The sequence below is a fragment of the Solanum verrucosum genome, unplaced genomic scaffold (genome assembly GCF_900185275.1).
Source record: "Solanum verrucosum unplaced genomic scaffold, falcon-dt-bn FXZP01000183.1, whole genome shotgun sequence".
Classification (NCBI taxonomy): Eukaryota; Viridiplantae; Streptophyta; class Magnoliopsida; order Solanales; family Solanaceae; genus Solanum; species Solanum verrucosum.
In genome coordinates this window covers 1399000-1465373 of record NW_026020430.1, presented here as the reverse complement: position 1 = coordinate 1465373, position 66374 = coordinate 1399000, and the positions used below count along the sequence as shown (strand labels likewise).

At 31.2% G+C, this 66374-nt stretch overlaps 6 protein-coding genes across 7 annotated transcripts; 3 read left to right on the top strand and 3 right to left on the bottom strand.

Moving 5' to 3' along the window:
• Positions 1-3119: 3119 nt before the first annotated feature.
• On the bottom strand, positions 3120-7251 carry LOC125807420 (BEL1-like homeodomain protein 7). Of its 2 annotated transcripts, none has more exons than XM_049487130.1 (5): positions 7108-7251; positions 5932-6892; positions 4925-5298; positions 4464-4524; positions 3120-4379 (listed from the first exon to the last, which is right to left on the bottom strand). In XM_049487130.1, exons 2-5 carry the CDS (start codon positions 6835-6837, stop codon positions 3627-3629), a joined length of 2094 nt encoding a protein of 697 aa, XP_049343087.1. In that variant the 5' UTR covers positions 6838-6892; positions 7108-7251; the 3' UTR covers positions 3120-3626. The 2 variants fall into 2 exon arrangements, with proteins under 2 accessions (XP_049343087.1, XP_049343088.1); XM_049487131.1 differs by having other exon boundaries at positions 7098-7245.
• Positions 7252-30502: 23251 nt separating this feature from the next.
• LOC125807417 (transcription factor LHW-like) lies at positions 30503-36604 on the top strand. Its single transcript, XM_049487127.1, has 10 exons — positions 30503-31004; positions 31866-32087; positions 32187-32268; positions 32605-32646; positions 32734-32793; positions 33186-34874; positions 35007-35108; positions 35412-35552; positions 35673-35798; positions 35902-36604. The coding sequence occupies exons 1-10, from the start codon at positions 30910-30912 to the stop codon at positions 36073-36075; spliced, it is 2733 nt and encodes a 910-aa protein (XP_049343084.1). The 5' UTR covers positions 30503-30909; the 3' UTR covers positions 36076-36604.
• Positions 36605-38083: 1479 nt separating this feature from the next.
• LOC125807668 (aluminum-activated malate transporter 7-like) lies at positions 38084-39419 on the bottom strand. The gene is made up of 4 exons (XM_049487404.1): positions 39348-39419; positions 39144-39230; positions 38895-39038; positions 38084-38515 (listed from the first exon to the last, which is right to left on the bottom strand). The coding sequence occupies exons 1-4, from the start codon at positions 39417-39419 to the stop codon at positions 38084-38086; spliced, it is 735 nt and encodes a 244-aa protein (XP_049343361.1).
• A 1669-nt stretch (positions 39420-41088) lies between these two features.
• On the bottom strand, positions 41089-47068 carry LOC125807437 (7-dehydrocholesterol reductase-like). The gene is made up of 13 exons (XM_049487154.1): positions 46809-47068; positions 45719-45941; positions 45469-45524; positions 44830-44932; positions 44679-44744; positions 44309-44422; positions 43717-43843; positions 43483-43583; positions 42879-43004; positions 42620-42684; positions 42244-42325; positions 41999-42081; positions 41089-41369 (listed from the first exon to the last, which is right to left on the bottom strand). The coding sequence occupies exons 1-13, from the start codon at positions 46898-46900 to the stop codon at positions 41303-41305; spliced, it is 1305 nt and encodes a 434-aa protein (XP_049343111.1). The 5' UTR covers positions 46901-47068; the 3' UTR covers positions 41089-41302.
• Positions 47069-50726: 3658 nt separating this feature from the next.
• Positions 50727-53526, top strand: LOC125807446 (histone deacetylase 8). The gene is made up of 3 exons (XM_049487164.1): positions 50727-51071; positions 52017-52597; positions 53090-53526. Exons 1-3 carry the CDS (start codon positions 50801-50803, stop codon positions 53375-53377), a joined length of 1140 nt encoding a protein of 379 aa, XP_049343121.1. The 5' UTR covers positions 50727-50800; the 3' UTR covers positions 53378-53526.
• Positions 53527-59967: 6441 nt separating this feature from the next.
• Positions 59968-63987, top strand: LOC125807416 (receptor-like kinase TMK3). The gene is made up of 2 exons (XM_049487126.1): positions 59968-62508; positions 63203-63987. The coding sequence occupies exons 1-2, from the start codon at positions 60075-60077 to the stop codon at positions 63703-63705; spliced, it is 2937 nt and encodes a 978-aa protein (XP_049343083.1). The 5' UTR covers positions 59968-60074; the 3' UTR covers positions 63706-63987.
• Positions 63988-66374: the final 2387 nt, after the last annotated feature.

Below are 66374 nucleotides of genomic sequence, written 5' to 3'. Positions count from 1 at the left end.
TATTGGAGCCCCATTATTTTAGATTTGCATTGCATAAGACGGACTCATTTAGGAGAAGTATTTTCTACCAAGATTTTTTTTATTTTATGATTCAATTTCAAAACTTTTAATTAAAAATGGAGAAGCTCTATTCATTGTCACATACAAATAGTTAAATTGATACATATTACTAGTATTTATTTGCTTTTATATTTCACATTTCATTTTAAATACTCAATTTAATTAAAATTAACTTTTTAAAGGTTGATGACTGATTAGTTGTTCACTCATGTGACAATGGAAGACACATCTGATCCACCTCAACTTCTACTATTATCATTTTATGGAAAGAATTTTATTTTATTTTTTATTAATAATAATTTTTGGACCAACTTGTTTATACTGCATGTAATCAACTGATAATTGAATTGTTCGACCCTTGATTTAAAACATACATATCCAATTGCGAAGAATATGTACTTCATGACGATGAGCAAAAAGAAATTTATAATTTATAATAAAAGTTCTTCTTGCTAGACTTTTTATGTCATGAAATTTAAACATTTTAAGTTTTAACCTTCATATAATTTATAGATTTCATTCCTCTCGTAGAATTTCATAATAATAACAATTTGTTAAACATATTTAACAAAATAAATAAAAAAATTAGAGGATTAAAGGGGCCAAAAGAAGCCCATATTAAACCCACCCAGACCGGCACACATTCTTGTCCAGAGCCGGCCCATTAGACAAGAATATCTTCCTTAGGGATATACTAAAGGGAAAATTGTATATAATAGCAAATTATTAATTCAAATTAAATGCTATAAATATACTTTCATTTAATTGTACCCTATAGCAAACTATTGTTATTTTTGCCACTCTCCCTGGTGGAATCTCGCTCGCCACTCTCGTTTGGTGGTATTTTCACTCGTCTCTCTCGCTTTTATACAAACACAAATTTATAAAATATGTTTGTGTTTGTATAAAGCGAGAGGAAATTGTATATATACATATATTTTCGTTCCCCTTTCTCCCCTCTCCCAGATCTCGCTCGCCACCCTCGCCTCTCTCGTTTATACAAACAGAAACGAAATGTATAAATTGCACTTTTGTTTGTATAAAGCAAGAGAAAATTGTATATACACATGCAAATACATATATCTTCTTCTTATACACTTATAATTATACAATACAAATATTTTCCTGCCCAGTTTTCTTTTGCCTTTTTCTCTTTCTCGTTTTATACATACACAAATTATACAATTGATCTTTTGTATACAACTGCTTTCTTTTGTATATGTATAGTGAATTATACAACTGTCTTCTTTGTATATGTATAGCGAATTATACAAGTGTTTTTTGTATATGTATAGCAAATTATACATATATATGTTTGCTATGGAGCTCAATTATGCAAACTTTGTTTTAGCATACAAATATGAATTTTGTGTTTGATATATGTGAAAATTGCTCTATACTAAACATTATTGAGCAACTTTCACATATAGCAAACATAAAAATCATATTTGTATGTTATAGCAGTAGTTTGTATAATTTCGCTCCATAGCAAATTTTATGTTTGCTATGGAGCTTTTGATTTGTATAATTCGCTACAAACATCCATTTTTATACAAATTGTTCAGTTTTGTATAATTCATTTATACATTGTAATTTGTATAATAAGATTTGTATTTGTATAATTATAAGTGTATAGGACGAAAATATGTGTATTTATATTTGTATATACACGTTTCTCTCGCTATATACAAACACAAAGGCATTTTATACCGAAATGTATAAAATGGCTAATTGTATACCGAATCAAATGGCAAAAGAAGGAGATATTTACTGCGAATTACAATTAAAATAAACTATGACTATAACATTTGATTTGAATTAATAGTTTGTTATTTCATATAATTTTCCCAACATTATTTAGGTGGGTTTTGTTTGTTATAGCATATAGTTTTATATGGATATAAGGTAAAAACATAAGTGATTAGATAATTAAAATTTCGAATTGCGATAATAGCGTGGAGCAAAAATCACGAGTTCATTCGATGAATATGTTGCTTGTCAATTGTAATGATAGTAGAAAAGGATTATAATGATTTAAAATGACAAAATATGTCTATCAAAAGTACACAATAATACACTTTATACGAAGATTATAAGATAGTTTCACAGTATATAATAACATTGTTGTTAAGATTATTCTTTTCTATGGCATTTTTATCATATCTTTTACTTTGAATTTTTCTTATAACCTTTTTATTACGACTTTTCTTGAGTTGTGGGTCTACTGGAAACAACTATTTTATCTCTCATAATGTTGGAGTAAGATCTGCGTACACTACATCCTTCCTAAATCACCTTTTGAAATCACACCAAGTATGTTACTATTATTGTAAGGTGCATAATAAACATTCTAGAAATGGTGATGGGATCCAAACAGCCACACTTTGCCATAGACTTTTCCACTGCGATGCCTTTTTTTTCTTTCTATGTTTGACTGCTTGTCAACATTATATATGTTTATACAAACCATTTATGCAGCTCAAACTTTATACAGTATATATAATTAGGAATGCATAATCTAAATGAAAATAACAAGTTATATGTGTGTTAGACACAACACACAATGATAAATGTGAAGTTTATAATTAAATAGTTTTCAAATATATAAAAAAATGTCATTCCATTTAAATAGAATAGAAGTGAAGAAGTATCTTTGTACAATGACACAAAGCCAATTATTTGGCTTCAAATATAAGCAAATAAGCTAGTCGAGAACAAATTGAAGAGACAATTGTCTTAGCTAGGAAACGATTGTACATACGATAGTCGATATAATAATTAAATAGTGAGATGTAATTTTCTCTATATATTTGTAGAATCATCATAACTTGCTTCTTCTCTAACAAATCCGCTCATCTCTTATAGAAATCATAAGGATATGACTTTACCATAACAACTCTATTATTAAACTCTGTAGGATTCCATCTAACATTATTAAAATTGGCTTGTCTTAATTAATTAGGCACGCAATCTAATCAACATTATAGTATTAGGCATGCAATCTTATCAAAATTAAAGTATTAGGCACACAATCTAATCAAAATTAAGGCGTAGTTTTGCTATAATCTAATAATGATAGAACAAAATTCAAATAAAATTGCAATTACAAGCAATGGAAACATAATTTAGAGACTAGCTAGTAGGTACAAAATATTTCAAATTATATGCAAATTGAGAGGAACAATATCACAACTTTACAACATATACTATAGCTAGTTTCCATATTAACTTAAAATAGTACTCCAAGCCAACCCAAAAAGAAAAAAAATACTACTAGTTGTATCAATCTTCTCAAGGAACTAGAAGTATAACCTATACTAAGTAGACTCTATCTATACACTAAAGCACAAAATCTCTTCTTTTCTATACTATAAAAAAAAGAAGTATATATACTAGAAAGTGTGCTTTAAAATTTTGTTACTTCAATTTTGTCTCCACTTCTTTTCTCCTATGATAGGTTGTATCAAATTGGGTCCTCCGACTTGGGCCAGAAGGCCTCACACAATATAAGAGTATCCCTAACTTCCTTTTATCTTTTCAGCTATCAATACGAGACTTTCTGGGATTCATGTTCCTAGATTACCTGCAACAAAATCTGGTAATAGTTGAGTCGGAAATCGCTTATTCCCACTCTGAAAATCAATGTTTTCATATCCCATTCTATTGTAATGACTCCCCATTTCAGGCCTACTTCCCAAGTCATTAGAAAGGTAATTTTGTTGGCTCACTGGCATGGCTAGGTTTTCAGAAGGAGGAAGTCCTAAAGTAAGAGAGACACCATTATTTCCATGAAAATTCGCGGTCATTTGTTGATCATGAGGATCAAACCTTCCAAAATCTCCCATCGCGTATGCTGCCATTAATGGATTAGTAAACCCTTTATTTGATGATTCTCTAGCTTTGGCTTCCATGTCAACAGATGAAAGAATACTACTTGGAGAAAACTTGTGCATGTCATTTCTTTGCTTTTTGGCGTTGTTTTCAATATGATCAACAGTAGTAGTAGTATTATCCATGTTGAATGAACCAAGGAAGGAGAAATTGTGAGCATGATGAAGTGAAGCACCTGCAGTAGGGGAAGTTGAAATAGTTGAGGTAGAAATTTCTGCTTGAGTAGTAGTAATACCATCTTGTAATAGGCTGCTAGTAATAATTGGATGTTTCTCTTCATTTGGAGCACTTATATTGGTCTCTTTGTTTTTGTTATCTCCTGAAGTATTAGTACTGTTTTGTTCTTGATTCTTCACTTCTTCCAAGTACATTTCTTCTACCATTGGCTTCCATAATCGAACTCGAGCATTTATGAACCAGTTAGAGACCTGCATTTTCATATATTAAGGATTTTTTATAAAGAGAAGAAAGGAATTAATCCAAGAATTATAGTAAAATGTGTGTCTAAGAACCTGGCTCCTTGTTAGCCCCGTTTGCTTAGCAAGCATGATTTTGTCTGAATCCTTTGGGTAACTGCAATATAAAAATATATTAAGAAAAAAAAAACATTTTTATAGTTAAAAACATACTCCTATATTAGAGAACTAGAATGGGCGAATTCAGAATTTAGAATAATGTGATCTTATTATATACATGCACATATTTTATTTTTTGTGTGTATGCATATATAGTTTGAGTTAAAAGTAAGTGTCTTTTTAACCCTCCAAACGAAAGTTTCAAAATAACTGGCGTGGCTCTAAAAATCACTTAATTTGTTCCTAATGGACATGTTAAAACCATATAAAAGACACTTAAAATATAGGACGCAAAAATTGGTTAGAATAATCAATTATCTATCTACTACTCCGTAGATATTTTTCACATTGTCTGAAGTGAAATTTTTCAAAGAAATAAATAGTTTAGGAGTACTCACGGATGAAGAAAATGCTCGAAAAGCCAAGCACGAAGGACAGAGACAGCTCTTTCAGGTAAACCTCTTTGGGGTCTCCAAGCATTTGGTTGCATCATTCCTAGCTGTTGCAGCGCGCGTTGTTGCCTTAGATGATGGTCCACAAATTTGAGTCTTGAGCCTTCGATTTTCCCTACTAAGCCTTCCTCTTCACCTAAACTCTTGCTCGTCGCCTTTACTTGCTCAGCAATTGCATCCTTTAGGCATCTGAATTGCTTCGAAATTGCATGCAAAGCTAATTGAGTGTATGATTTGGCTGAACCAATTCCTGCTACTTGCTCAAATGATGATACAATTATTTGCATTTGGTGATGGTACTGTCTGTACCTTTGCTCCACCTGAACAAAAACAAAGGTAATATTAAACTTTTACCATTTTACAACATGAAGTTATCTTATGTTGGCTACTATTGAAATTAAAGAATTTTATTTCAGTTAAAAGATCATATTTATATTCCAAGTGAGAAATAAACTGAGTAGTATATTTTGTAAACCATCAAATTTTTGATAGTCATTAGATAGAGGACACATCTGAGTGGACATTATGCGTGGTGTAAAAAAGGTGAATAAGAGATAGTGGTTTGAATTTTGGTGCAGCGGAAGACATTTCAGGTTCGTAGCTAACTTTGGTGTATTATCTTTATAGCTTTAGTTGGACCCGCAGAAGAAAATTTAAGAGCCACACATTGTCAGTTTGTTTTAATATCAACAGAAACCGCAACGTACGTGATTGGTCTCTTGTTGGAAACTCTTGTTCTTCAACTAATTAACAAAATCTGTACATTTCATTTACCAACTACTATTGTTGCAAACATATATAAATCAACAGTTTCATCCATTCAATTTTTTATGAGAAGAAAAAATTACAGTTTTGAATCATTTGAAAATAAAATTTTAAATATATGTCGAATTCATTCAGTAGTTTTAGTCTTAAGAATCCGAAATTCATAGACTCAAAATTCAGGATCATACCTCTTCAAGCATGGCAAGAAGCTTGGCTTTTTTCATTTGAAGTTCTTGTCTTTGAGCAGTTGTAAGCTCAACAGCAACTTCATTTTTCTGCCTGCTGCTACTTTCACCACCACCACCACCAGAACTATTAGTGTTGACATCACTAGCCAAAGGCATTGATTCTTTATTCATTGAATTATCCTTCTTTTGATCATCTCCTTTGATGCTTTTTCCAACAATATTAACAACTTCATCAAGAAGCTCTTGTGCAGCTTTCAGATACTTAGATCCTAAAACCATGTTGCTAGTACTTCCATCTAATGTTCCTCTAATAGTAACATTATTTGTCCTTGGTGATGAGGATGAAATATTGTTATTGAAACTAATTTGCTGTTGTTGCTGAGGAGAAAGGCTTAGAGATAGACCGCCTTGCTGTTGTTGCTGCTGTCGGTGTTGTGGTGTCGGAGACACCACAATCGGCCTCTGAAACGCCAATTGAGACGCCAAGTCCGTGGTGATCCCGCCACATGACGTGGCAGAAACCCCCGTCGACGATGGTACTATCACCTGCTGAGAATGATCTTGGTTGTTCCACATACGCTGTAAAAGTCCATGATGATTGATCTGATCGTGCAAACTTACTGCCGGAAGAGGCACACCGACAAAGTGCTGCTGTTGCAGCGGCGCGTGTTGTATATTCGCATGGCAAAGCGCGTTGCTTCCTGTTGGTGAAGAATTCAGGAAAAGTAACTGCTGCTGGTGCTGCTGCTGCTGCTGCTGCGTGTCAGAAGTAGTGTAGCCTTGCATATAATTGTTAGGGTTCATCAAATAAAGCGTCTGAATATTATTATTATTACTATTCCCATGATTATGATGTTGTTGATGATCAGCTTGTATATTATTATCCGAGGTTCCTTGATAGTACATATTTGCAAAAAAAATTCTTTCTTCTTCGGATTTCTCCTTTTATCTATAACAGTACCTGCAAACAGAAAGTAACAAACAAGAAAAAGCTTCAAATAAGTCCTCACAAACATTTTTATAAATAAAAGGAAGGGAATTCTTTATAGTGAAAAATTAAAATTTGTTTACAGAGATCTTCAACTATAAATAAAAAAAAAAGGAAAATGATATAAAAGAAAGAGAAAGAGATGAAAGGAGCTTTAGCAAAAAAATCAGTCACTCACACATACACACATGTAACTAACTGTCTATCTTCGGGTGGTAGCTCTCTAAGCTTTGAGAAGTTGCCTTCTTGTCAGACTGATCTATATTTTTCTCTCTGCATACTCATCTCTTCAACCACAAAAAGGAAATATGAATAAAGAGATGTGGGGTTAACCCCCCTACCCCCTTTCTTCTATCAACCCACCCACTCCACACTACAGGACAAATTAGAAAAAGAAAAGAAATTGATACTTCAGATTTTTTTTTATTCACTATTTGAATAGGATAATAGAGAGTAATAATTAATTATTGAGACTTGAAAGTTGAAAGGTGCGTATTTACTTTTTTTTGTTTCGGTAGATTGTGGAGTGATGTAAAACATTTTTGTTCTCCTATAGAATTTATGGACAATTCATAGCTAATTTATTTATAATACGTTCCAAGCTAATTGAATTTTCTTATAATTCATCTTTATTTTGTAGCTAAATAAAATTAGTATAGAATTTTTTTATTTAGTTACAAAATTTTATACATCGTCAATTTCTTATTTGCTAATACGCTCCAATTTTAATTTATTTGTACTATTTTGATTTGACACATAATTTAAGAAAGTAAAAAAATATTAAATCATTTAATCAAATACTTCAAAATATTTTTTAATATTGTAATATTTGAGATTTATCTGGAAATTTGGAATCAAATAGTTGCTAAATAGGAAAAGAGATTTTTCTTTTAAAAAAAATTGACTAAGTAATGTGATGAGTAAGAAAGTCTCTCTTTCTTCTTAAAAGTTTTCTTATATTAGCGTGACGCAATGGTACAACGTAAAGTCACAGGTAAATTTGGCTCCAAATTTACTAGCGGAATGGATGTACAATATAGCTTGTGCATATGTTAAAAGCCTATTAATATTAGTACTAAGGAGAGTGACAACAAGTCAAACATTGACAAATAAAAATGAATGAAAAAATATATTTCATTATTCACTCTTGCAATAATAACAGTAACATATTAATATAATTTCATAAGTGAATTCTGACATTACTATTATATTTACGAGATGAAAAAAACTATTTTCGTTTGAAATAAAGGTGTGTGGTGGGAAAGGGGTATTTTAAACGAGGAAACGTCCACTCCGACCACAGGTTGGGTAGGTAGGTAATAATTGATCGTATAAGATGCCTTCCCTTTTCTTTCATCCTACTACTACTTATAATTAACTTTATTTAATTTATTTCTTTAATAATTTAGTCCTCTTTTTCTTACAATTTATTTCTTTATTAATTTAGTCCTCCTTTTCTTATATATATATGAACTCATATATAATTTATTTCCTTTAGTTTGCGGGAAAATAATGTGTATCACTAATTTATCTGATATACTGCTGTCAATTAATATTATTATTAGAAATATTAAATATGTGACATTAAATTATTTAACTTTCCTTTTATTTTGGTTGAAACTTAAACTTTGACCTTTATGATCAATGCTAGATTATTTAGGTAAGTACTAATTAATGTAATACCAAGAAAAATCAAAGCCCACTCTCTAGAAGGAGGACCAAGAAATGAAAGTAGACTGCTTTGTGTATTGAATATATATACTTCCACCATTTATTTTTACTTGTTTAATTTTAATTTTTACGGATCCTTAAAAAAAAAATGATTGACATAAACATTTTATAACAATACTCCTACTAATGGATGTATATCTTTTGGTAATGGAAAAAAAATTGAAAAATAAATAATTAACGTTGAAGGTAAAACATGACTTCTTAAAAAAAAAAATTTAGTAAATTTAATAAGTAAAAGTAAACGAAGGTAGCATTAAAAATAGACTTTCTGAGATAATAACAATTAGTAAAGTGATTAATTGTGAAACCAATTGAAGTAAAATGTACTGCTAATCTTTATTGGTTTCATCTAAATAGCTTTGTTCAGATGGATATAACTTAAAACTTATGGTACAGTATATATTTTTGATGTCTAATTAAGTACTATACTAAATATAACTTAATTACCTAAAATCCTTTCAATTTTCCGTACTATCTAATCCATTTAATGGTCTTAAGACTTTTTGGCTATGGTGCCCACCCTCAAGCTTCGTAGGCCTTAATTAATTCTCATCTAATTTTGTTTGCTGAACGCAAATAAGATTAAAGAAAAAAAAACACTAATTAATTCATATTTGCATCAAAATATCAGTTTATTTTTCTACATCACTTGAGTGAGAAAACATCATGATATGGCTGCTTAGGCAAACTCTTGCCAGATTATTATTATCATTAACTTTGGTAATGAAAAACATGTTTGAATGTTCTTACTATAAAAAGAAAATCTAAAATTAGTTACGAACTTCATTGCTAATTTAACTAAACAGTGAGGGACAGGTGTCTTCGCGAGCCGTTGCCTCTCAACTAATTGTCTAGTCTTTTACATTAGCTTCTCATGTACTTAGTTTAGAATAACAAATTGATCAATATTTTAGTTTATCACTTGGAGTCAAGCTTATAGTATAAAAAAGAATCAGTGTGGGCTACACCTATTATAGGAGTGCTAGTCCTGAGTTCCTGGAGAATATGAAGGAAACCAAGGGTATAAATGCCCTAATTAAATACAAAACTAGTGTCATATAGTGGCGAATTTAGAATTTTTAGAACATGAGCGCATCACTAAAGAGTATTCCGTGGAAACTAATCCCTAGTCCTCAAGGTAAACCTTCAACCAAGTGCACCGCTTAGTCTTATTGTAATATGGATACCAACAGATAATGTTATACAAATTTGAGAAAATATTGCGAAAAATCACAAATGAATGTCCTTCAATTTTTACCTATAAATTTGTCCGTGGTGCTAGGCGTACATGACCCTTTGAGACAAACAAAAACGACCATGTGTTGTGACTTGTGATGATGATAAGGCTGATGGTCCTCATCAATAAACAAGGATTTTTTCATTTTTAATAAGAATAGTTCAATTTGAGTTTTATTATGTACAAAAAAAAGTAAAGTTACTTAGTCGGACCTAATGAAAGTAACAAATGTGGATAGATGGATGGTCCCAAGCGGCGGCGGAGAGTATAATGATTTAATTGAAGGAAATTATGACTCCAAATTTATAGGCGAAGTAGACATGAGTAGTCTGATCCAAATGACTTTTTTCGGTTTTACGTTCGGTGTCCGATTACCTCCGAATTGTTGTGCACGGCAGGGTTCGGGACGGCGTTCTCAACAAGACTTTCTCCATGTACAGAGTTTAAACCTGAAATCTCTTATTAAGAGTGAATCGGTCGCACCATTACACCACAGTCCACGTGTTGGTTGATCCAAATGACATATTAATTTGTTGAGTTTGACTTTTCTGTTGAGTATATACATAGCAAAAGTTTGACTGGTTCTATTTAAGCCTCCACAATAGAAGACTTAAATCCCTCTCAGTTCACTATAGGATATGTGATTGTTGAAACAATATTGTATAGCTTTTAATCTTACTCAAAAGTACTACTGAACTATCTACTACAGTCTACAGGTAGTAAATGTATGACTTTTTTCTGCAAGCTGATCCAATAAATACCTAGCTACATATCCAACTTGACAAAAAATAAATTAATTCAATGCCTAACTTCGAGGCTTGACATTTTGAAACGTACGATATCCAATCAAATTAAACAATGCCTTTAACTTCCAGTTTAACACACAAACAGTTAGTACTTCCTCCGTTTTTTTATAGTTGTCATGATTTTCTCTTTTTAGAGTAAAATGATAAGAACTTTTACTAATATTTTATGATGTATTTTTTTATCATATTGTGATATTTAAAAAATTGCAATTTATAGTACTTTTTGTATAATTTTTTGAATATTTAAATTTATTTTTAAAATATAAAATTAATGTAATCTAATTTAACTTTGAAAATTAGTCAAAATTGACTTTCATCAACCTGACAACTAAAAGGGACGGAGGAAGTACAACATCAAAAATTTGAAAAAACTAATACCAAAAGGTTAAGTTTTCAATTCCTTTCTCTAGATGGATTGGCTACTTTTTTGAAGTTTATATGTTGATAGAGTTTGGAATATACTCCGCTGCATTATACTCTCACTATGCAGGGTCTTGGGGAAGGATATATCGGACCGACCACAAAAAACTATATATTATATGCAGTACTATCCTACATTTAATTTGTAGGAGACTTTTGAGATATGTTTTAGTTTCTTTCAACTGAAAACAACGCTGGTGTAAGTCAGGTTGATGTATAGTCTATGAGTTTAATTCCATATATGACATATATAGTACGTAATCAATTTGTCATGTACAGGACAAGGTCAACTTTTCATTAATCCAACACCTTGATATAAATTCTTGAAAGCCTGTAAAGGAAAAAAGGCAGTGCGGTAAATAAAATATTCGTGCTAATAGGGTTTAGGGAAGAGTTACTTCAAGGGGAATGATATATACAATTATCCTTATACAAATATTGATGACTGCTTTCACGATTTAAATTTGTAACTTATAAATCACACAAAAATATTACAGTTACTTCAAGTCTGCCTTCAAATATAAAATTGAAAATTAAAAGAAGGGAGCTGATGATGCTGCAGATAACATATTCTTGAATCTCTAATGGAGAATGATTATATATCAGATATATTCTATTCTTAATAATATCTTAATTTTCCACTGACAGATAAAAAAGATCGTATCTATGTATATTTATGTTGCTATCGTACAAGGACATAGAAACGTGACAATTTGCATGGACCATTAATCAATTTAGAGGAAAAGACAAAGGTTAAAATATTCCAAAATATCACATCCCAACACTCAATTTTTACCTAGTTCACAACTTTATTGAAAGAATCAGATGTAAACACAAAGTCCTTTTCTCATCTATTTTTTTTACTTGATATAAATTACACATGCGCCAGTCAGCTGACTCCTAAATATATAATTACTGTCCTATATTTCAAGTATAAAATACAGGGATGATTCTCAGATGATCATTTAACTACTTTTTACTTTTCTTTTTTATTTTGATTTGTCATAACTTTCTCACATAATAATTAGGAATAAGGGTCTGAAAAATATCCCAACTTTGGTCGGATTTGTTGTTGCGATACTAAACTTTCATGAGGACCTATTACCTCCCTAGACTATTTAATACTGTATTTTTTACCCCCTGAACTATTTAATAGTGTATTTTAAAGGTATATATGTGCCCACGTGGACACATTACTATTTATAATTTTGCATTATTTTTTATGTCCACGTGGGCAAATATATATGTTTAAAATACGGTATTAAATAGTCTAGGGAGGTAATAGGTCCTCATGAAAATTTAGTATCGCAACAACAAATTCGACCAAAGTTAAAGTATTTTTTAGATTCTTATCCCTAATAATTATTATAATTGAGTGACCACCTGAGAAATAACTTATAAAATATGATACTCATGATCAAACAATGTTTAAGAACCAATACTCCTCTATATTTTTCAATTGATACGGCCAGTACCTGTAACTGATAAAAAAAATTTGATATAATGAGGTGGAATATATGGACGTGCAGAAAAATTCAAGTTTTTTAAAATATAATTCAGTGTTTTGTGATGCCAAATGTGCCACATCACTTTAAATCACCATCAACCTCGTGATCTATTGTTTATATATATATATATAAATAGTAAATAATTATTGTATAAAATAAAGGTAGTTGCTCAATTTAATTCTTATTGCATTATTGTATGCGACAGCATTTTTTTTCCAACTTTTTTGGTCAAATTAATTCTTTTAGACTGGACTTTATTATTCATTGCTCGTTAATTGAAGCAGAAAAATATGGATAAGTCAGTATGTTTATTAATTTCAATGGTAGCTGTAGCCTGTACAGATTTGGTCCATTAATAGTTATATTATAAAGCAAAAAAGTATTACAATTTTGAAATTTCAAAATGGATGTTTTGGGTCAAATTAAGTATTCTAATTTCAAATTAGTAGGATGGCAATTAATAATAATATCTATAGAAGTCTTTTGTAATTTGAATTAAAAAAAAGAGAGAAAGGTTTCAATTTTTTTTTTAAACTCATCCAATATGTATTTATGAGCCTTTTAATTTCTTTCTCATTTTTTGGTGTTGTTTAATTACAGTTAAGAGAGATAGGGATAAATTTCCATTAATGATTTCATTTTTAAATTTTATACAACGCTAAGAAACAAAAAAAAATAGGGGTTCAAGGAAAAAAAATAAACAATCGACTCCAACTTCTTAGAGCTGGATTGGGTCAATGACAGTAAATAGTTGATAAATTTTAAGTGTTCGAATTGATTTTACAAATATATAATTACGTGTTTAGATAAAAAAATATTGAAGATGTTAATAAGTAATTAATATTTTGGTTTTAAAATATTAAGAATAAAATAATAAAAAAAAAATACGTATAAACATAAAAATTATATATTAGAAGATCGAGTCTGATTTTAACTTGTAAATACCTTAAAATTTACTAAATGCACAAATAAATTTTAAAAAGTACTTATTAGTCAATTAGCTTATAAACTAGGCCAAACGCCCTCTTAGTCTTGAACAAAAGTCTCGAGTATTTATCCACTAATTTCAAGAGTTCAATTGAAATTTTATTTGATAAGATTGCATGGTCTTGAGTATTTGTTCACTAATTTCAAGAGTTCCTACTAAAAAAATTGAATTTTGCAACAAAATTTATTTATAAAAGAGAAGGACAGAAACAAAAAGATGTAAAATAAAATGGTGACCAATGGAGTATATACAAGTGATAAAAAGGTTAAAGGAGTTGATGTAGCAAAGGTTTTTAGGCACACAAAAGTAGTCATAATGCGTGTCATAGTACCATACGATGTTCTCAAAGCTAATATCATCTCTACATATAATGGTCAAAGAAATGATGGCATAAGTGATAAGTGGTCCACAAAACTCATACCCTAAAGTCAAGTGATTAAAAACAAAGAGAGGCCCACCTAGAGGGGTTAGCATTGTTAGTCACGTAACTTGGAGCGTTCCATATTTGAATTACGGCATCTCCAATCCTATCTTTTATTTTATTCTTCAAATATAGAATTATTTATTTTTTCAGATAACTAATTCCAACTTAATTCTCTATTTTACTTTCTAAAAAAAGAATTTTTTTTCTCTCTCCTTAATATTATATTATTATTTTTATTTTCTTATTTTGATAATAAATCATTTCTTCTTTTGCAAATAATCACTCTATAATCTTTATGTAATACAAAATTTTATTTTTTTCAAATTCTTCATTTAATATTAAATTATATTTTAATCTAAATTTCTAAATAACATAAACTGCAATAAATATTATATATAATACATATTAACGAACAATTCAAATAAAAGTAAAAACATCATAAATATTGTATCATTGTAAAAATTATTTTAAATGTTACATAAATACTCAACTTTCAAGACTATTACGTTACTCTCATAAATGTTCTATTAATGTATTACAGAGTTCAAAATGAGCATTTTTTGTCCTTATTTTTTTAGGTGTAGCTAAAAATTATTTAAATTAACAATTTCATCTTATATTCAATTATTCCGTACTAATTTACTTTCCCTATTCCATTTTGAACTATAACATCAAATATTTTCATGCTCATTAAAAAGTGTAGTTTAATAATTTATCACTATAACATAAAAGTAGATTGTTTGAATTATTAAGACTTAACTAGTAATATAATAGAAATAATATTAAAATAATAAAAAAAAAGTAAAATAGAGAGGTGAATAGTAGTTCTCCAAATTTGGAGAACTACTATTCACCTCTCTATAATTGAAGAATAGAGAGTGAAATAGAGAGTGCTTAGAGAACCCATTCTCTATTTTACTCTCCAAATATAAAGAATAGAGAGTAAAATAGAGATGAATTGGAGATGGTCTTAGAGTTCTATTGATTTGAATTCACATGATTTATTCTGGAAAATCACTTCTTATAGAGGATTTTTTCTATATTTAGAGCTCGAAATCAAAATCTCTTCAGAGAATAATCTCATTTGTCTTATGGTATGAAAGTTTGTTATTCGCACGTCTTTGATCTCGTAGTCGTGATAGTGATGCTTCCTATCCTTCATTCATTATATTTACTTCCTTTATCTAAATTTATATGGAAGAGTTTGATCGAGTACATTTTTTTAAATAAAAACATTTTTAAAATGTATATTAAAATAAATTATAACGTATGACTAAATTTTCTCATCAAAGGCAAGATAATAAGTTCAAAATTATATATATATATATATATATATATATATATATATATATATATATATATATATATATATATATATATATATTAGTTTTATTTTGCAAATAGCAAATTGTTTTTTTAGAACAATATAAAAATAAAAGCGTGTCACATAAAATAGATCGGAGGAGCACAATTAATATAAGAAAATTTAGAGATAGTAACGTTATTCGCTAGGGATGTAAAAGATTGAGATTGACAATCTGGATTCGTGTAACCATCCATTGATGTGTAGTATTGAAATCCTAAGAAAAATAAATAAGAACTCTTAAAAACAAAACAAAAAAAATTAATATAATATCAGTACGTACTAATAAAGATTGACAATTCGAATTTCATAATCACCTAACAATAGTCAGTAGAATATGGTGACTTGTTTGTTAAAGAAAAAATTTCTAAGTCTTCATATAATGGAGCTGATTAACAACCTAAAACAAACATACAAAGACGTTGTATTTTATTAATTAGTTAGTTTCCCTCGTAAGACATAGTTTCCTTTATATTCTCTTATACACTCAGCTATGAATTAGCCACATCAGACTTATCTAGTACAGTTTACATTTTTCATGTAGTTTGTGAGTTGTCGCACAACAAGCAGGTTTCCACAAAGTGTCACCCGATAGGCAGAGGCTGTGGCAGAAATTGTGGATTTCGGGGATTCTAAAAGAAATAATCCAGAAACATCAAGATGAGCCCTTCTTTTCGAAAACTAAAATTATTGTTATGTTTGTCCGTTTCTTTCTTTGTTTGTTTTATCCTTTGTCTTCTTATTTCACCAAAAAATATTTTTCAACAATTAGAAAGGGGGGACTTACTACTCAATTGTAAATTATTGATACTACAGTTTGATGGCGTCTTTTAGTTAACGGCCAATTCCCAAGAAAACAAAGTAAATAAAGTTTTTTATGGAAGTACTGGTTATATGTATATACCACCAAAAAATATAACGAAACTATGTGATATATGGACGACCCAGCCAACACTAGCAAATAATTGAAATTATGTGGAAAAAAAAAAGTGGCCCCTTTTGCAATCAATTCAATGGAGGCACTTTTTAGCAGCCTAGTTCCCACATGTATACATGACAAGGGATATGAATTTACATGTAACTTTATGGATATGTGGGTTTTTTAGATTGATTAATTCAACAATATTGTAATGTATTTAATACTCATGTCTAAAGACTAAACTACATCACATGTTTTGTGGTAATCAATGGTGTGCGTAGAGGTCTCATCTTCCATTTTCTCGTTTTCATTGAATTAGGTCTAACATCCATTTTATTAATATACTCAAATGAAATTGATAAGAACTAGATTGAAACTAACTATATCTCTTTCTTGAGTTAACTTTACTCATCATCGATCTTAAGGACTTTAGGAGTCTGGGGTTTCTAAATTAATTTTGTTTGGGAGTTCAAATGTTAATATACATATATTTATTTAATTTTCTAATACAAATATAGGATTTACGAAAAGATAGTGGATTAATCCGAACTCATGAACCCCCACTTAGCTCCGCCTCTATCCTCCCCCACCCCACACCTATTCTTTCAATGTTTTATTTTCTAAGTCTAATGGAATTCATAGGTATAAGAACAAGTCTTATTAAATAGAGATTATTGTATTTTTCTCCGACCATAAATAGATTGTTAATAGGGGAAATTGTATATAATAGCAAACTATTAATTCCAATTAAATGCTATAAATATAGTTTGATTTAATTGTACCCCATAGCAAACTATTGCTATTTAACCTCTCTCCTGGTGAATCTCGCTCGCCACTCTCGTTCTCTCCCTCGCCTCTCTCGTTTTTTATACAAACGCAAGTGTATAAAGTGCATTTGTGTTTGTATAAAGCGAGAGAAAATTGTATATATACATATATTTTCGTTCCCCTCTCTCCCCTCTCCCAGATCTCGCTCGCCACTCTCTCAGATCTCGTTCTCTCACTCGTCTCTCTCACTTTATACAAAAACCGCAAATTGTATAAAATGCGTTTGTGTTTGTATAAAGCGAAAGAAAATTGTATATATACATATATTTTCGTTCCTCTCTCTCCCTTTCCTAGATCTCGCTCGCCACTCTCCCAGATCTCGCTCTCTCACTTCCCTCTCTCACTTTATACAAAAACGCAAATGTATAAAATGCGTGAAAATGGTATATATACATACATTTTCGTTCTCCTCTCTCCCCTCTCCCAGATCTCACTCGCCACTCTCCCAGATCTCACTCGCTCACTCGTCTCTCTCACTTTATACAATTGATCTTTTTGTATATGTATACCAAAACAGATTATACAACTGCTTTCTTTTGTATATGTATAGCGAAATATACATATTTATGTTTGCTATGGAGCGCAATTATGCAAAGTTTGCTATAGCATACAAATATGAATTTTGTGTTTGCTATATGTGAAAGTTGCTCTTGTTAATATGATATAGAGAGACCATTATTAGACTCTCCTTTTTAATTTTCTTTCAATAGTCCAACTTATTCAAAAAAAACTGTTTGCCTACATGTGTGGTTTCAATTTTTCTGGTGATTCCAAAAATAATTTTGATATATGATTTTCCACCCCGAATAAAAAGAAGAAGACGGAATGATCGAGTGTGATAAATATGAGAACGTAAACATATAAGGTGAATATATAGTGATATTGTATTAGCTAATCAAACTTCATAGTTTTAACTTCAAACACGGATTACTATAAAACAATTTTATATTATTAAATTAATTAAAATCTTTTTATATTGAAATAATTATTTTTTTTCGAGGGTAGGGGGGCCTAAAGAACGTGGTACTGTGCACGCGTCAACTTGCAACAGCGTTATCTTAGACAAGGTGGGTCCCACAAATAGATGGATGATAGTTGAGGTGGGACCCTCAAGGCACCATTGCAATTTTTTAGGCTTTCTTTTGGTGGGGCCCAACGTTTTCTATTATTCAATGGACTACCCAATCAGATGGAGTTTTTAATTGTCGGTAGCGACTGCATTGCGTGGCATCATATTTCCGCAAACATACCATATACTTATTTATATTCGATATTTATCGTCAATCAATAAATTATTTATTTCGTATACATTCAAAGAATAACTATTTAATTTTTTTTCATAAATATATGAAAACAAATTGTTTTTATATATATTTAAAGCATCCATTGTGTTTTCAAATGTATGCACTAATGCAAGTATTTTGTAGTAGGATAATTCTGCTGTATTTAGTTGACACTTTGGCTAATTAAGTCCATAATTTTCTGATAATGACATTTTTGCACTCTTTTCTTAATAATTTTGGTTTTTGGCATCTAAAAACTACTGCTTAATTCTCCCATATGGGATAAATAATACTTGTTCGTTTCTATTTATTTGACATTTTGGCTGCTTTTTGAAAAAAGAAAAAGTTACTACTCCTTAGAAAACATTCAAATAGCTTTCTCTATACTTTGTTTCCCAAAAAAATTTAAAAAATTTAGGTGCATGGCGTGCCAAAACTCAAGATTCGAAGCAATCTTAAGAGTTTGTTATAAATTAGGGCATTGGGGTGTGCCGTCTACAAAGCTAGAGAAGGGAATAGTAGGGCTACAAAAATTTACTTATATATTTTTATCAATCTAATAAATATACGATACACATATATATCAATCTAATAGTTAAGTTGTATTGGTACGAAGAAAAATGTGTTCAATAAAATAAGTGAATTTTTTTTACTTATTTTTATATGTAAATCTTAAAAGCAGATCAGTAATCATAAACCCTGAGCAACACAAGAGAAGGAAACGTTTGTTGCATAAAGACATTTACGCTTAAAAGATAAAATACATTTCTAAAAAAAAGAGTGAATGAGAAAGATAAGGATAGAATATGTTTCTCAATTCCCAAGTTAAGTCAATATCATCGATGAAGTTATTCATAGAAAGACATAAGTCAATATATTGTTGACTTACATATATTTATTTTATCGATTTAGGAATATTCAACATCATTATCATTATGGTAGAGATTTAAAACCACAAAGTAATTAGCTAGAGAATACTAGAAAACTAAGTACCACACGTAACCATCGTCTCCTTTTATTCTCGTACGTATTAGGCTAGCATTGTCTTTTTTTGGTCTGCTAATATGTTATGGTGATTGGTGGGGATTAAAATGAAAAGATTATTATGTTATGATTGATATTAAAGAGATTGTTTTGCGGTAATTGATAAAGAAAATATTTTAAAAAGAAATTTGTCTTTAAAAAGTTTAATTCAATGTTTCACTTCATTAATAAAAAAAAAGAAGAAGTTTGTGGATATATTGATCGTACTTTCATGATATACATTTCTGTAGTCGGTTTCTTTTCTGTACCACTCCTTATTTATTACTACTACATCTTTTTTTTCAGTGTATAGCTTAATAGGATAGAACTTTGTGAGTTGACTTTTAGAATGGTTAATAGACTTTACTAGCTATAGTAATTCACATATTTTAATTCATATTCTATTCTTTATAAAACAATACACAATTTAATATCGCAAAAACATACCTGCATTAGTTATATCGCGATTTATTTTCTTACATGACCAACCAAACACTGTATTGTATATGTTGAATTTTGCTCTTACATTAATTGTTCCAATACCACCGCCAAAAAACCCCTTATGGTTTCTTCTATTGTCAAATTATTTATAATATTTGGAAATTGAGGTTGATATAGAGACAAAAGCCTTTTAAAAATGGTTTTCTTATAACATCAAGGGGAAAAAAAAAGGGAGGGGGGGGGGGGGGGGAAGGGGATGGTACTTTAAAAAGGAAAATTAATTAAATTGAAAAGGAAAAGTAATAAGCAGTGTTTAGATTAATTAGTTATAACGATGTGGTTCATGGTGCATTTTCTCGAAACATTAATTAACAATTACTATCAGCATTAGCATTTGAGGATGCATGCACTTGTAGATAGTAGATAGTTAAGTTAATTAAGGGTTAATTTAATCTCACTCTTTTTAGAAAAAAGAGTGGAAGATTAGTTCCCATATTTAATCTCCTTAATCTAACAAAAGTGGTTGGAGATTAGTCTTGTTTTGGGTCCCATTTTGATGATAATGTCATATTATTATTATTGCTTCATGAATCATTGTGGGCCTTAATTAAAATGTTGTTTGTGACTGATTAGGTGGTAAGTTGGCGAAATCAACAGCAAGATTATCAAGTCCAAAACAATAATACATCATCTAAACTTTCCCACCGCTATGTCAAGGTCAAGACCCATCCATTTATTGATTCCGTTTTATTTTGATCGGTGTAACACTGTCTATTTGATACCTTATATTATTTAGGGAAAAAAGTCTGAAATATATTCGAACTTTGACTGAAATTGTTGTAACAGTCTCAAACTTTGAGCAGGACCTATTAGCCCCATGCACTATTTAGTAAGTGTATTTTAATGATACATAAGTGCTCAGCTGGACAAATAATTATTTATAATGATGCAATATTTATGATGTACACGTAGCACTAATATATCTTTAAAATACACTATTAAATAGTGCAGAGGTAATAGGTCTTTCCCAAAGTTTGAGATTATTACAACAATTTCAATCAAAATTCAGATATATTTCAAACTTTTTTCCGTATTATTTACTGGCCACTTTTTGGTTCTATGTGAAACTCTATAATAATATCCTGAAATTTCAATTTTGAATCATGAAGCTTGACAATAAACGATTAATTTTTTATTATATTAGTGAATTTTACTATTTGCATGACTTTTAAGGAAAATTTTGGGACATTTTAACCTGTGGCCTTAGTTAGCTTGTAACTTCTTTCCCGGCATCACCTTCCCTTACTAATTACCAAATGACATGTAGTGTATACATGAGATCTCAAACCTTTAGAGTAGTGTTGAAAAGACTTTTTAACCGTATGATCTTTAACGGTAATAGTTTAATTATCATGAAATATTCTTTGAGGTAATTAGTAATCTTTGTAAATGTTGCTAAAGCTTATAGTGACATTGAATATAATAATTTTAGCCCTCTTTTGTTAATGTGTATATTTATTACCGTTAAAACTGTTTTTGCTATAGTATAAACTGTAATTAAGTGGGTTTCCCAAGATCGAAAAAGCATAATAGGACCCTTTGTAGGGTTGTATATACCATGTCTAACTTTGAAACTTTAATGAAAATGATTTTGAAGTTGCTAATAATTCTAAGATATTGCGTGAACCCGTACAATCACTTTTAATCCCCAACTATATACTTGTAAAGTTTCTTGTCTTCTTATGAGCAAGTTAATCAAGATTTCAAACTTGTCCACTTATAGTTTGAATGTATTTGACGAATACTTCTTGTCCAAATTAATGGTGCTGACAAAACTATATGTGCTACAAAAATAAATAAGATCATTAACTATGAAATTTATCACTAATCTATCCTCAAACAGTTTGTGGTTACGTTCATTTTTCTTAACACCATGCAGATACATGTATATATATGAAACAATTCATAAAATTGGATAATTACAGTCCTAAACACTTTGATAAATTAATTTACAATTTATAGTTTGTATATATTTTATACTAAATGAACATATACTATACATATAATATATTAGTAAAATAATTGTGAACCGTCTATGAATTTGTGAATTTTCTAATTGCTTGGGCCATAAAATGTTTCAGAAAGTAAAGACAGGTGATAGTTCAGCAAGTATGGATGATTTTATTTTTAGTATCATATACTTATTTTATAATATATAATAACGATGAGCAAAATTGCACTTTTAGCCATGCAAAATAAACAAATCTCTTATTGACAAGTTTCCATGCAAACTCTACTTTCATTATGCTAGTTATCATAACTAATATCCTTAAAGTAAGTGAATGGAGTAAGATATGATTGTTATTAGTACTAATTAATTACAAAAACCCTAACTTTAATTAATATTAGGGTTTCTAAAGCATATTCGAGATCTTACGTAACCCTTTGTTGTGTCTTCATGCCATTGAACAAATTTTTTTTAATAATTAATTATCATGTGCTTTTGCATCATTATAAATGTGTAACAATTCCGGCCTCCTAAACTTAAAAAAAAATTACTCCATCTTTTTCTCTTTTAGAAAAGAAAGAATAGGAGAGAGCATTAATAGGTTGAATCTTTCGTCTACACTAGATAATAAAAAGAAAAGATTTATGTTATATATAGTGATGTTGTAAAGATTTTCTCGCACGATAGATGAGCGAATTTTAATATATGATACCAGATTAAATATTAATTTTCAAATTATTAATTAAAATATTCTTCAAGAAATCTTGTAATTATTATCTAATATAAGTGACATGCATATGATTGTGTAAATATAAATTGTTAAACTATTGAAGTTATGAATATTTAAGTTGGTTACAAATTTAATCACCTTATATGTAATCCTAGCAAACACCTTTACCTACCCCAAGAAAATGTTTATAAAATATAAGTACAAGAGACTATTCAGTATAAACGAACCATTGTTCTCAACACATGCATTTTCAAATTCATTAGGTATAATTTCCTGCATCTGAAGTCTATCTCTGCTTGACTAATTCGGGTATCGCGCACTGAGTAGGTTGACCCATTGTTAAAGTTGGTTTTATAATTTTATCGTTCAAACTTGAAACTTCTAATTAAAATTGTCGGCTAGTAGACAAAGGTTTTACAATGGACCTGTGAGGTGAACTACTTTCTTGGGCTTTGATCCAGTCAAGTTAGCCCACTTCTTTGAATCTTTTATAAACTGAATACCTCAAGAATGCACTAAAGTTGGATTACATAAGTAATCATGTTTTTTGGACAAGATATGAATGTGCATGCATAATTGTTTTTAAGAAAGTAGTGTTGTAATTTTAATATAAATTACTTAACATTTTTTAAAATCCTATATAACAATTATGAACCTTAAAAAACAGATAACAAGTAGTAGATGATGGAATAAATGATAAATGAAGCTATTTAGTAGGGATACAAATTTATTCCTATGATTGGAAAATTTTGGGTTTAAAAGTTAAAAAGAACAAAAATAAGTAATGGTTGAAAGACCGTAGCCAGGGACTTAAATACCCAAAAGTGATTGGATTTCTGACTGAAGGCCCAAGGCCCATAATAAAGATCCATATCTCATACACAAATGCTAACCCATAAGTGAATGGGCACCTGAATGAAAAGGCTCAAAGCCCAAAATCTATCTTTTTCTCTTCTTCTTTTTTCTTGTTGTTGATGTTGTTGTTTAAAGTACATAAATCTCATACACTTGGGGGCTAATTACATCCTAACTCGGAATTCTCCGATTACAAAAATCCCAATTTTTTCACTGCTTCAGATACATTTTTTGGTTGTTCGATACATTGCAAATGATACATTACTTAACATTATGTTGCGTCGGATACATTCCTTTGTTGTTGAATACATTGGGCTCTACTCTTTTGTTGCGTCGGATATATTCCCTTATTGTCAGATACATAACTATGAACATGATTCATAATGAGAGGGATGTATCCGAGAGGGGAATGTGAGGGATGTATCCAAGAGGGAAATGTGAGGATGTATTCGAGAGGGGATTTTATAATATTTTTAAAATAATAGTAAATTTTAGAGATTATGATATCTTAAGTTGTGTATTTATGAAATTTTTCCTTTTTAAAAAAAATCAAATGAGTAAATATATCATATATGAGATTAAATTCCATATTGATATGCACAATTTTGCTCCAATCATGTGAAGAAACTTAAGTGTACCACGGTCCACGTAAATAAAAGTAAAAGATATGAACAACAATTATTTTTGTCTTGTCAAAAAACAATAGTAAAGCTAATTAATGTAACAGTTACCTGTAACCCTATAACCATTCAAATATGTTCCTTATCCTTTTCATTAATTAACTTCATCCTAATTATATTCCCTTATTGGGCTACAACATGTAATTGAGTACATCCAAAATATAAATTCAAGCATTTCCATTTATTTTTTCACCTAACTTTTCTCCTGTAATTATTTCTTTCTTTTCAATCCTTTTCATAAAAGAAGATTTATAATTAGTCTCACCAGCAAGTGAAACTAAGTACTAAGTATCTACTAATTATCAACACTACATTAATTAAGTTGATATATCCACTTCTAGCAGAAGATTAGTTATATTTTTATCCAATTATAACGAAGTCAATACATATATGATTTGGTCTGAGAGGCATGCCATGGTCGTGGTCTACCAATTTTTATAGTGGCAAACGTTCATTACTAATTCTTCAGCATACGCGCTCCTTGACTATTTCATCAGTTAATTACTATATATATATACCTTCCACCAACACAAGTTATGAATAACTCTGTTTATCTAATTTGAGGTCTAGTTTTCATATATATGACAGAATTATAAGTTTTAAGTTACATATTATATTACTGTTTTTCCTATCAAATGTTGTTTTATGCATGGGTGTGTTTTATTGCGTAAAAAAAAGAAAAAAACTTTTGTGTTTGATTCGTAATCTCAACAAGAATCTCTTTTTGGTCCTAAGATCAACTTTTAGGTTTAAGATAATTAATTTGTGTAACCACAACAGCCAACATCCAGTGGAAAAAAAAAGGTGATACGATAAAAATAATAATCTCTTTTTATGATTAAAAGGTCGTAATAGTTTGGACAATTTCAACATTTCTAGATCTCAGTGTCTCATTATCATGGAATTACAAGCTTTTTGTCACAAAAACATGTCCATTTTGGACTGGACCTCAAAGTAAATTAATTATAATGCCTACAATCCTTAAAATGCTTTTTCACACAAACATGTCCAAATATAAAAAAAAGAGACTTACCATCATCAATAATATGTATAACGTGTACAACTTTTTCACACCTTCAGTAGGTAAAACATAAAAAATCTTATTATATTATATCGATTCGACATGACTCTTTTGCGCTAGAGCCAGAATTTGAAATTGAAATAAAAAATAAAAAAGTCTAATAAATTAGTAATATTTTTTTAAAACAATATGAGTTGATATTGGCCTAAAATTTGAGCCACAAGATTTGAGCATAAAAGTCTTGAGACATGATAAAGATTGAAGATCTGAAGGAGATAAATGGAAATATTGGTATCTCAGTAGTCAAGATTCTCATACTTATAAGGTTTAGCATTTCTCCGTTCTCTTTCTTAGGTTTCTATTTAAGAATATTTTAAGATTCTTACATATTTTCTGATGTTTGATAAAATACTCTTGAAAATGGGGTGGGGATGGGGACTAGGATTGCAGTGAAAATGAAGTGTGTTGGAGAATAATGAGCATACAATCAATATAAAACGTCACTTGTGAATTTTTTTTTTTTAATTTCTACTAAAAAAATCATTTTCCTAAAGTCAAAAAAATTGATCAATTGAACATAAAAATATTGAAAAACAATTTTAAAAAAATTATTTTCGTCCGTATCGAACTCACCCAAAAATTGTTTAGTTCTGATTACCTCTTTGAACTTGACATTTGGACGGCCTGTTAGAAGTGATTGTGTTAGAAGTGATTGCACATAGAATACCATATATGATGAGTATACCTAGCATTCTTAATTAATTGATAAAAGTTCATAAAGAAATATTCAATAGTAGTCCAAAAAGATAGGTGAAATCTTGAGAATTTTTGAAATATTTGATACCACCATAATATCAAATAATTATGTAATGAATGATTAAATTCCTTAACAAAGTGAACCAAATTATAACATACCAAAAGATTGTCGATCCTTCTGTGTTTTTGGACGTAATAATGAGAAGCTTTAATTATTTATTTTTTCAAATCATGTTTTTTTCTGTTTCCCTTTTCCCATTAGGGATTTGATGTCACGAATGATAATATTTTTTTTGGAACATATGTGTTTTTAAACATAAATAGATTTTTTTAAATTTTTATTATTATTATTATTTTATATCAGATAAATATACAAAAATGTTATCTTAAAAGTATTTATATATAATCTTTATAAACACTATTGAAGGTGGCGATGGGTTCTGGTGTTGGGTGAAGATGAGGTATGTTAAAGAAAGAGAAAACATAATCAATGTGAAATTTGTTTTCTCTATTTGCATCGAAGGAATTTATTTTCCTTGTTTTCAAAAGTTATTTTTCTTAAGAAAATATTATTAATTTTTTTGACCAATTAAATATAAAAAAATTAAAATATAAAATATTTTCCACCATACCAAACACACCCAAATGAAAAAAGAGCTACTCTACTATTGACTTTCATTTCTTAGAACTATTATTACAACAAAAAAAGAAACTTTATCTTTGTGGACCTTTTATGTTTCATGATATATTCATTTTGATACCTTTCTATGTTTCTCTAAGTCCATTTAGCTTCTTCTTTTGTTCTCCCATTTTGGAGGTATTAATTATATTGTCAATGTTATAATAAATTTCTTATGTAGATTAAATCCTCGTTATAAAATTGTAACAAATTAAGGACATTGAACTTTAGTGTTCTGTTAGTAATATGTGCACAATTTGCTCATTTGAGTGAATTTTTAAATGATAAAATTTCCATTAATTTCAACATCTTATTTTTTTTTTTATATTATCTCAAGATGAAGCATTTATCCCCATTCAGTTTGATTCCCAACAATTAAGCTAACTACTACTAGTGGAAAAGCAAATTAGTGTGAGAGACAATTAATTAGAATGAAGGGTAGTTGCACTGAGTATTCCATGTTAGCAAGGTTTTGAGAATTAGCATCGTATTTAATTTCAGGAATTGTAATGTAGAAAATCTACCTTAATACAAATATTAATGACTTTTCCTATAACTTAAATTTGTGACCTATAAGCCATATAAAAGATAATTTTAGCATTGGTCGTCCAAGACTCTCCTTCATACTATTTATATTAAGGTTTAATTTAATAAAATCAAGATTTGCTTCACTCCCCAACCATGTGCAAGGAGGAGGGCTTCTTAATTAGTCAGATGTGATTATTATAAATTATTGAAGTATATAATATGATAGAATCATAGAATATATAGATGCATAAACCTTTCACAGACCCCCAAAAGGTTGTCATTTTAATTGATTAACTAATACATAAAAGAATATTTTCTACTTTCCAATTAAATAATCTGCAAAAAGGTTAAGACAATAACTGGAATGTCAGCAAACCCAACATATAATAACTCAAGAAAATGAGACTTAACAGAATATAACACTTAGAACAACCTTAATCAATATTATCTTGGGAAATTAAGTATTAGAAAAAGAAAGAGTTAGATATTCAACAAATTATTCCCATCGTCTTTTTTTATCAAAAGGAGCAAAAAACCAAAAGAGAAAGACAAAAACTAAACAAAAGCAAGCATACACATGCATGAAACAAAAGAAAATTAGGACAAATTTAATTTCCTAAGTAGTTGTAGTACTCTTGATCATGTCCACACCCTAATATTCTTAGATTTATAGGTGTACAACATATAACATGTAAATACAAGAATGTTGCCCAAAAGGCAAAATAAAAGAGTCTTGAGAAAGGGGGAAAATAGGGACATTGGACCACAAAAGACCAATGGAATAAAGTGTAATATATATGGTTCAATTTTTGCCAACCCCAAGTCACTTAGGGTAGGATATAAGGTGACATTTAGGGGCTCCAAGCATATTTACTTGACTCTCCCATTAAGGTAGTGTAAAAATATTACTAACTATTTGAAATTGAGTTTTAATTATAATATTTACAACATAAAATACTTTTACACACATGTAATTTGTCTAGACTGATATAAAAGTGACTCTGATATCATTTGTGACGGGTAGCCTGTTAGTAATATTGTCCAGTCTGAGCCTAGATCTATACGATTTTAAAACACAGTACTAATGTACTGACACTGTAAAACCTACTTATTTATATATCCAATCTCTCATGTTTTGTTGATATGCATGTGACTTCTTATCCTAAGTTGAATGTCACAACTCACATGCATAATTATAGGTAACCGTCTATAAAAGTGTGACTAGTAACTTATAAAATTAGACAAGTTATGGACGACAATACATCAAAATAAACTAATAAAGTAAAAAATATTTTCACTATATCAAATGCATATATAAGCTCCATCCTTTGTGATTTTTTGGTATACCAAATAAAAGGTTGTCTCCTATTGTTTTTGTTTAGATAAGTGTAAACTTTTTTCGACGGGCTACTAAAAAGCAGTGTAAGGCTAGTAATTGTGTAAAATGAGTTATCAGATCATAGTACAGTATCTATCTTTTTCACTTTAATCACATAAGTTATGACTTGTCAAATTCTCTTATCTGACTATACTAATAATTGATGCCAATTTTGAGGTCGTAGCATATGTTACTAGTCAATAAAGTCGTGAAGACCTTAGAGATTTAAGTTGAAATTTCAGAAGAAATAGATACTTGTGTTAGTTAGAAAGTATATACGTAATTGAGATGTACGCAAATTTAATCATAATTATAAAATAGAAACAAAAACTATGACATGTAGTATGTAGGACATAATTACTAGTAGTGAGTAGCTAGCTAGGCCATATTATTATTTTTCTGCTTCGTTGTTAGGTAACCATGATTTGCTAAGTAATTATTCAATTAAGTACTCTTTCATGGTAAACTAAAGAAAATGCCAGACGTATAAAAGTATAACGTCTCCCACATAGACAATTATTTTTGTAATACGTAGAGAAATACAACAATTCTTACCTAAATTTTAGAATAATATGATTATTGTTTAGGCATGCTTATCCAAAGTCAATACCAATTTTTATTTAAATTGATGACATGCAAATCTACCAAATCAATATTTTTCTAGCAATTATTAACGCTTAATTATGCTAAATAAAATTTAATTGTCGTTCGTTGATAATTTCTTTATCTTCAGTTCCATGTCTACCAAATAAAAATAATAAATCACTTATTAGTACTATAAAATAAATTTTGTTTAAAAAGCTGACAATGGAATTGACGATGAGTGTCATTGATGTAATATAAGTGAAATGTAGGGGTGGTTATGGTAAATAAAAATAGTGAAAGCGACTCCCACTATGGGCAACTCCCCTTGATGACTACAATTTCTGAATAAGCTTCTGACTTTCCATTAAGAAGAAGTAAAAAAATGAATAAAATGAAAAGTAAGAAAGTACAAACTTTGAGGTCCCCCAATTTACATGATTCCACCAAAAGCAAAAGGAGGTTGCTTTACAAATAAACTACCTCCTGCTATCGAGGGGAGTTGCTCGTATGGTAAGTAATCCTCATTTTTAATTTTAAAATTATGAGTTTGATTTATCAAATGAGTAAGGGTAAAGGAGCAAAGGTGACAGCTCCGAGGAGAGAAATAAGAAGTTAACAAAAAATATATTCATATTGTCTCCTCCATCATGCAGGGTGTTTGATTGAATAGAGAGTTTAGAAAAATAATTAAGTGAAAATTATCATTTGAAATAAATAAACGTAATTAAATTGAATATATATGTCACATTGTCAATGAAACATCCTCCTTGTATAGAATATACAAATACAGCCCCACACACACCTTCCTTAAGCAAATAGTTAAATTTTTTCTATCTTTGCTAAAATATACTCTAGTAATTATGATATGTAAATATATGGTAACTAAGTATTTTGAATTAGCGTTTTTGTTTGGGGAAAAAAGAGAATGTTAAATCTGTTTGAAGAAATTGCAAATGAAGATTCCATGTATAGTCCCAATGCACAAAACACAAAAGCCCCTGAATTTCAAAAAGACCAGAAAGCTGACAACAAAACCCCCCCACACAGTGGCAAAACTGTAGTTCCCTACTACCCCCAAGCCTGTTTCTGTCAATTAATTAACTCCACATTGGTTACTTTCTTTAATCACAGCCAATTTTTAGCTGCACCATTTTCTTCTTCATCTAACAAGTGATGAGCAAATACCATTGTCAGCACTGAGAAAAACACACTCAAACTAAACTTCAACCACTCAAAACCTTCATAAAAAAGCCTTACTTTTTTCATCCAAAAACACACACTGTGACATAACATTAGTATACACCAAAGATTCTATATCCCACTCAAGAACTCTGTAAAGTTCTGATCTTTACATTTATCTACACTCAAATTTTCAATTTTTTCTTAGATTCTTTATTTGGGGTTTTCTGAAAATGGAGAAAATTGTGTTTGTTGTTAACTGTGAGCTTAAAGCTTGTGGTATTGTGTAGTTTTCTGTAAAGCTTCTTATCAGTTTTACTATCTAGAGAGAAAAGTTTTAGCTTTTCTCATTTTCCTCTCTTTTCACTTTCTTTCCTCTCTTTTGTACCATTATAATGGGTTGCAGAGTTATGATAGTAGTGAATTTGGATCCACAAAGGAAGAGAAGTGGTGGGTTGAGAACTAAACAGGCAGGGCGTGGGTCTTGCCGAGGAAGTTAGACCATTTACTTCAGAAATAGTTAAAAAATAACTGTTTTTTCCCCTCTATTGAGACATCCATATATGTAATATTGTTTTGGTGTCTTCTGGGGATACATACATATAACACCAAAACTTGCTATGGGGTACTTGTTGAAAGAGGTTTTGAAAACTCTCTGTGGAGTAAACCAGTGGTCTTATGCTGTTTTCTGGAAGATAGGTTGCCAAAACACCAAGTGAGTTTTCTAATCAATGCTTCTTTCATTTCTTCCATGTGGATGTTGCTTTATTTTAAAAAGAAAGATTAAATGGAAGTAAAAAGATGTAATCTTTCTGTTCTGGTTTGAGTACAAAGTTAAGTGAGTTCTTGTTTTAAACACAATGGAGAAAAATGTGAGTAAAAATATTTACCTACTCTGCTGATAATTGTTTTTTCTTTGGTGAGAAAATAGAGGGCAAATGAATGTATGAACTGGAAAAGTTGAAAGTTTGACGGTCCTTTTGTTGTTCAGTGCTGCTGCAAAACTGTAAATTGAGTCTCACTGATTCTATTGTGTTCAGTTCCTTTCTTCAGTCTCCCTTGTTTGACCAAAAGACAAAGCTTTCTTGATATGTATTATAATGCTGTGGTAATAGAGCTAAAGTTGTTTATTCCGTTGTCTATTATGATATGATTGGACTGATAATAGATTTATGGGATGTTGTTGTAATGTTTGTGTTTTGTAATCTGATGACTTCATTTTCAGTTTTTGGAATGTTGTCGCTGGTCCATTCTGTTTTGTCTTGAAGAATCTTTGAGGAAGTTGAAAAAAAAACAGATTTGTTGTAATCTTATAGAACCCTTTCAACTGCTGTGATCTGCTTTGCACAAACATACTCATTACTGCTTTTGTCAATTTTGTTTGATTCTATATGTTCCTAGTATCAAACTTCTTGTCTCTTGTTCTTTAGTTTATTACACTTTTCCAGTAATCTTGTGATATAGGAATTCAGAGAGCTGTCGCTTTCTGTGAATGACTTTAATGATATTTTTCTATCCTTGATTAAAGTTTTTCAAGCACTGCAAATGAATTGATATTTCTCTTGTGGTTTTCCAGGATTTTAATTTGGGAAGAATCTTATTATGAAACTTCAACATTGTCTAATATTCATGGAACTTCTGGAGTTGAGAATCCAGCACTAGCTTTCCAAGATTGGAGTACTGGTTGGGTTTCTGGTGGAGTTCAAAATTCTCAGCTTCAGAATCAAGCAGGGGAGAACTTGCATTTGCTTGTAAACAAAATGATGATGGACAATCAGTTCAATCTAGTAGGAGAAGGGTATGGCCTTTTCTAAATATAGCTTATCAATGCTTTCTATCCTAAAATTAGAGCGCATAGAGTTACTTCATATGTTATATCGTTAATATTGTGTCTCAGACTAATTGGCCGGGCTGCAGTTACTGGGAACCATCAGTGGATTCTTTCGGAGGGTTTAAGTAGAAATGCTCATCCACCAGAGGTACGTATTTGGATAATTCTTTCGTGCCAATGGTCAATTGTTTTCCTTTAGGATGCCATTCTACCCTAAAGTATTGTCTGTGTCAGCTAAGTTATAGTATGTTTCTACTTTCTCTATTGCATTCAAAATATGAACAATTTCCCTTTTAAAAGTTCCCCGTGTGGTTAAAGAAGTTTGTTTTACTATTCAACTGAATTTAGAAGCTCAGAAATCTCTTAAAGTTAAGACAAGCTTAGATACTGATGTTAGATCGCTTCAATTTGGTGAAACTAAGATATAATGCTGTTTTGATCAACTGATGTTTCGTCTTACCTCCATATTCTGTTGTTTTATTAGGTTTTGAAAGAACTTTGCCAACAATTTTCAGCTGGCATACAGGTAAAATAATCTTGATGTCACTGATATGCTAAACTGTCTCTATTTTTTGCAACTTAATTAAACTCTTTATACATCATTGTTATGCAGACAATTTCAGTTATTCCTGTTCTTCCTCATGGCGTTGTTCAATTTGGTTCATACTTGCACGTAAGTCTTTCGCTTTCTTGCCCTTTTAGAATCTTAACCCACTGTTATATTCTTGGTCAGCCTTCGAGCTGATTGGGCTATCTGTTCTTAATAAATAAATCATTAGTCAATTGAAAGTGGACGTGATCAATTCCCAGTTCAAACTTCTAACGAAAAGGTCTTGTGTGCTTTAAGGTTTGGGGGAGGGGGCTAGATATGGCAAGTGTTTAGTTGCCGGTTATTGTAAATATAAAGCAGTCATAAAGAAGTAATTTGTAAAATGTGCTCAATCTTTTAGTTAGTGCTAGTCTAGATGTGCCCAGGGGTGATCATTTTGTTTGTCAATATTTTTAACTGTGCTCAACTGGTTCAATTATTTGCTCAAAAGTGAAATGGTCATTTTGTTGCCTCAGATAATGGAGAATATGGGATTTGTGGAGGATGTGAAAACTCTAATAAGTCAACTAGGATGTGTCCCTGGTGTTTTATTATCTGATGAGAATGCAACAAAAGAACCTGCACTAGAAACTTCCAGACCAGTTTACCTTGGGAGTTCAGTCTCAACGGAATATTGTGGGAGAGCCAAAGTAATGAACTCTGCTTCAATAATCAACAAGGGTAACTCAATTCAGACTGAGGGTTTCGTTGGTCAAACTTCTTTTTCTTTGGTTGATGCAACGTTTCAAGACTCCAATGTCACTCAAAGTTTTGCTGACTGCCATGATAACCACTTCCACAAGAAAATTTTGCCACAAGTGAAACCATGCATGTATATGAACAGCCAGCTGACAAATAATGTCATCAAAACTGAGGTAATTCCTCCAAACACCGACATATGGAAGAAGCAACAGGCTTCACAATACATTCCAAAGCCACCGTTCTGTCAGGAATCTTCTGTTGGCTCATTAACTCTAGATAGTGACAGCATAATGTTAACTGAACAACAGATCTCTGGTGAAAATAGTCTTGCAAAAAGCAATTTAACTCTACCAAATGTCTTAGGATCATCTCATGGAAGATCCCATCATGGAGTGATGTACAAGTCAATTCCACATCCCAATTTTTTCGCCGATGCCAGCAGACCACCACAGAAAATCATCTCTTGCACAGAGCATATTGGAGATGAGCTTCAAATCGGTTCGTCTGAATTGATGGCATCTTCTAAATATGATGTGAACCATGTGATCAATAATCATTCTTTGGATGGACAAGGTGCACAATATTTGTTGGATGGGAGCAAGAGAATGGTAGAAAATGATTTGTTTCAAGCACTTGGCGCTATATTAACACAGAATGAGAATCCAAGTTCAAGTGAGTGCATTCAGGATTTTTATAGTGAAAAAATTGAACACGGAGCGCGGAATCCGTTATTTGACAGCGCACATGGAGATGTGCATGTTCAATGTCAGTCTGGGGATGACTTGTTTGATGTTTTGGGTGCTGATTTTAAGAAAAGTCTTCTAAATGGCAGCTGGAACAATGAGCAGTGCAATGAACCAAACTCAAACACAAAAGATTGGATTAAAAATAGCTCGACTTCTACAATAAGTCGGGATGCTTCTTCTACCATCAACCAGGGAAACTCAGATAGTTGTATGTTCTCCATGACTGGCTTTGACCGTATTTTAGATACTATGGTATCAAATCGTTCTGCTAAGCAGAGCCTGGATGACAATGTTTCTAGCCGTACAACTATAACAAATTTGAGTAGCTCTTCTGCCCCTAATGCTTCATGCTCCTATGATCGAGTTGGGGTCTCCAGTCAAATTCAGGGAGAGCAATTTGTGTCTCCCAAGACACTTCCAAAATCAGGAGCAATGAGTTCTTCATACAGATCTGAATGCTCCAAAGAAGACACAGGAATGTATTCTCAAAGTAGTTCAATTTATGGATCAACAATCAGTTCATGGGTGGAAAGTGGTTATGACACAAAGCCATCAAGCAGTGTTTCAACAGGCTATTCTAAAAAGCCAGATGAAATGAGCAAAACAAGTCGCAAAAGGCTTAAACCAGGAGAGAATCCTAGGCCAAGGCCAAAAGATCGGCAAATGATCCAAGATCGTGTGAAGGAACTTCGAGAAATTGTGCCTAATGGGGCAAAGGTGATACACATCCTTTTGATACTTGGAATTCCTGTTTACTCTTTTGATATTTTTATTTTATTATTTTCCAATTTTTTAAATGAAAACTTTGCTCTTACTAATGCTTTTCCTTGACGGATCATCTGATTTCAGTGTAGCATTGATGCACTGTTCGAACGCACGATCAAACACATGCTTTTCTTGCAAAGTGTCACAAAACATGCAGACAAACTAAAACAGACTGGAGAGTCAAAGGTTAGCTCATAACCATTTAGCCTTATTCTCATGATACTGAAAAAGTAGAGTTTTCTTATTGATATACTGTGTTGAGATTTGGCACTTAAAATTATGGCTGGAGATCATGAAAAAAGAAAGTTTCCAAGTTCAAGAAAGTCAGAGAAGAATATGATAACATAATTACACTCTACATAATTTCTCAGGTTTCTAGCTACAAAGATGGCTAGTTTAAGCTATAAGTTTCGTAGTTTATAAATCATATAGGAGGCCTGAATTTCATGTGAGAATTGGTCATCACTTCTGTCCGTTTTGAACCCGCAGATCATCAGTAAGGAAGGAGGATTGCTTTTAAAGGATAATCTTGAAGGTGGAGCAACATGGGCATATGAAGTAGGCTCACAGTCTATGGTCTGCCCTATAATAGTTGAGGATCTAAATCAACCTCGTCAAATGCTTGTGGAGGTTAGTGTCTATGCATCTCAAAATAATGATCCTTTTGTTCACTCTCTAGCATATCTGACAGGACATCTATTACTGGAAAAATATGACTGATGGTTCATCTAAACTTTCTGTTCTCTGCAGATGCTTTGCGAGGAACGGGGCTTATTTTTGGAAATAGCTGACATTATAAGAGGATTGGGCTTGACTATCCTGAAGGGGGTGATGGAAACAAGGAACGACAAAATATGGGCACAATTTGCTGTAGAGGTAACCAATCAAGATTTGGATGTAACCTGCCTCTTGTACTCCCACAAATTTTGCTTGGTTGTTTATCATTTAGCATGACTTAGAATTTGCTATTTAAAACCAGGCAAACAGAGATGTCACAAGGATGGAGATATTCATCTCACTCGTTCGCCTCTTGGAGCAAACAGCAAAAGGTGGAACAGAACCTGTCAATGCTGATAACAACACAGCAATGGTGCATTCATTCCACCAAGCAGCGACATTACCTGCAACTGGTAGATCTTGTAGTTTGCTGTGATCAACACGTTACTACTGCTTCACCCGGTAATGTTAAGAGCAAGCGACAATTACATGCTTGCCATGACTAACATTTACACCAAAATGATACTTCTGGTGGTTCTAACGCTACTCGGTAATTTTTGTGTCCCATGAGCCAAGGTGTATCAGAAAACTCAGAATCCCCTGAAGAGAATAAGCTCTACTTTAGGCCCTCATTCAAAGTGGATAGAATATTCCAATCCATCCCTGGTTGTAAACTTGTAAAATATGTAGCAATGCTATAGAATACCTCCTGTAGGATGCTATGATTGCACAAGTTAGTTGTTGTTTTGATTCTTTCCTTAACTGTGCTTGTTTTATGGGGTTGGTCATAGAAGGGTTGTTTGTTAGTTTAATGTATAGGAGAGTTTGAGATGATATAAGGGGTGCTGGGAGATTTTATTAGCTGATGTCTTCCTTTATTGCAATTTGTGTGTTTTTGGACTTCCAATTCTGTTTCTGCTACCCAAATGACTGTTGTAATTTGTAAAGCTGTCCTTTGCCCTATACTATTTCTGTCATTTTTGTGATTTTGCTTAGCTTACAGTGTTGCGAAAAAAAACTGACTATCGTCATAATTGGTTGAATGACAATGGTTGAGTGACTTTTATGTGGAGTATAAAATATGGAGTAATTTTTTGAGATAATTACCATTAGTTGATTGACTTTTGTGTTACAAAACAAAGTTGAGTAACATATTGAGAAAAAAAAAGTTGCCTTTTACACCATAAAGGTTCTAAACTATTGCTTGAGCCAAGGTTGCGTATACACCACCTTTCCCAGAATTTGTTGGGTTTAGCAAGGTGTGAATAGAAGAAAAAATGGAAAGTGGAAGAATCAATGAAAGTGGGGGAACCAATTTTGGAGGGAAAATGAAAAGTCATCATTGTAAAAGTGTAAATGAAAGTTCATTTTTACCATCATATTGGTAGAAGAAAGGAAATTGTTGTCCTTATATTAGGAAACACTTCCTTTAGTTCTTAAAGGGTTAAGAAGAAGGTGCCCCTCGCGCCGTCGTCGTCGCTCGCTCGGCTTCGGATTTGGATTTGGATTTGGATTTGGATTTGGATTTGGCAAATGATGTGATTGATTGATAATAATTTTGGACAAAACTTATTTAATCAATCTTGTTAAATCATTTCCTTTCTCTTAAAAATTAATTCAGAATGTTAATTAAATAACAGAATTAATTTGGCGCAACTGAATTTATTTGAAATTCACGTGTAACGGTAATCCTTCCAAAAAGTCGTTACTTTTCTCAAACGGTAATCCTTCCGAAAAGTCGTTACTTTTCCCAAAGAATACAATGTTCTGGAAAAAACGGGTCTGAACAGATTTTTCTGAACAGACGCGTTCCTTGCTGCAAATGGCTATAAATAAGAGGTCTTTTTCGTTTTTTTCAAACACTGAAAATTTTTCCTCTCTGCATACATTTTCTTACATAAATAAAATTGTCGATCGACTAAGTCTGTGTGTGCTCTTGTTGCTGTTCTTGCGTTCGCTGAAGTTATTGAAGTTTGAGGTACCGCTACTTCTTTAACAGGTTAATCCGTTTTATCTTGAGAGGAATTAATCTGCAACCTCGGTTACAGTGAGGGGATTAAATTTCTTAAGGAAACACAGTGGTTTCTGTGGACTCGGATTAAAAATCATTCTGTCAATTTCATCTTTTTCTGTTTCTGTATTTTAGACTAACCTGAATACAGGAGATAATAGAATTCACTTGTGAAATTATACGGAATATGTTGTTATTGAAAGGTTGTAAACAAATTATTACTGCATCATCAACTGTGCCTCTCATAATCAGGAGCGGAATTACGTGGTGTGAAGGAAATTCTGACTGAATCTTTTTTGCCTAAAAGTTTTATATCATGTAACAAAATTTCTTCACAGGGGAAGAAGTTCCATATTGTGTAACAAAATTTCTTGTGACACAACACCATATTTTTTTCCGAATCTTTTAGAAATTCTGACTTCGTCACTGGTCCTCACTCTGCTGCAACATCATGATGTACACTTTCTGTACTCGGCTGATCTGGCATTACTCTTTTCGTTTTCCAACTATTAGTTCTTATTCTCACCGGGGCGAATCGATTAGTCTTCTTGAATCTTGCTAAGGCAGCAAGTTGATCAAATGATTCCACCATCTTTATAGTATAATAAACTGTTTCTATGAGTAATGAAGCTACTGTTGCCATAGGAATGATATCAGAAAAAATTATTCCCTCCCATGAACTATTTGTGTGGAGTAAGGACTTGAGATTTTCAGCAGCAATTTTTGCATTGTCAATGTGGACTATAATGGTGAGTGGATATGTCATTGTCTTCATAGCCAATGCTAATTCTTTTAAAACATGACCACATTCTGTACACACCTTCATGCATGGCTCTTGAATTTTAGTTCTAATTTCCTGTTCAATCTGCAATATTTGTAGTAGATTAGTTAATTAATTAGTGGTATTGAACTTTTGACAGTTACTTGTCTCGGAAAGTCAAAACTTATTGACCTTTGAAGATTTGCCTATGAGACATAGCAGGGTCAAAAGTTCAAACTCGGCCATCTTTTGTTTTTTTTGATAAATATTCTTTTTGTCCCAAAATATTTTAAGATATTTTTTTTAAATCAAAATTGATATGAGAAAAATTGCAATTTATATCATACTGTAGTAGTTTTTCTATAGTTTTGAATACTTGAATTTTAATTTGAAAATATTGAATAAATCTAATTTAATTTAACTGCGAAAATTAGTCAAGTTGATTCTAGAAAAACGAATTTTGAGATGGAGAAATTATAATTACCTGAGTTTCATAGTTAAGATAGACATTTAGGGCATGAATTCGATAAGCACAATCTCGAGCAATGCCACCAATATCCAAATATTGAGCCCAAGGATGACGATACCTAAACTTCCCATGTCTAGGCTCCCATTTTGCAAAATTAGCCTACAAAAACATGAAGAAAAAATTAAGGAGAAAATTACAAGTACTCGTTACGTTCTAATAAGAAATTTTTTTCAAAAAACTGTCTCAATTTATGTGACCACTCACCAGTACTTCTTCAGCGCTTTTTGAATTAAGCACACTTTTATATCCCTGCAAATCAGATGTTTTTTGTTCACTAGCTGCCCCACTTAGCTTGATGTGTTTAAGTATTCAGTGCCAACGTTAACAAAATTTAAGACTTATATAACTCACTGTATTTTTGGTTATTATCTAACATGAAGTATAAAAATAAAAACTATATATATATACCTTCAAGGAAAGAGCCAAGTTTTTCAAAATTGGAGGAAATATGAAAATGCAAACAAGAAGGCAATGGCACATCCTATAAGAATTGTGGATATCCTTGTTTCTGCCATTTCCAACACTTGTGAAACGGACACCAATGAAAATGTCAAAATAAAAATAAGGACACCATAGTCATATCTTCCCTTCAATTTTGGAGAAATCTCAAATATGTCACTATTGCAACTGCATGTACAAAAATAGCATTAATTACAACACATAATCTAGAGAAAACTATTGAAAACACCTTTTTACTTGATTAACTAAACTTAAATACACCCCTCCATTTTTGTAACATGATGAGTGAAATACATCCCTAGATTCTCGCCAAGTAGAGGGGTGTTTTTAAGATTGTTAATAGTTCGAAGACGAAACTAATAATTTGCTTGTGTTTTCAAAATATTTTAAAAAGTACTCTCTCAATCGGTCTGAGTTGTACAACGTAACCCTTTGTCAGTATATCACGCGGTTTATTAACAAAATAAAATAAATAAATAAATGACTACCGTATAATGCTATCTCCAAGAATGATTGAGCACCTATTTTTGAGATTTGTTTTTCAATTTTGCCATGCTAAAGATAGATGGGAACTCGACAAAAACAAAACATTTATATGAAGAAGCTCTTATCATCGATTTAATAATTTGTTTGGTCAATCTAATATTTTAAAAAGAACTCTCTCATTTCCTTTTTACTTGTCCAATTTTTACTTTTTATTTGTTTTCTTTTTACTTGTTATTTTTTTACAAATCAAGAAAAAACAATATTTTTTTATTTATTATACATTCAATTTATTTAGAATTAATGTTTTTGAAAAAGGTAGAACCACTTTAATGAGTAAATTGATTTTGAAAATTTATTAATCAATAGGAGTAAAATAGTATACTCACTATATCAATTATTATTTTCTTAATAAGCGTGCCAAATCAAATATGATCAAGTAAATAGAAAAGATGGAGGGAGTATTTTTTTTTTAAAAAAATACGTTATGATGAGAAACAATTTATGTTTGGCCAATTAATCTAAAAAGTACTTTTGAAGAGCAATTAATTTTGATCAAGCTTTCAAAGGGTGTTCCTAAGTGTATTTTCTCAAAAAGTACTTTTGACAAGAAACTATATGTCTTTTAGCATATGAAAGACAGTTTTGGCAATCTCCAGAAGCACTTCCCCAAAAGTTTTGCAAACATCTCATGATAAACCATTTTGATATCTAAAAAACTTGGTCAAACCGTGAATTCATCTGAACCTATATTGCTTTCAACACAAATTATGTATGGAGATGCAATAACTAATTGTTTAAAATGTGTACAATAATAAGTAGTACTTATTTTGAATCTAGATCTTGATATTTCTAGCTCTAATTGTTTGATCTCGGATTAAACATGTCGTACGTATATCTTTTTATGAGTTAGTAAAAATCCTTCAACAAATTCTGATTTCAATTGTGTTGTATAAATCATACGTGCTCATGTATATTCAATCTTTTTATACGATGGACCAAACATGTAAAAAACAATATACTTGCCCCACGAACCAAACGATCCTTCCTATGATCCTATCTAGTACTACTTACGAATATTCATAGATGACCTTTAGGGAAGGATGAAAAGAACCCTCGCTGAGATTGAAACTCATGTTTTAGTGCTTATTTTAATTGGAACGATATTTCAAGCTGGTTATTTTTATGACCATAGTGTCCAGACCAGTTTTCACGCACCTCAACTAATTCCATGACATATCTATTTCAAGCTAACTTTTTCATCGTGTTACAACTTACAACCATAGAAATGAGATGTTGGTTCAACTAAAAGTGCTTTTATTGAAAGAAAAAAAATTCATGGTCTTAATACTACTACAACTGAAAATATAGTAGCAGCAGCACTAGTTAAAGACAGTTCATCAGTTGAAGCTCAAGAAACACTAATAAATTCCTGGTACGACCCGGTAAGGCACCTTTTCACAATACTTTTTCCAGTATTTGCCATACCTGCAAAGGAGCAAGACATTGTCAAACTCTCACCTTCACTAGATTTTCATTAGACATGAAAGAGATCGAAACGTCCTGTTGTTTACTGATATTAGGGGGTAAAATGCTTGCACTAAATCTTTTCATCAGTTTTAGTTCAATCTAACTGCATACCTCGAGGTGCTTATACCTCTCGCTTATCAAAGCAAGCCTATGTTAAAAGTAACATCCTTTTATGGCCGGACAAGGAAACCTCAGATAAAGACTGTCTCTTGATGCTAGTTTTTTGTTGCTTGGATCTTCCAAAGACGTGGGTGGCCAGCATTTTTGGAGGATCCAAGCCACATAGCTTCCGGCAAGAACTCTCTGTATCTCTCTCAGTAGGACATACAATGGACTATAATTTCGCCATTTCCTTAACTAAAAAATGAAATAACAACGCCCCTTGCAATCTCTGCCTATTGAAGAATGGAGATGTCTCTTTTGGTACTTATCCTAATTTTGAAGCACTATTGTATTGTGCACAAGGGAGAGCGTTTTAGTTCTCAACTATAAAAACAATAGAAACATATATTTGTTTGCACGCAAGGTTCTTTGTGTATTGGATTGCATAATGATCAAGTTTTTGTTAAAGATTGAGAGTTGCTTACTTTGACTTGCACCGTTCGTCATCCCTTTTGGCTCGATCCAAAAGGAGGCCCGTCAGATAGATTACATAGAAGTAGGGAATGAACTGCAAGGAGGAAAAGTTATGAAGGAGAATGGATTGGTTAGATTCTAGCAGCTTAAGTAGACAGCGCAAAAATGATAGAGAGGAGGCAGAATATTTTTAAATTTCTTCTTGATATGCATAAAAATGTAAGATTCTGTCTATTTGATGTAAGCAAATGCTTACATGGTTGAAAAGAGCTGGCACACTCCAGAAAAATGAAGCTAGTATTTCTGGAACATAATGGAAATGTCGCGATAAGCCCCACCTGCATAATGTTTTGAGGTTTATAATTAGTGTTGCATCTGAAGTATACAGTACTATCAGCATCAAGTTCTTGAGAAATAGTTAAAGAACAAATGAGAACAAAACGGCAAAGATGTTCTCTGAACTACACATGCTAGCTCATTTAGCACTCTTTTGTAACAGCAATCTCGTACAGCTTATAAAGAACAAATTTGGTGGTTCAATTGACTATAGCTTGTAAACAGGAAAATCGGTGGCGGAAAGAGAGTAACTATTTGTTCCTATAAAGTTAACAAGGTTAAAGAAAAGAACTGACCATCCAGATGTCAGGAGAAGGCTGGTTTTAGTCTCGCCAGTGGTAGTAGTGTATGAGGCAACAATCTACAGGAAAATAGAAACCAAATCAGATATTATTACGAAGGGGAAAGAGAATTTCTAAAATATTTTGACTAGAAATGGAGTTTAAATTGTCAAGTCAACTACTGCATTATATTAGTGGCAGTAGAAGTAAATATAATCATGATTATCATATAAGTTGGGACAGAGGGAGTAAATCATAGATGCTATCCTCCAACCTTCGAAGGAGCCTTTCCCCAGACAAGGGCTTTGCCATTTGTTCTGCGAAACTCTTGCCTCTGTCTGTCACAATCATAGTTTATGTATACACAGAGAATACCAGCTACCAGAATAGAAATTGCAAGCTGCGAAAAAAGAAAAGAGTCAGGGCCATCACAAGCACAAAGCTAACAGACTAGGGATGGTGAAAGAAGCAAGTACACTTACATTTTTTGTTAATCATACAGCTTGGAGAGTAAAATATACTTATATTTTTAGCTTATTCAGATGTTCTATAATGCTTGTAATTTCAATGCATACTGTACTGGACATTCACATTGTAATACAAGTAGTTTCTTTCAGTAGGTTGGTATAATGCAAGAAATGTTCCACTGCAAATATCATTGTAAGCTATCCACCATCTTTAAGGTCTATACCAGTATCCAATGGATGAAAAAGTGCAACAGATTGTTCACTTGAAAACTGTTCTCGCAAATGATAATCTTGGTATAGAAAGATAATAAGTCAAAACCTTAGGTACAAATAGATCAGAAGTAACATCCCGTGGACAATGAACTAGCATCTAAATAACATAATGCAGATTCTTTGGGGAGTCAAAAGTACCTGAGGTCCAAGATTTACAGGATGTTTGACAAGGTACATGCCAGGAGAAGTGTACATACATGGAAGAAATACCAAGCAACCCCAGCATATGTAAAAACCAGCTGCCAAAACAACATCAAGATACAGAAAACATTATATCTTGCGTTCATGGTAGGGAAATACGAAACCTACATAGCACAGGAGAGCTAAGGTAAGGCACTAAAAACGACAAACAAATACAAAGCATGTACAAACCTCTGTCATGAGCAATATCCATGGTGTTCCAGTAACCTGCTTCCCACCAAAAGAATTTCGTGACATACACCAACGTTATTATGGCATGTATAAGCATGGAATCAGAGAGACTTCCATATTCTTCATACTGCCAAATTGAAAAGCATACATTAAAAATGCTGTGAACTTTCAAACTCCAAAAGTTGGAAATGAATGTTAATCAACAGATCCTTATATTGACAGTAAAGTAACCGAATACTGTTTGGGGCTCCTAAGATGAAAGAACAAGAACAAAAGTTAAGACTGCTGAGCTATGGGACTTCCAGAATATAAACAAGAAAGTAATTTAAATAATGCCCCTCCCTTTCTCCTGGATGGTGCTAGTACAGAAGAACAAAAAAAAGAATTTATCTTGGAGCCTACAGCATTTCAAAGTCAAATAACAGAAAACAAACAAAATTTGTTATTTCTTGATAGCCTGACTAAAGAAACCAAATTACTATCCATCAACAGTGACAAGAGGGCTAGCAACAATAATGAAATTTGAAGCTCTAGAACTGCAAAATATAGGAACCTTCATTCTCACTTTCGAGCACTTCCTTAGAGCATTTACCTGCTTTATACAGTAGGTAATAGGGAGGAGTCCCCAAGATATCATGCCAAATCTGCAGTTTGTGAAGACCTTGATATCGAAGTGCTTGCCAATGCGAGGATATAACTCCATCCCCTAAAAGAGTAAAAGAAGTAAATCCCTAGGTTAAGATATATGACATGACTTAAAAAGGATATTGCAAAATGCAAGTACAAGATTCAAATCAGGCCTTTCTAGTATCACCAATTTCATTTTTCATTGAGAGAAAAAAAAGGCAGAATAAAGTAGACAAGACAGTAAAGTAATTCATGGATACTTTCGACACCAGGTTGTTTGACTAATCAAAGGAAGGCAAGAAGTAGTCTTCATGTGTATTGCAAAAGATGCTTACCCAATAGTAGTCAACTATTATGTTCCCTGATGAACCGTGATCAGTGGAAGATGGTGCAACATGACCCTTGTAAATGACAACATCATGTATCAGAGAGGTAATATGTATATAGAAAAACACATTATCACTGAGGATTCTTTTGTATGCTTACTTTTATGTATAAAAAGAGACAGAAGATTAAGCTTCCAAAATTTAGTGTAGAGAGAATCTCTCCCAGATGATCATACACGATTGTAGGATTGAATATTCCAAACCTGACAAAGAGGGAAAAGTACAAATAAGGACCAGAAGGTGATTCATTTTCTAGACTAAATTACTTGAGAAGCACTACTCGAACAACTAATATTCAAGATGGCAGTGAATCATGCTCAATCAAACAAGTAGTATCATGAATACCACACGAGAATATAAACATTTTCCTGACAAAATTATAATGATCAGCTTCATAAAATGGGAGGACAGAGAGAAAGGAGAAGCTTCACATTAATCAGACACCCAATTATAGTGAAGTTGCACGTTCACAAACTATAGTGCAGCATATATACTCAAGAATTGATATTTTAAGTTTTTAACTAAACAAACTAATAAGTTGGGACAATACCCAAATTTATTATGTGCTACTGTACTAGCTTCCGTTATTATCAAAAAGGAAGTCATAATACTTTCCCATGCAAAGCTGCTATTCCCCAAGAAAACCAGTATGATTTACCAAAACAGCACTCTATAGAGTCAAATTTTCAGAATTCTAGAGCAAGTAAAATGTCGACAGTATGTGAATGGAACTTCTTACCACCAAAGGCAGAGATAGGTAATTAGTGTCACTGTATATGCTGCCATGCCATTTGCCTGCCATAAGACAAAACATATAATTTCAAAATTTGAAGTGTATTAACTGTATAATAATTGCAGAAAATTCTTTTACCATGTCACGAAAACAAATAGTAGTGAAATAAACTAGCCACAGTAACATTTGCAATTCAAGAATTCACGTTATAAAACAGACCACAGGGAAAATTTCCTGAAGAATTATCATCAATTACCTTATAGACAGGCCTGTGTCCAGTTGGAGATATCGGTCCTTCAACCCTTTTCCCAGGCAACAAAAGCTGAAGTGTAGCCTCAAATAGAGCATAGCAAATTATTATTTTTCCCGCAATTGCAGTGGGTCTTGGCCAAATGTCAATTAGTCCTTGCAGGCCATTCTCCTTTAGATAATTAAATGTTTGCAATACAGATCCATCAGCATGAACATTCGTATACCACCTGCATGTAACACATCGAATTTCCAAAATTAAATCAATCACATAGATTCATGTCCTCATTAATAGACTATTCAGCGATGAGCAGGTAATAAGCTAAATCAGCACAGTGAAACATTAACAGACTTCACGTCGTTTAGATCCATTTATCAACCCTTCTTTCTGCACCAACTTTACTCCTTTCACATGACTTAATGTACAGCTTTTGTTTTAAAACTGGAATCTTTATCACTTCCCAGTTTCATTATTACTCTCTTTTGTTAATGTAGTCAAACTAACAATGGTCTGTGGATCTGGAAAGAAAGCATTGAACCATACACAAGAAACTACTCCCTCCCTGTATTCACTATAGATTTCCACTTTTACTTTGTCACTTTTAACGTATCAAGAAAAGACAAATTTTTTCCTATTTTACCATCAACATTAATTACTTATTTCCCAAATCATTTCTCAACCTATAACACTACACATTATTCATATTAATTTTCTCAAGGAGCATGCAAAGTCCAAAGTGGACAATAACCATGGTAGCAAGGATTCAAATTACAATAGAGGCAAAAACACTAGAGTTACTTGAGGTGCATGTACGGTGGTTTGAACACCTCCATCCTTAAAAGAAGCTACCTTTATTGCCTTGTAAGAAAAATCTCTAGCCCTATTAATGAAATTTTCCTTTCACCCAAATCATAGAAAAAGTAGAATCTTGATAAAAACCCACCAAAGACATGAAAAGTCCAATAGAAAGTAGTACAAAAGAATCAATCTTGATAAAAACCCACAAAAGAAAAACAAAAGGTCCAATCTTGAAACACAGAAACAAGTCTAAGATATGTGAAATTGATAGATTTTGAAGTAAAGAGGATGAACTTACATAAGAATAACAAAAGGGGGTACTAAAGTGAGCAGAGCGAGCATTGAGATATAGGTGAATAAAGGAGGGTGAACCAACTGAGACTCCGCCATTGCTTCTTCCTCCCTCCCTCCTCTCTGCTCTCTGCACTTGTTTTGTATTTTGAAAAACTCAGAGATAACTCTACCACTGCTAATTTTCTTGATTATAAATTACATACTCACACTGTACACTGAAAATGTTCCTTGTCGTATACTGCTGACGTGGTTCTCCAACTCTCCGCTGATTCTTCTATATATGAATTCGCTAATATACCACGTGAGAGAGTAGGTTGCCTGGCGTGCTGCAATCACAATCAGTAATAAACACATTGAATGAGAAAATATGTAGTGTTTTGGTAGCATTAATATTTTTTACTGTTACATTATATAGTTTGGATGCTAGCTACCTATTGTATTATGTACACGTTATTCAATTTATTTTTTATTTTGATTTATCAGGTTTTAAAAAATAAAAAATAGATTTTTTAAAAAAGAAACCTAAACTATTGATATATCGGATGTACCAACATTACTTTTAAAGTATGTTTGAATTAACTTATTTCAAGTATTTTTAAGCACTTTTGGAGTGTTTGAATAACTCAAAAAAATGTTTATACGCACGTAGTTTTAAGTTAACTTATAGCTTATAAGTCAAAAGTTCATTCAAACAAGCTTTAAAATCTCGTGATCTTAAATATTTCACGTAGAAAGTTAAGAATTAAAGAATCGTAAAAAGGAAAAATGTATTTAATATATTTTAAAAAGAATAGATTTTTCCTTTTTTTGATAATTTTTTAATTTTAACTTCTAGGTGACATGTTTAAAATCATAATTTATTTTCTTAAATTTCATGTTAAATCAAAATCAGACAAACAAATTCAAATAAAAAAAGAAATAAGTAAAGTATGAACAACGTAACAAATTGGAAAAATTACTTGGATCGGTACCTTTTAATAAATAATTACTAATTTTAGCGATACTTTTTATTTATTACCATTTATAGCAATATATAACAATACTATGTTAAATCTGCAATATATATTAAAAGTGAATTGTGTATGCAATATATATGAATTATAATTATTTTTTAAAATATATGATGTTTGTTTGGTAAGAAATTGACACATGAATTATAAATGTATTAAAATATGTAATAAATGTATTGACTATCAATAAAACTTGTATTATATGTGAATAATAAATTGTTCTTTATAATATGTATTAAAATTATATTATAAATGTAATAAAAATAATCAAATTAAAAAAAATGTTATTACTATAAATAATAAATATTTTCTTAATATACTATATCTATTTAAGTTTCCCCAACAAATTTTTGCAGATGAGCTCTGGAAAAGCCCAGCCCCAGTTTGGCGCCGTGTCTTGGCCCAACACTGATCACTTTAATTACTGTTTCACGTGGCCCAACAAGATTCTCTATTTGTGATCCATTTTATTATCAAAATGGCCCTCTTAATCACTTAAGTATAGAGGTTGGTCCATTTTTATTAAAGGACAAATTACTTAACTACACTCCTTTACTTACCTTAATATTCATTTATCCCTACTTATTTCAAAATTTTCAAAAATCTCTTATTTTACATATATATCCCGCATGTATTCCGTGCACAACGCTATGTATCCCGCTATGTGGAATGTATCAAACGTTATATATCCTGTGCACAACGCTATGTATCCCGCTATGTGGAATGTATCAAACCTAATGTATCCCGCTATGTGGAATGTATCAAACCTAACGTATCGCGTGCACAACGCTATGTATCCCGCAAACATCATTTTTAAGGGATTTTTGGTAAATAGAAAACTAGAAGGGATATGATGTTATTTAGTACTTATAATATGTGGTTCCTATAATTTATACTTATTAAAATGGTCCTTAATGTATAGAGGTAATTATCAAGGTCTTAGGATCCGTTTGGTATTAAGATTAATAATGCAAGGATTAGTAATGTTGGAATTAGTAATGGATGAATTAGTAGTGCAGAAATTAATAATGCAGGATTTATTTTTACCAAGTGTTTGGTTTATTGTTTTTCATCTCATTTTGTGTTTGAATTAAAACTTTATAAAAATCTTCTTTTCAATTATACCCTAAAATTATTATGTAATTAGGTTAAGGTAAATAATTGCCGACAATATTTTTTTTGTAGCCTTCTAACTAGATATGAGAAGAACAATTTTGTTGTCATGTTTGCTTTTTTCACTTAAATTATTTGAGGATAAATAATTGTCATCTTAGTAAATTTATCACATACAAAATGTCAATTTTCAATTTAAAAAAAGATAAATTATCAACTTTTTAAATTGAATAAATCATCTACATTTACACATAAAAATTGCAAGTTGTAGTTTTAATATGTGTGCAATTTTATAAATTGTTCAAAATACAAATAATTAGAAAACCACTTAAATATATATATATATCAACAAATTATATATTCAATTAAGATCACAAATGTCATGTGATGATATATTTGCCTTTTTAATTAGTTACAACTCACATTTCAAATATTGTATTAATTTGTATTGGATTTATTTAGTAACAAACAACTCTCTCTATATAATTTGTAAGCTAATTTATTTAAACAAATTTACTAGTACAAATATAAAACATAAAATCAAGAAAATAAATAAAATAATGAAAATGATTTGAGGGATATTCTCGTCTTTACATACACTTATCCCATGGTATTATATCTTATGTATTATTAATACCTCCAAATGGAAGGTATTAGTAATACATCCTATAATACTATGTAGAAGGTATAACTAATCCATGAATTAGTTATATACATATATATGCTCAAATTTCTACCAAACATAGTACTAAATAATATCATACATAATACATGGATTATTTGTTTTAATGTTGCCTACCAAACGATATGTATTGAGGTTGGTCCATTTTTATCGAAATGATCCCAATGTGTAGAAGTTGGTCTATTTTGATCCCTGAGTTGATGTATTCCTTTAATGGAAATGATCCTTTATGTATGCAAAAAGGGGATTAATGTATTTTAATTATGGAGTAAATCGTAAATTTAATGACTGGTGATAATTTTAACTAGCTAGCTTATAACACTACATCTATGAGCAATTGTATTCACTCTGCTTGAATTGTGACAATATGTGATAAATGGATATACATTTCACTGTATACGTTATACATTAAAGATCATTTGATCATTTTGTCATCATTTACCACACCTTCAAGTTGTAAGGATTTTTTCTTTATTTGTTAGGAAATACTTTTTAAGATAGCAACTTATTCACAATTGAGTATTTATATTAAGTTAATACATAATAAAAATAGGTGAAATTCATCGACACACTTTAAATAGGGCTTTATTGTATCTATTTGACATTTTTTACTGAGTTGTTACGTTGTGTGTGCTTCACCCATTCTTAAGGCGTGCAGAACTTTCTTCTCTTTTGCTTTTTTTTACCTCACTATCTATCCTTACCACCTGCTCCACCTTCCACCATGAAAAAAATCGTTGGAAAATCTTATAAAACATGAAAGAACAAAATACAAAATTAAAGAAAAATCATGTCATCTTTATCGAAACCTCACCGAAAAGTCATTTTCAATAAAATAGTCCTTTAAATAAAATCTACAACATTTTTTTTTTGTAAAAAAATGAAAACATGTGCTTAATAAAAAAAAAATTCATATGTTTTATTTTAATTAGTTATTATGTCATGTCATTTATAAGTTTAAAAAAAATATTACGTACACTTTATAATTTAGCTGATTGTCAAAAGATTTTTTTTTATATTTATTAAGGTTCTTAATTAAATAAAAAAATAAACTATGATTTATGTTGTTAAAATAAATATTTTAAAAATAAACCATACCTATTTTCAATTCACTTGATATGCAGGGGAGGAAGAGGTATTTGGAGTTAAAAAGAGTGAGCAGCATCAAAACAAAGTGACCACAATTCTCCCATGGCTTCTTCAGCATCACAGTCTCTACCATCAGACAACCTTATTCATGTATTCTGGGACGAGGGTATGCTGAAACATGACACAGGAAGAGGTGTTTTCGACACAGGAATTGACCCTGGTTTCCTTGATGTTTTAGAAAAACACCCAGAAAATTCAGACAGGGTAAAAAACATGTTGTCCATTCTCAAAAGGGGTCCTATATCACCTTTCATTTCTTGGCACCATGGCCGCCCTGCTCACATCTCTGAATTGTCATCTTTCCACACCCAAGGTGCCCATCTTGAACTTCCTTTCAAGATTCTCTTTTTTTTTTTTTAATTGAGTTTAATTTTTATCTGTCTTTGCTGTTACTAGTTACTACCAATTTTTGGAATGAATTCATAAGTTTTTGTTAGGCAGCATTAAAAGTTTAGGTTTAATGTTAAAAATTAGGATTTTTTTGTTTTTGTTTCTGAAGGTTAAAAATCAGCATCTAAGAAGACCCAAGTTAATTTGTTAGACTATTGGGAAGTGAAAGGCACAATCTTTTTGGTAAAGATTAAACTTTTAGGCATTTCTACTTTAAGAATTCCGGGTTGTGAAGAGAAATGTCTTTCAGGAAATTGAGGAAGTGTGATAATTCTTAAAGCCGAAAGATTGATCAAAGATCATTAAGTTAATTACCAGGATAAAAAGAAGCTAGTATTGTATACTTCCATGCCCAAATTGTTTGAAAATGAACTTAATTATGACATGGAAGTCATATGGATTTATTCTGAGCTTCCGAAGCATGGATAGCATAATCAATGTGGTTAAAAGGAATGAAATTATCGAGAAGGAAGGCTTAATGGATTGATTGGTTTGAAGGAGCAATAGGAAAAAAGGTGTTGATTATATTGAAGGAATTGGAAGAAAGGAAGGGGTTGATTAGTTTGAAAGAACATGAGAAAAATAGGAGTTGATTTTCTTGAAGGAATTGAAGAAAGAAAGGGGATAATTGGTTTGAAGGTATAGAAAGAAAGTAAAATAATGCATGCTTAGTTTAAATTGTGAAATCCTTACTTACCGTTTCTTTCCATCCTACCCAATCAATCACAAATAATGACGAACATCTTGAGAAGAAACAGTAATAATTATTCTATCATGAGTTGGCTTTGGTTATAAATCCAACCCTATTCTGAAATCTATTCTTATTTCAAGTTTAAGCCTCTTAGCTTTTTCATTTTTTATTTGTCAGAATATGTAAATGAACTAATTGAAGCTGATAGAAATGGCGGAAAAGAATTATGTGGAGGGACATTCTTAAATCCTGGGTCATGGGACGCTGCACTTCTTGCTGCTGGTAGTACATTATCAGCTATGAAGCATATAATTGATAGACATGGGAAAATCGCGTATGCATTGGTCAGGCCACCTGGTCATCATGCGCAACCTACTCAAGCTGATGGGTATTGCTTCCTTAACAATGCGGGTCTAGCTGTACAACTGGCTTTAGATGGTGGCTGTAGGAAGGTTGTTGTCCTTGACATCGATGTTCATTACGGGAATGGAACAGCAGAAGGATTTTATCATTCTGATAAGGTTCTTACTATCTCCCTTCATATGAATCATGGTTCTTGGGGCCCCTCTCATCCACAGGGTGGAACTGTAGAGGAGCTTGGTGAAGGTGAAGGTTTTGGATATAACCTGAATATACCGTTGCCAAATGGAACTGGGGACAAAGGGTATGGTTATGCCATGCAGCATTTAGTTGTTCCTGCTATCGAGAAATTTGAGCCTGATATGATGGTTTTGGTTGTTGGGCAGGACTCAAGTGCTGTAAGTGCATTATTTTAATTCAGTTCAGATTTTTGTATTTTGTGATGAAGTTGAAAGGTATTTGTGGAGTCAAGTTCATTAATCAGTGCAATATCATCTTTAAAATGTGAAAAAGGCATATCCAAACTTGTTAGTTGGTGATTGGTCTTTAACCCACACAGTTAACTTCTGTAATTCACAGATAATTGCTTGGACGTTGTGTTTGTTGTCAATTGGATAATGCTATCATGTTCCTATGTTGCATAGTCTGAATCTGCAGTTTGGCTGTTTCAACTTCATTTTGACAAGTTAAATTTTGTTTGAGTCAAATTTTCTTCTTATAATTACTTTTAGGTGTTCTGTCAATTCAGTTTGTCAGTGTCAAAACTTCCTAATCATGTTCAATGTCTAAAACATATTCTTAACTAGTATTGTATCAATATTGTTTAGTTCATAGAGCTATTGTGTATTCTGCTAACTCAGGAAACTTCTTGCACCCGGCTTACGTTTCAGTTTGATCCAAATGGAAGACAATGCTTGACAATGGAAGGTTACAGAGAGATTGGGCGGACAATTCGTGGCATGGCAAACAAGTATAGCAATGGACGGCTCTTGATAGTCCAAGAAGGTGGATACCATGTTACATATTCAGCCTATTGTCTGCACGCGACTCTTGAAGGTGTGCTCAATATTTCAGAACCTCTATTATCTGATCCTATTGCTTATTATCCTGAAGATGAATCATTTCCAACAAAGGTAATCGAAGCTATCAAAGACCATTTCTTAAAGATGATTAGTTGATATCTCATTTCGTGTTTGCTTATGAGCTCAAACACTTACTGTCTCCCAACAAGTCGCTGCTCAATACAACAATGTAATTCCATTAGTGGAGTCTGAGGACATTAAATGTAAAAAATATTTTTAAATACAATAATTTCCCTTTAATAATATGTTAAATTGTATTGAGAAAAAGGGATGCTTGTGATAGATGACAAGAGATGGAAGAGGAATTGAAAACAATACTACATCTTTAGTTGGCTGACAAAATTTGAAAAAGACATTTCACCTAATTTTGCAATTAATATGTAATTTTTTTTTAACAAAGAAAGAAATATCACTACTTCAGTTGCATGCAGACGTAGAGGAATTTGGTCTAGACAGAGACATCAGTTGCATACGCCTTTCAATTAATTTATACATATTGATCACTTAACTATAATTAAATTATAAATAAAAATATATCTATAATTAAGCGCAAGATATATGCTTATATTTCCCTACTCCTTGCATTATATGTAAATTAAACTTACTAATCTAGTATCATGATAAATTGATAAACAATTGTTGTATTAAAAAAAGGAAAAATCACCTCATATACACATTTAAGAGTCAATATTCAGGTTTTAAATCTACTTTTAAAAAATTCTTGCTTATAACAGTTTAATTACCGGTTATAACATATCACTAATTATTTATATATTAATTAAATTTTACTTTATTAAATAAGTAATTTTTTATAATTTTATATTATTATTAAATTATTTAAATAAAGAATACCCCATAATTATCTCTTACACAATTATAGGGATTTTATATTGATTACACTTCCTTATTTAATGTTATACTCATAACCTCCCATTAGTCAATCCCACCACCCTTCCCCCACACATATCCAACTATACACGCTATCACCCTACTTTCACCTTCTTCTCTCCTATTTTTCTCACCAGCCAACTACACAACATTCAATCTTTCGTCCAATTTTTTTTCCAACAAAATTATGTCTAAGAAACCTATTGAAACGCCTCAAAAGAGTCGTAGATTGGGTGAAGGAACATTTAATGATGATGTTCATGTTTCAAATTTTAGTATATTAACTCAAACCCCCCCCCCTCCCCCGCCTAAAATTGTTGAAAATTCGGCAAATATTCAAAATCCGACGACGGATGGTTCATCTAAGTTGAAGGAGCGACAAAGAGAGAAAAAATGAAGAAAAAAAAGGTCACCCCTACAAATCAAAAGGGGAAGAAGAGGAAGGGGAAAATTGTTGAAACCCCTTCTGATTTTGATTTTGATTTTGTTACTGAAATCAAAAAGAAAAAAAGAAAAAAAAAACAAATGTAGAAGTTTGAGCATCTTCAAAACCATCAACAAGAAGAACAACAAAAAGTTATTTTTTTTTAACTTTTGGACAATTTTTTTGTGTTTAAGTATTTGATGATATATAATATCATATGTTTTCTTTTAGGCAAATACCGTTTACATATGAATTACTGATTGCCTATTACAATTTCAAGATACTATTTTGAAAATATCAGTGTGTTTCCAAACTGTACATTTATTGGATGGAATTTGTATGAAATCTGATTAATATGTGTATGACTACGCTTAAATGTTTTGATTTTGAAAAATTTATGAATTGTGATATAATAATGGTATGCAAATGGTATGAATTACGCTTTAACATTGGTGTGATTGTCTATTAACTGTGTTTATGGTATAAATTATTAAATTGATATGAAAATTATATGATTTGTCAAACTACTGATTTTTTCTAAAAAAAATCACATTATGCTTACTTTATATTCTAAACATGTTTTTGGATGAAACGTGTATGAAATCTGATTAATACGTGTATGCTTATGAGTTTAATATTTTATTGTTGGATATTGTATGAATTGTGATATAATATTGATATACAAATGGTATAAATTGTGTGATTATATGAATTTGTCAATTTTTATACATGTTGTTTGGATAAAACGTGTATGAAATTTTGATTAATATGTGTATGACACTAACTGAAGTTAGTGTGGGAATGAAACACTAACTGCAATTTTTTTTAAATTTATTTATAGTAGGACACCAGTTGAAAACCAAATTAATATTCATGTAAACTTACATTAAATTAAATACTCAGGATACCATAATTACCTTTTATAATTATCACTAATATTTACACTATCTTATGTATTAAGCTGGAATAAATTTTATTTTTAACAGTATGCAATCTATATGATTAATGAATGAACAGTGTATAAAGAATGAATGGTATATTAAACACTAAGTTTATAATGCACTTCAAACCAATTATGTTTCATATCAAAACAAAACATTAATCTAAACGACAAAATAAAATAAAAATTATATATAGTTTAAACAAATAAATTGTCATTAGTTTTGCACAGGATAATTTGAACATGCTTCATGTTGTGGGCTTGTGGCCAACTTGACAACATCTACTGCAAGTAACTTTGGACCTTTTGAATTTCACATCAGCAACCCTCTTTCATATATAATTCATTTCATTTGAAAATCAACATAATTGTCTATTTCATTAAAAAAAAAAAAACAATTAGTCTAACATTATACAAATCAATTAGAAATATGTTAAATAATATTAACTTTTCATTCCAAAGACAATACAAATTTCATCCATAAAAATCATTATAATAACAACAAAATTATACACACTCGTCATTATTTGTTCATACAAATATCATTCAGACAGTACATTACAAAACAAATTTCATACAAAACATAATATTTCACATTTAATACTCACTTAATACACATTTCATACAACAATCATCATTCATACCAAATTTATACATTTTCATTCTCATTTAATATACATTTCATACAAAACGATTATTCATTCAAACTATATACATTTCTCGTCCCAAATAATTAATTATTGTCACCAACTTTATATAGAAATAACAAAACTAATATAAACTCAACAATTTCACATTTAATACCAATTTAAAACACTTGTAATACACTTCGTAGAGAATTCCAATTTTTTTTTACATATTTCTTAACACACTTTTCATACATAATTCATTTGACTTATACTATCAAATTCATTATCAAATAAAATAAATTTTCATAAATTCGTCAACATTATAATTAAATTATTTTTACAAAATAATTAGCACACTTTCATAGAAATTTCATTTAATTTATTCTATCAAATTTATTCATAAAATCACATTAAATTTATAATTTCACAAAACAACAACCGTATACAAAATAAACAAATAAACAAAAAAAACACTAAATTTTTTACATTTCACAACAGTAAACATAATATGATATCAACAGTTAACAAAATATGACTTCACCTTCAATTAATCGACATTTTGATCATTTTTGTTTCATTTCGCTATTATTCTAAAACAAACGTTAAACAATAATAAATATTAACCCGAAGGATCCCATCTTTTACCATGTTTGATTAAAACTGATATGTAGTTGTCCATCACAACAAAATCAAGAATTTTCAAAGATGAAAAAAACTTCAATTACTCGAATGTGGGATTTTTTTATGTTGAAAATTGAAGAGAGAAACGTTGAATTTTTTTTGTTGCAAATTGAAGAGAGAGAAACGTTGAAAAAAGAAGAAGAAAAAATCTGAATTTTATTTGATTTTAACTGATTTGAGTGAATTAAGGATACTAAATAATCTTAATTAGTTTAAATCCCTTAATTCATGCTATTTATTAATTATCTACAAAAAAAAAATGATATGATTTGATTTTTTAGTTTATCTTAACTGATTTTGAGTGAATTAAGGATAAAAAATATTGTTAATTTGTTTGAATCCCTTATTTCATGCTAATCATTAATTATCTACAATAAATTCAAATTAAATTACAGGCCACACTTTTAGTTTTTTACTTTATTATTTCTAATTTCTTTTTTTTTATTTTCGTTTATCTTTACTTTTTCTTTTTTAACTTTTTTTCGAATTAATAAAAATATTTTTTTTATTTGTGAATTTGTTATAACCTGAAATTTTTAATGTTATAGCTTGAAAGTCTAAATATACTGCTATAGCCTGAAAATAGTACTATAATATATGTCATGTATAAAATTTACACGACATGGAGGTCACAACAAAATTAAACTAGGAAAAAGGTTTATTTAATGTGGATTGAATCAAGTTGTTAAGGAGGTGTGAAGTGCCCGTGATGGATGGACTTATATATTTTAATAGAAATGGTCCAACCTACATGCTACAACATTAATTATTTCCCCACTCTCTTTTCCAAAGGCTACGGACTTATTCATCAATTTATACTTATTGTGTGTTTCACTTTTCAAAAGTTTTAATTATTGAATACATTATATTTTTAAATTATAAATTCAAAAATTTAATATATAACGGTACTAAAGAAATATTGTCTAAATTGAACCCGTTACACACATATTCTATCTAATTGCATCACCTTTCTCTTTGACTAGATTCATTAATCCAGAATTTAATTTGAAAGTCATATTTCAATTTGAATATTTTGAAAATGTTGTTTTTGTTGAGAAAGCAACCCTATTTTTCATCTTAAATTGATCAAAATATGCATTTTTAAGATGATTAGATTCAGTAACAAAAGATTAGTGACTAACTGAGATTTAATTATTTTATTTCTTATTTATTTATTTCTCTCTGTCTTATAAGAAGAAAGATATGTTCAAGATATATGCTTTTAAAAGATGATGTTTGGACCCAATTATGAAAGACAGTTCGGTGCAAAAAACATCACGTATGTCATACTCAAGAGGTATGACGTAGACAGTCTCAGTCTGGCATAATGCTTGTATTAGTGGCTGCTTCAACAACTCAAATTCGTAACCTATAGATCACACATAAACAATTTTACCCTCGAACTCAGTTATATTACACAACTTCCTATATTCATTTATCTTTACTTTATGTATTCATAAATTTTCAGTTTTATTGATCGTCCTTCCATTTAATTAGTATGTTTTAGATTTAAATTGTATTGTTATTTCATATTCAAAGGATAATATACTTTTTAAAATAGCCTAAAGAAACTCAACCATAGTTGGATAAAAAGATTTCCTCAATAGAGGTCGTAACTATGAAAAATGTCTTTCTTGCTAATTAAACAAAATTGTGTATTTAACTTTTTCTAAACATTTTAAACTAAATTTGCGTGCATTGATTGTTAACCGTAACTTTTGTCATCTTAGCTGGTCCTTTAATTACATAGTAATTTACTAATTAAACATTGAATAATTGATTCAATAAATTTCATATCTCATTTTTCACGCTCTATTAATAAAATGCCACAATAAATTTTTAAATTTCAAGTATATTATGTGAAAACTAGAATAGATGACACTTTTTTTTAATTGGAGTACTCAATTTTTAGTCTAGAATATGAAAAAAAAATGCTTCTAGACATCTTGAGAGGAAAATTCAAATCAATCAAACTATGAGACGATGAAAAAGTAATAAATGCCAATAATGTTACGCAGGGAAGAAAATGACAAGAGGAAACATGTGGGCTGACTTGCCGGTTGGAAATTGTTGACACTCAAATTTTGATACGCATGCAAAGGTAATAAAAACAAAAAAAAGAAGGCAAAATTTGGTCGAATGTTGCGCTCATCATAACTCCTCATCATGTCCAAAACAACACCACCGACACATCCATTTCTTCATTTGACCCCAAAAATCATGCCACCCCTATTTTTTAGAGAATAATAATAGTAATGTAAAAAGATAAAAAAAAATAAATTAAAATCTAACCAAACTAGCACAACCCAACGTTTCGATTTGCTTATTTTATTTACTTTTAAGTCTATTTGAAAAAAAAAATAAATTATTTTATAATTCTTTAAATTAATAGAAATTTAAAAGTAAAAAGAAGACATTATTGATCATAATTTGAATTTTAGAAAAAATCAAACAAATAAAAAAAATTAATTTAATTTTAACAATTAAAAAATCAAACTAATAATTTGAATTTGATTTTAATCGAAAATTGACTCAAGGAAGACATTATTCATATTTTTTTAATTTTGTTTAATGAAATTAGTATAATTAAAATAGTTAATAATTTAGACATGAGATTCTGAAGATCTCATTGTCCATTTAATTAATATATATTTTCTCTCTCCAATAATAGTTATCCACTATTAATTTGCATAGAAACAATAAATAATATAGGTAATATTACTATACTATTCTTTGACTTTATTAAATTTAATGTTTTAAAAAATATATTAAATAATAAATATATATAATAATAAAAATAAAATAGACACAAAAGGTACATTATCTCTTGATTTTTTAAATTGGACAAGTATTGTTGTTGAAGGGGGAGTAGTCAAATCCAAACGAAGATTTACTATAAAAAGGAGAAAAAAAGAAAGAAATAAAAGTAAAAGAAGAAAAAAAACAGAATTGTGAGAAATCAAAGGACAGAAGGAGACAGAAAAAAAGGTGTCATGAATTTGTACTTGTCTTTAGGGTTTGATCCACACTGCACCACAACTCTTTGCTAAACTCATCTCTCTTTCTTACAAAATTCACTCACATTATTAAAAAAAGGTACCATTTTTACAACAATTTATAGTTATTATGTACTTGCATCCTTATATGTTACTGTTATGTACTTTGTTCATTTGGGGCTTACAATTCTTGAGAAAAAAGTATGTAATTTTATGATAATCTTGAATTTTCATCATGTGTGTATATAAGTATTGTGATTTCAGAGGTGTTGTTATATACTTATGTACATTAGGTGTATTTCTTGTAAATGTTGTTTCTGGTGTAACAAATTTGAATGATTTCAAGATTTTGAGTGATTTTAGAAATGGATTAGAGAATCCTGAACTATTGAAATGGCCTTCCAAGGGGAATGATCCTTGTGGTCCTCCTGCATGGCCTCATGTGTTCTGTTCTAGTGACAGAGTTACCCAAATTCAGGTTCAGAGTTTGGGTTTAAAGGGTCCTTTACCTCAGAACTTGAATCAACTTGATAAGCTTCAAAATCTTGGCCTTCAGGGGAATGGTTTTAGTGGGAAATTACCTACTTTCAATGGATTATCTGATTTGAAATATGCATACTTGGACAACAATGAATTCGATACGATTCCTGGTGATTTCTTTAATGGTCTTAGCAGTGTTCAAGTTTTGGCTTTGGATTATAATCCGTTTAATGAGAGTGGATGGTCTATTCCCATTGAGTTGCAAGATTCAGCTCAGTTGACGAATTTTTCTTGTGTGCAATGCAATATTGTTGGACCTGTGCCTGATTTTTTTGGGAAATTGCCTTCTCTAAGTGCGTTGAAGCTGTCGTATAATCGTTTGACCGGTGAGATACCGGACAGTTTTCGTGATTCAATGCTTCGGATTTTGTGGTTGAATAATCAAGATAGTCCTGGAATGACGGGTCCAATCGACTTAATTGGTACTATGGATCAGCTTATGTTGTTATGGCTTCAAGGCAACAGTTTTAGTGGACCAATTCCTGATACAATTGGTGATTTAAATGACTTGAAGGAGCTGAATTTTAACGGAAATCAACTCGTTGGTCTGATTCCGCAAGGTTTGGCAAATCTAGACTTGAGTGTGTTAGACTTGAACAATAATAAGCTCATGGGTCCTATCCCAAAGTTTAGAGCTGCGAATGCCACATATTCCTCAAATTCTTTCTGTCAGCCAACTCCTGGTGTTCCTTGTGCTCCTCAAGTTAATGCACTTTTAGATCTTCTTTGCGGTTGGAATTTTCCAGCCAACCTTGCTCCTGAATGGAGTGGCAATGATCCATGTACAGGTCCTTGGTTGGGAATCAGTTGCAATCCTAAAGGCCAGATTACGATTGTTAATCTACAGAACAAGAACCTTACGGGTACGCTTAGCCCTTCACTTGCAAACTTGGATTCACTGCTTGAAGTTCACTTAAAAAGAAATAGTTTGCACGGTCGAGTTCCTGCAAACTTAACAGATCTCAGATCCTTGAGATTGTTGGACTTAAGTGGGAACAATTTTGATCCACCATTACCGAAATTCCGGGATCGTGTGAAAGTCATTACAGACGGAAATGCTCATCTTGTTGCTAATGTAACTGCGGCTCCTCCTCCTCTGAGTATTAGCCCATTTCCTCCATTGAGCCACAGTCCTAAATCAAGCAAGGAGTTACCATCGAAAAGCCCGTTTCCCGGTGATAATCAGCCAACATTATCAGATACACCGCCCTCCCCAGAGAAAAGTTCAGGTTCAGACTCAAAGTCTCCCAGTGGAACCAAAGGGCGGACCACATCAGAGAACCATGATAAGACCATGATCATTGTAGTTGTGAGTGCAGCTTCTTTCGTCTTCACTCTTCTTGCCGTTGTTTTGTATTTCAAGAGCAAGAGAAAACGAGACAAGGATTCAGGTACTATTGTTATCCACCCCAAAGAGCCATTCGATCAAGATAACATTGTTAAGATCACTATCTTAGAAGATCCCATGATGTACAGCTTACAGAGTGGTACTACAACAACTACTACAACTAGTGGTGGAACAAAAGGTAGTCGAGTGATTGAGATTGGAAACCTTGTCATTTCAACCCAGGACCTTCGGAGGGTAACCGATAATTTTGCACCAGAGAATGAGCTTGGTCGTGGTGGCTTTGGAGTTGTTTACAAAGGCGTAATTGAAGATGGAATTCAAATTGCAGTGAAGAGAATGGAATCTGCCATTATCAACAGCAAGGCATTGGATGAATTTCAAGCAGAAATAGCTGTGCTTTCTAAGGTTCGACATCGCCATTTAGTTTCACTTTTGGGTTATTCCATTGAAGGAAATGAGAGGCTTTTGGTATATGAATATATGTCAAAGGGCGCTTTGAGTAGACATCTTTTCCGCTGGAAGATCCTGAACTTAGAGCCTTTATCATGGACAAAGAGACTCAATATTGCTCTAGATGTCGCTCGAGGGATGGAGTACCTTCATAATCTGGCACACCAGAGCTTCATACATCGCGATCTCAAATCATCAAACATTCTTCTAGATGATGATTTTAGAGCAAAAGTTTCTGATTTTGGATTAGTGAAACTCGCTCCTGACAAAGAAAGGTCCGTTGCAACAAGGCTTGCAGGAACATTTGGATACCTTGCTCCCGAGTATGCTGGTATGTGTGCATTTTTTTCCATTGGTATCTCTTTCTTAGACACTCGTTTTGACTGTTCTGGTAAATATTATCATTTAAGCATCAATTGTATTTTTTACGCTCGGGTAAGCTGTTACATGAACACATCTCTACCTGAACGAAACCAATACTCTTTTAGTCCCTCTATTTTAAGAAATGCATCAGTTCTATAAAGAGAATCCAGACTGCTGAATTGCGCTTCTGACCTTCCAAGCCCTTCCTTCTCCAGCCAAAATAGAACAGAGTAACTAATGGAGCATTTACGTTTTTCCTTTATGTTGTCGGTGTGCCTACTAAATTAATATACCTCGGACATTGATGTATCAATCTCGCATCATTCAGTGATATTCTCATTCTGTTCACTATCTTTGTTAAACAATTCAAGTAGAAGGTTTCACATCCTCTCTCCATATGATCATTCAGAGCATAGTTATCATCTTGACTCCACAAAAAGAAACAGAAACTCTATCCCTTTAAAGATACTTTTCTTTTGAGGCATGGTACTGAAATATGTTTGTGTAAAGCTGTTCAACAAGCATGTCATACCTGTTAATTTTGGTGTAGAAACTATTGCTAACTTTATCTTTATGTTACCTGTATATTTTAGTTCTCAGTCTTGTTGAGCGAATTACCTAGTCACCTTTCATATATCCTAACTCACATTTTACCTCTCCAGTGACTGGAAAAGTCACAACTAAAATAGATGTCTTCAGCTTTGGGGTGGTGTTGATGGAACTTGTGACTGGACTAACTGCCCTTGATGAGCATCGGTCCGAGGAAACTCGATATCTAGTTGAGTGGTTCTGGCAGATAAAATCGAATAAAGAAAACCTCCTTGCTTCCGTTGATCCAGCTCTTGACGTGAAGGAAGATATCCACAAGAGCATTTGCACTATGGCTGAATTAGCTGGACATTGCACTGCAAGAGACCCCAATCACAGGCCTGACATGTCACACGTTGTGAATGTGCTTGGCCAACTAGTTGAGTCTTGGAAACCCGTAGAAGAGTCCGATGAATATTCAGGAATTGACTACAGTCTACCTCTGCCAGAAATGTTGAAGGACTGGCAGGATGAAGACACTGGAGACTTCACCAGTACTAGTCAAGATAGCAGAGGAAGTATTCCTGCTAAGCCAAATGGATTTGCGGATTCTTTTACATCCAACGATGCTCGATAGGTGAAGTTGGTTTTGGCTACCAAAGTCCATTGCTTCCTTACTATTAGTTTTGCTAGCATTTTTGACATGAATTTTGCTTTTGGCTCGTGAAAATAATCTATGGAGGCATTGCGTCCAGTCTATATATGGTAAATATACAGATACCGAGTTGGCATGAATATTGATCAAGAGATCAAATTGGTGTCGTCCAGATACAGAGCAAAAAACAGAAAAAACTTTTCAATTTAATGTTGTTTACACAGTTATTTGTTTTGAATGTTGCTTGTAAAAGTTATATTTATAATAGGTTGGTCCAATTTGCTGTATAAGTTATTTACATGACACTCTTGAGAATCTTATGCATGAATTTGAGAGTGATGCTCAAATTAATAATGCAAAAAAAGGTTTGATTTTCTTGATTATAATAAGCCTAATTGGAGTACTAATTTTGTATACACTACTACTACATGCAATTATTTAGTAGCAAATATTTTCGCAAAGAATTAATTGAAAGAGTAATATGGGAAAAAAATTAATTAATACTTTCTTTTTTCAGCATAGTAATCAACTAATATGACACACAGGAAGTAACAAACTTTACAATTAATACTTGTCACTATTGTAATGAAGGAAATATATGAGCTGTAATAACAATTTTTCGGTAATAGACATCGAATCCAAATACAGTATGTATGAAAAAAAAAAAACTGATTTTGTTGGATCTTACGCGTGGATATTTTTGTATAAATACAATTAGGGGTGTTCATGGTTTGGATAAAAACCGATCTAAATCGAAAAATCGAACCAAATTGATAAAATAAAATCAATTTTATTTGGGTTTGGTTTGGTTTGGTTTTAGATTTTTAAACCGATAGTATTTGGTTTGGTTATGGTTTTATTCGAAAAAATCGAAGAAATAACCGAACCAAACCGATGAATTATATACAAATATTTTATTAATATACATACTTAATATATTATTTTTATAAACAATTTTAAAGATCTCATATATGTTTTCATTATAATTTACTTTTTGAAAGCAAAAATGTCCAAGGTGAAAACATTTATTTTATTGATTTCATGAATAAGAGTGTCAATGACAATTCTCTGTGGGACTGAAAATGTTAATGTCTCTTCCTTCTAAGCTAATATAGTGAATTTTAAAGCTTTAATCATAATAAATTCAGTGATAGAAAGTTCAATAATTTCAGTCATTCTAACTATTTTTTTTGTTTTGAATGGATTGTTGTCACTTTTTTCACATTTTGAATGAATTTTTTCTTTTATTTTTGTGTATGGTTAATAACCGAATAACCGAACCAAACCAAACCGAAACCGATAGCCACCAAACCGATAAATGTATATTATATTTGGTTTGGTTTGGTTTTGATAATTTTAAAACCGATTAAGTTGGTTTGGTTTTGATTTTGACCAATAATCGATCCAAACCGACCCGTGAACACCCCTAAATACAATATTTCTTTAAAAGAAAGAATATAATTAACAAAAAAAATCTTATTGTTGAAAACTATTTGCTTAAAAGAGTAAAAAAATCACGAGTATCTTTTAGGTTACAATTCTCTAATAAAAAATCAAGGAGTTTTAGGTAACAATTCTATAATTACTCCTTAAATAGACATTTTAGTAGTATATTCTTCCTAATTGTAACTGACTTTTTCAAGAAAGCACCTTACACCTATTCTCTGCGCATTACCACAATGATAATTATCTACTAATTTTTTTTTTCTCTTAATTGAGTATGTGTGAGTAACATTCAAGACAATAATATCAATGTAGTCTTTCACCTAGGAGAGGTGAGAGTTGAAATCCTTTTGTTTTCTTACTTCAAAATTCATTGAAACTTGATAAGAAATTCAATTTCAATTAAGATATGAATATATTATTTTCTTTATAAATATCCAAGTTCACTACGATAAAATCTTCATTGATTCTCTAATATAGTACTTGATCTTAACTTTTACACAATAACTTGAGAACATTGTATGACTCGATCAAACTCTAATTATATTCAAAGCACTACATAAAAACACTTTTTTTAAACAATTAAAATTCCCTTTTTTTTTTCTCAAGACTATACACTTGACAATATTTTTCACACGCTAACAAAAGTCACAACATTTTGGGTTTTTTCTCTTCTTTCTTACTTATTTTATGCTTTTTTCCCTTCTTTCCGCTTTAGTACTACTTATTAATTTTGAATACATTTTTTAAAAACTCAATCAGAATAAGTATTAGTATATATATATATATAAAGGTGATTCCGCTGACGAAAAATCATGCGTACGCCACTGAACACAAAATCTATGACACATGTTACGAGATATCTTCTATACTAGGTGTTTAGAGTAAAAATAAGTTGTTTCTTAAATGAACTCAATTTCATCCTCACTGTCTCACATTTCCTTCTGTTATGAATACTTGTTGGACCTATTGAGCCAGCTTGCAGTTTTACAAGATTTAGAGATCATAATAGAATACCTATGTACATTCTATTTACATATTAATCGAATGTGATACATTAAATTATGCCTTGTTACTAGGGGTGTTCACGGTTTGGTTTGGGCCGGTTATTGGTCAAAATCAAAATCAAACCAACTTAATCGGTTTTAAAATTATCAAAACCAAACCAAACCAAATATAATATACATTTATCGGTTTGGTTGTTTTCG

What these genes read in the sequence shown, in the direction of transcription:
- LOC125807420 (XM_049487130.1), bottom strand. Translation starts at nt 6,837, where the DNA reads ATGTACTATCAAGGAACCTCGGATAATAATATACAAGCTGATCATCAA. An exon ending in TTCTTGCCATGCTTGAAGAG is followed by an intron (nt 5,299 to 5,931) that starts GTATGATCCTGA and finishes GTTTTTGTTCAG; the next exon opens with GTGGAGCAAAGGTACAGACA. An exon ending in TTCGAGCATTTTCTTCATCC is followed by an intron (nt 4,525 to 4,924) that starts GTGAGTACTCCT and finishes TTTATATTGCAG; the next exon opens with TTACCCAAAGGATTCAGACA.
- LOC125807417 (XM_049487127.1), top strand. Translation starts at nt 30,910, where the DNA reads ATGGGGTACTTGTTGAAAGAGGTTTTGAAAACTCTCTGTGGAGTAAAC. An exon ending in CTCGTCAAATGCTTGTGGAG is followed by an intron (nt 35,553 to 35,672) that starts GTTAGTGTCTAT and finishes TGTTCTCTGCAG; the next exon opens with ATGCTTTGCGAGGAACGGGG. An exon ending in GGGCACAATTTGCTGTAGAG is followed by an intron (nt 35,799 to 35,901) that starts GTAACCAATCAA and finishes ATTTAAAACCAG; the next exon opens with GCAAACAGAGATGTCACAAG.
- LOC125807668 (XM_049487404.1), bottom strand. Translation starts at nt 39,419, where the DNA reads ATGTGCCATTGCCTTCTTGTTTGCATTTTCATATTTCCTCCAATTTTG. An exon ending in AAAGCGCTGAAGAAGTACTG is followed by an intron (nt 39,039 to 39,143) that starts GTGAGTGGTCAC and finishes ATGTTTTTGTAG; the next exon opens with GCTAATTTTGCAAAATGGGA. An exon ending in ATCTTAACTATGAAACTCAG is followed by an intron (nt 38,516 to 38,894) that starts GTAATTATAATT and finishes CAAATATTGCAG; the next exon opens with ATTGAACAGGAAATTAGAAC.
- LOC125807437 (XM_049487154.1), bottom strand. Translation starts at nt 46,900, where the DNA reads ATGGCGGAGTCTCAGTTGGTTCACCCTCCTTTATTCACCTATATCTCA. An exon ending in TTACCTACTGTATAAAGCAG is followed by an intron (nt 43,844 to 44,308) that starts GTAAATGCTCTA and finishes TCAATTTGGCAG; the next exon opens with TATGAAGAATATGGAAGTCT. An exon ending in CTGTAAATCTTGGACCTCAG is followed by an intron (nt 43,005 to 43,482) that starts GTACTTTTGACT and finishes CTTTTTTCGCAG; the next exon opens with CTTGCAATTTCTATTCTGGT.
- LOC125807446 (XM_049487164.1), top strand. Translation starts at nt 50,801, where the DNA reads ATGGCTTCTTCAGCATCACAGTCTCTACCATCAGACAACCTTATTCAT. An exon ending in GTCATCTTTCCACACCCAAG is followed by an intron (nt 51,072 to 52,016) that starts GTGCCCATCTTG and finishes TTTATTTGTCAG; the next exon opens with AATATGTAAATGAACTAATT. An exon ending in TTGGGCAGGACTCAAGTGCT is followed by an intron (nt 52,598 to 53,089) that starts GTAAGTGCATTA and finishes CTTACGTTTCAG; the next exon opens with TTTGATCCAAATGGAAGACA.
- LOC125807416 (XM_049487126.1), top strand. Translation starts at nt 60,075, where the DNA reads ATGTGTGTATATAAGTATTGTGATTTCAGAGGTGTTGTTATATACTTA. An exon ending in CCTTGCTCCCGAGTATGCTG is followed by an intron (nt 62,509 to 63,202) that starts GTATGTGTGCAT and finishes TTACCTCTCCAG; the next exon opens with TGACTGGAAAAGTCACAACT.